The 72,089-nt window shown below is 43.0% G+C and overlaps 1 long non-coding RNA gene across 1 annotated transcript; it reads left to right on the top strand.

Moving 5' to 3' along the window:
• Positions 1–19,635: 19,635 nt before the first annotated feature.
• On the top strand, positions 19,636–69,152 carry LOC132248743 (uncharacterized). The gene is made up of 5 exons (XR_009460095.1): positions 19,636–19,772; positions 33,510–33,646; positions 52,659–52,760; positions 54,143–54,178; positions 66,865–69,152. It is a non-coding gene; the product is annotated as an uncharacterized LOC132248743 (long non-coding RNA).
• Positions 69,153–72,089: the final 2,937 nt, after the last annotated feature.

The raw sequence follows: 72,089 nt of genomic DNA, 5'->3' as shown, positions 1-72,089 counted from the left end.
ATGAGACTGTGAGAACACTGGTAGTGATTTCCCTTCTGTGAATTTATTTTTGGACACCTTGATCTCTGTCATGTATAAACAAATATGCCTGCCAAGTGATACTGATGCCAAAGGCAGGAAGCACCTATCTTTTCAGTGTAGATATATGGAACTAGAGTGATGCCCATGGAAGATTTCAAAGCATTTCTTTCTTTGAGATGGGAGATTTTAGTGTATCCATAACAGGTACATGGAACATCACCATCATGTCACCAGTTATACAAGGCATGCTTAATGAACAATGGATCAACTGACTAAAACAATAGACTCCTGGTTCTTTCAGACAGTGCTGCAGTTTGCTGGAAATTTTCTTTGAGGACAACCTATAGGCCACAAACAGCAACAACGCAGGTAAAACAAAGTGACCCTACTTCTTACTAAAATACGTCTTGGTCCCCCATGCTGTGCTTTCCCTGCTGTTACTGAGGTTTGTGGGAAATATTCTTCTACCATGGTCTGTCCTTTGCAAGGTTCAGACAATACAAAGAAAGGGGAAACCTACAAATCCCAGCAGAAGAATTCCTACCACAGAGGTTTCTGTCAAGTCTAGAGCCAGTGATGTTGACTTCAACACCTTCCTTCCCTTGCTTCTCATTTGAGGATAAATTGGGGTTTGCGCAGACCATGTTGCAGGGCAAGAATGGATTAAGTGTTTGAGCTTCTTTACAACTATCTGCAGCTCAATTAGGGATATTTCCCTTAAAGAATTGTAGTTCTGAAGCTGCTTTAAACTGCCTCGGGACTGGACAGGAGGAATAGGGAGCCTTATCCATTCCCTCTCTTCCTTCCCTGCACAAGGGAAACTGCACACAGCAAAGAACCTTCCCCATTCACACGTATGCCCCCATAGAAATTTAACCAAAAAGATCTAATACATCTCTTTCCATAGGGGCATTTTACTTTATCTTTGTAAATTCAAACTTCAGATGTGTTAAAATCCAAGGTGATCTGAGAACCAGATCAATAGTCACCTAGTTTGGTTTACATTCCAAAATAGCTTAATAAAAATCAAATTTGTGTCTTCTTGATTTTAAATAGACATTCTATACCTCCCCAGGGATGGGGAGAAAACTCTTCCTGTTGTTCTAGGAAAGTACAGAATTCATTGGAGTTGGGGGGAGGGGGGCACTGCATTCTTCTTGCATCATCCTGTAATGCGGTGTTTATAGCAACACGATTCTGAGCAAAATGAATAAAAGATAATTCAGTGCATATGTCACTTCTGTGTATGGAAAAGGCTTGATTTGATATTTATTTGAAGAAGGCTCCTGGTGATTGTCTATTGTCATCGCATTAGATGAGAGGAGAGAGAACGAGTGACTCTTTGAATGTGACTGCAGTGACAAGGAGAGCCTGCAGTCATGTCTTGTTAATTTACCATGGAGAAGAATGTCACATTTACATTTCAAATTATCCCACTGCACCGCTCACAACTTGCTAGGATTATCTTGAGTTTTAAGCCATCAAGATGCAGGTTTCTTTGTTGATACAGACTGCGCTAATCCTTCCTTTCTCCCCACCTCTCTAAAGAAAGGAAATGAGCCCACTCTTGAAAATCTAACATTAAAGGGAGTTGTCAGTGTTGCTCAGTAATTACAAGGTAATTCTCCAAAAAAAAAGGGGAGACATGACAATTTGATTCTTTCTCTTCCCATCTTCCCCCCGCTCCCTCCCCAATCACACACACACACACTTCCTTGCAGGCAAGCATCAGGAGTAAATTTTCAGAGGGATGTGCAGGGATTTAGCTGTGTGCATCCTATTACTGTTGTTAATTAGAACACATTAGTACAGCCAGCTGAAAGTGTGCACCCTTCAATGTTTATCCATACTCTGGGCTCGTTTTGGATTTCACACTAGTTTAACACTGATGTAATATCAGTGATGTCACTGGAATTATCCCTAACTGACACTGGGAGCAAGTGAGATGAGAACTACACCACTTCTCCTAGCTCTGCCATTTCTACAGGTGCTGCTTATTCTTCTCTACTAACTGTATTTTTAAAGGACTTTTATTTCTCCATACATTCACCAATTCCCTGCAGAATTGTCATGTCCTGATGACCTTTATTATTCGGAGGCACTGCCAAGACACTTAGACCTAACTTCAAAATTTTCCTAAAATAGAAGGGAAACATCCCAACATGGACTGAATAAAAATGTTTTCACTACTAATTAATTCAGTGAAATACAGAAATTGTTATTTTTTTAAATTTTGTATTCAAATAATCATTTTCAATGAATAATTTTTAAGCCTTTCTGAACAAGTTGGTCTTTAAGGTACCACCCAGCTCTGCCTTCTGCCTTAAAAATATCAGGAAGGAAAAATAAATGCCATATAAAACAAAACACTTTTTTTTGCTGGCCCTGGTGAGCATACTGCAAAAAGCACACAAATAATATAGATGTTGTTGAGAAGTCAGAAGGTAGGGTAGATATACATCACATTTAGTTAGGCTATAAAGGTGCATATAGAGAGCATAAGCTTTCATGAAACCAAGTTCACGTCATCCAATGTAGTGAAAGGACATACAGAAAGCATAAGAAGGAGAGAGAAATTAGAACAGAATAGAAAATCAAATACAAAACACAACTGAAGGGGGAGAGAGACCAGATCTATACATAGCACAATAAGAAAGATAGCTCCTGGACTCCATTTGAGGGCTACAGCTCAATCTGAACCTATATATAAGCTGTTTCCACCTCTGTACCCATTGCGAGATTGCCAAAAAGCAGCAACCTTTACACTACAACCTCAGTCTTCGGGAACAGAAAGTAATGCTCAGCCTTAAAAACAACACAGACATTATAATACAATAGAGGAAGATGCCACTATTCGCCATGGGCAAAACAAAGTATATACAGGAAGCCAAGAGACAACTCTCCAAAACAAAGTTTTACCGACTGCTGACAAAATCCCATGACACAATACCAGAAGGAGCTAAATAAACTCTTAAAGAAGCTACCCCTGGAAACACAGGAGAAGATTACAGCTTCTGCCTTGTGGGAACCTAGGCCAGGCAACTTTTACTTATTACCCAAGATCCACAAACCTGGCAACCCAGGATGTCCCATTGTCTCTGGCATTGGGTGTGTTGACTCTATCCTATTTCCATATGCCCCTGGAGTTGCCAGCTTAAAGAAACTGGGATCCATTGACAAACTTCCAGAAAATGCCATATTTACTACCATGAAGTCATGATTCTGTACATCAAAATCCCTCCTTAGGACGGATTACAAACCACCTGGTGTGGTGTACTCTGTCTAGTCTTTTGGCATATATAAATCACATTCGCATAGATGAGGATTTCTTCGTCTCGTTCTTTTCAGTGGTGACCCTGAGCCTCACCTGCCATGTCTTGTTGTTAAAGGATTCTTCCGGGAGAATGTAACTTAAACACCACAGGCAATGAAGTACTGATCTATTCTATTGAGGGTTTTGAACTTTCTCATAAAACAACTTTTTTTTTTTCTAGACCAGAAAAATGGAAACTCACAGACTGCTCTTTATGTTAAGGTTCTTTTATTAGGTATCTATCTAATTTTTATACATTGTATCTTAGGTTTCCATGCCTCCTGAGCTGGAAGAAATGACAGAAGCCTGATCCTGAAACTGCTGATTAACTCTTTCCCTAGTGGAGGTAAGTTTCACTTCCCTTTTACGCTTTAAAACATCAAAGCATAAACTCAAGCAGTATAAGCATAGACAAGATTCAGTCTTTTGGGCTTGAGATTTTGCCTGCTTTCCAATTTTTTAAAAAGAACCCCAAGAGTTGCACAAAACAGGGTGCATTCCCCTTTAAATCCTTTAAACGGTGCTGGGCTTGTTGTACGTTTATGTTTCTTCTTTACAATAGGGCTGCAGTCTGACCCATCCTTGTAACCAAAGTATTTAAGAAAAAAAATTTACTTGGAACTATTGGGCTCTGCCATCTCTTCTCAGCTGATCCCCAATGTCACACCAACTCCAGGATCTCATTCCTGGCAATGCTTCTTTATTCTTTTCCTCCCAGCTTGTCGCAATCTCCAATCGTTTCTAGCGAGCTGATCCCTGACTCCTCTTCACCCCCACTCTTCCAATTGGCTCCCTCCTCATTTTTGCACACCACACCTCTGTCCTTGTCATCCGGGTCTCTCCTCTCCTCACTGCCTCTCCGGGGACACACTAGCTGCATCCAGCAGCTACTCCAAAAGTACAGCTCCTTTTTTTTCTCCCTTTGTTCTTGTCAGTGTTTGGTTCGTGCCGGCACTGGCTGTCTATCTTCATGACACCTGGGTGCATCTACATGTGCTATTAATTCGAAGTAGGCTTACCACACAGTAAAAATACTGCACAGAAAAGCTACTGGGGGAGCATATCTACACGTGCTCCCTCTTGGGAGCAGCCCAGAGAGAACTGTTCCCACCCTACTCTGCTCCCCTGCAGTAGTCAGTGAGAGGTCCAGGCTTGACCTGGGTGCTAGCCCAGGGGCTGGCAGGGGGCACAGAGCCAGGAGACCGCTGTCTCCTGGCCCTGTGCTCATCAGGAGGGGTCCTAGTGTGCACAGGGTGGGAGAGCTGCTGCTGTAGAGCTCCCCCACCTTGTGAACACAGGGACAAGCCCTGTGACCAGCAGGGCTTCTCTACACAGCCAAGGGATGAATGCAACCTGTTATGTTTTGGGGCAGGTCCCAGCCAGCCATGGGCTGGGTGGGGAACTCTCCTGATACTGAGAGTTCCTGGCTCTGGCCCTGGCCTTGGCTCCTGGTGCAGAGATTGCTCCCTGCACCCAGGAGTTGCCTGCTGCTGGAGCAGAGGGACATTGTCCCTGACTAGGCTGTGAGCTCAGAGCCCATCCTGGCAGCTGGCAGCTCCCAGGGGCAGGGGGTAATCTCCCAGCCCCCACTCTAATCACAGAGCCTGGGGCAGGTGTTCCCTGTTGCCAGAGCAAAAGGACGTTGTCCAGGCCCAGGCTCCACGCTCAGAGCCTGCCCTGGCAGCAGGTACCTCCCAGGGGAAGGAGATTGTTCCCCTGCCCCCTGCTGCCTGGTCTGACCAGGAGCAAATTTTCTCCTTGTCAGCCATCTACACATGGACTACTGTGCAGTCTATACAGCACTGTGCACATGGACTACTGTGCAGCCAATACAGCTACCTGTATTTGGAAATTAACCCTACATTTGGCTAATTAACTGTGCAGTAAGCATCAGCATGTGTAGATGGTAATGCCTTACCATGCAGTCAATTAGTCAACTGTGCAGTAAAACATCTCATATAGACACACCCCCAGACAAGAAAGCTACTTCTGTTTCCATTAAGCTCTCCCACTTTGTCCTTACACGCAACTATTTCAGGTTTGGGGACTCCCTAAACCTCCAAGCTAATGGCACTGTCATTGTAGTAATTGGGCAATTATAGGGTTAAAGTGTTAGTCTGAATTATTATGGGATGGATTTTGGGAACTAGAACTCCACCCTCTGTTGTTCCAGAGTTACTTTCTTTTTCCCAGTTAGTTGTTTGCTCCTGAATAAAACAGCCTGAGGTTTTGGGCCTTGAGAAAAGTCAGTCTCAGTATTCTTTGTTAAGTAAGGAACTTAACAGCTATGGTCATACAATATGACACCCCCCATATGCCAACATATTTTTGACAGACCTTGAAGTTTTTTTTCCTCTGCAGCTGCCTTCTCATTACCCTGGTATTGATAACATCTTCATAATATGGACACATGGGAAGGAATCTCAAGAGAAACAACTTCTACCACTCTGTCAAAATAACTCTGGAATAATCCATGCAGCAGATTAATTTCCTAGATATTACAGTAAAGGGTTGCAGTGGCCACATCACCACCACATTGTATCAGAAACCTAGTGATCTCCACAGCTTCCTTTATGCAACTAGCTTTCATCCTAAGAATACTACTAGATCCACTGTCTGTAGCCAAGCTCTATGTTACATCTCTATCTGCTCTGATCCCCCTGACTGGGATGAACACCTTAAGGATCTAGAACAGCAATTCTTACAATTACACTACAATCCCAAAACTGTAGCCACTCAAATCAACAGAGCCAGACTGAGACCCCACTCCAACCTGCTACAATACCAGCCTTGGGACAAGGACAACACATTTGGTCATCACCTACAACTGTAGACCTGAAACCCACGTTAGCAAAATGCTTAGCATAAGCAAAGTCATTTTGTGCCTTGACATAACTATGCTACTGGCTAAACACAAAGGCCAGTTGGTCACAGTGAATGACCTTTTTTTTTTTTCTTTTTTTTTTAAATAAACCTTGTTAGCAAAAAGTTAAAAGAGGATGTGCTTTAGCAGTCCCAGATGGCAGGATACAGATGGCAGTCTGGCAGAAAGATGACCTTTGTGAAAGATGATTGGTGGATATTAATGACATAACTGTATGTAGGACATAACAAAAGGGAACTGTAAACAAAGTATATAAAAACCATGGAGAAAAAAATTTAAAGTGGGGAAGAGCAACACAGGAAAACAATAACTACCAAACCCCCAGCGTGGTGACGGATGCCTGGCCAGCTGAACTCACTGTATCCATGGGAAGACTTGCATAAGAATATCTATATTGACTCTTAGGGCTTGCTTAGAAATTAAGTGTTGCATTTAAAGCCTTGCTTAAACATTGTTATTACGTATGCGTTCAGTAAATTAGGATGTGAGACCAGAACAGTCTCGTTGTTTATTTCATTTCCATTTACTGCACTACTAAATTCAGTACAACACAACCCCCAGTTTGAACATCTAAGATACATCATTAATGACCTCCAAGTCCTCCTGGAAAAGGATGACTGTCTCAAGGCAGCTTTTGGGGACAAATCTGTCCTGGCTTACAGACAGTCTCCTGTCATGGGGTACCCCAACATTTTTTAAATTACCCCACTCTAAGGGCAGTCTGCCCCACTTTCTCCTGCCACACCTTAATAGATATATATATTGCAGGAGACTGGACTGATCTTACTATAATGTCCACCCAACTTGTGGCTGTAGCCTTATGGGCCAATCACATGGCTCCATAACTGCTCTGCACCATATCCCATGCTTCGCAGATGGCAACCTTATCAATGTTCTGAAATCCTTATTCCTGAAACAGCCCCTAACTGGGCCTTCCAACCCCTTGGCCTCTCTCAGCCCTACTTTGGGCCTTCAGACACCTCAGTCTCTTGCTCAGCCCCCACTTAAATTACCAGACCTATTGGTCTCTGCTCTGGCCCCTCTTCAGGGCCTCAGACCCCTTGGTCTTTTACAACCACTTCCTGGGCTACCAGGCTCCTGGGTCTCTCTCTTGGCTCTTCTGTGGGCTGCCAGCCCCCTCTGGTCCCTTATCTTAGACCCATCTTTTTCTCCACTTTTCTGAACAATTCCAAGACCTCACACCCCTTCTTGCTGGGCCTCATTATTCACCTCAGGCCCCTCCTGCTGGGCCTCACTAGTCAACCCCTTGGACCTGTCTAGTCTTGCACTCCATTCCTGGTCCCTCGCTGGACCCCTCTGGTCCCATTATACTCACTGGGCCTCACTATGTGACTCAGGCCCCTCTTGCTGGGCCTCTAGACCCACATGCTCCTAGTCTTCCCTCGCCCCTCACTGGTCCTCTGAACCCTTCCACTCCCACAATGCTCCATGGGCCTCACTATAATCCACAGGCCCCTCACTGGGTCTCTGGACCCACATGTTCCCAATCTTCCTAGAAAGTGCTTTTCTGTCAGGGTGTGCACCCCTAGTGTTCCCCCTCCTTGAGGTCACCCACAAGGCAGTGGGAGCAGAGGCTTTCTGGCACCCCATCTTCACCTTTCCCTGGAAATGCCACACATGGTCCACTCATAGAGGCTACCCTGTCACAGGTAGCCCTACCACACCAACCAATCCCAGTAGGGAGCAGTTTTAGGCCTTACCCAGGACCCATCTTCAGGTTTACCTGATCCTGCTCATTCCTCTCTGGGCTCCCCCTAGGTGTCCTACCCCCTCCTGGGCTGCTAACCAATGGGCCTCCTGGCCCTGGCTCCATCTCAATTCTGAATCCTCCATCTCTGACTTGACCCCCATATCACTCTCAGACCCCTGTCCTTGATCCCTCCTCCTCAGACAGCCTGGCACTAGCCATCATCATCCTGGACTGCCCACCGCTTGACCCCTCCCTCTCGGCTGTGGCCCCCCCACAGGGACCTTTGTCCTCTCCTAGGCCCTGACCTTGCCTCCAGGCCAGTCAAGACTCCAAGCTCCTGGTTCTGGCAGTCTTTCACAATAGGTTATTTCCCCCTTCAGCCCTGCCTGGGCCCTGGCCCCACCGTGGACCAGTTGAGGTTCGCAGGGTCAGTCCTCAAGCAGCCAGCCCTCACCTCTCTGTGGGTCTGCTCTCTCAGGCCCCTCCATAGATCATTCCCTCTCTCTCTGGGCTCACACAGAGCTCCCAATAGATTTTTCTCACCAACACCCGCTTTCCTCCTCTGGGCTCATGCAAGCCCCTTAATAGGCTCCTGTGCTCTCCCAAGTTCACTAGGTTCATCCAGGCCCTTCCCTAGGTCTCTCACATATCTACCCCTTCTCTCAGGGCTCACCTAGCTCCTCAACAGGCCCACTAACTCTCACCCCTCTTCCAAGGCTTTCCTGGCATCTCACCAGGCCCCTCTGTACACAGCCCTTCTTTTCAGGGCCCAACGGACCTCTCATCAGGCCCAGGCACTCAGCCCTTTTCAGGGCTCTGGACCCCACACTGGGTCCCCAGGAACATTCTCCACTGCCTTAGTTCCTACCCAAACCCCCAGATGTCATTTCCCTTGCTGGCATTCAGAAGCTACAGTAAATAGATCCTATAGTAAAAGTTCAAGTGAAATGCTTTAGATCAGGAGGAGTGGAAGAGGGAACTTGCCAACACTGAAGTCAGATTCCTTGGGTTATTTATATATAAATCCATACATTAAAACATGGTACCCCACCTGCCTTCCTGCTGGATAATGTTCCTCTACTAGCTCCCAAGATACTACTGCCAGCCCTGTTCTCAGGCTCTGGGGTTATACCCAGCCCTCCTCCAATTAGGTGTCTCCCCATCAGTCAGGTGACTCCCTTGATCAGGCCTAGCCTCAGTTGCCAACCCCTGGGTCAGCTGACTCTAATTAGGCCTGACCCCACCTGCCTGTGATTCAGCAGACTGCCTGACTTCTTAAAATGGCAGGCACACCAAGGGTCCTGCCACACCCCCAAACCTCCAGTGATATATCTCAAACAGTACATGAATAAGCTCCTATCTTTACCAAGGTGCCAGGCCTTGCAATGGACCCAAATGCCTGCTGTGTCCACACATCAATACAGATCACATCAACACTGGACCTACTAACAAGGAGTACAGCATCCAGGCAACACTACCTTCGTATAAGGCCTACCTGCTTACAATGTCCCTCTGCTGTCTACATCAGATATACAGGGCTATCTCCACATGTAACAATAAATAAACATCAATCTGACATTAGCTGCAGAAAGATGCAAAAGCCTGTGGCAGAACACTTTAACATCCCTGGACACTCCATCGCTGACCTCAGAATTGTTGTTCTTAAAGACAAAAAAATAATTAAAAACCAGTTAGAATGCGATACTACAGAACAAAAAGTCATCCACAGATTGGACTATGTTAAATATGCTTTAAACAGACACTATGGCTTCTTATTACCTGGATTAGTTTTTGTGACCTGCCTTGTTCCTGTGGGTTTACAGCTTGTATGCACTTCTCTAACACTGTTCCCCCCCACATCTCTTTCTACCCTCTCTTCTCTTTTGTATTCTAATTTCTCTCTCCTTCTTATACTCTGATTTCTACACATCCTTTCATTGCATCTGGTGAAGTGAACTTGGGCTCACAAAAAATTGTAGTCTCTGTATATATTTAGTTGGTCTGTAAAGTTGCATATCTACCCTGCCTTCTGACCAACTTGCGACTAACGTGGCTAACTACCTCTCTGCTCATAGGTAAAATGTAAGTCAGATATGTAACATTTTTGAAGTTTTAATGTATGGATTTATATATAAATAACCCAAGGAATCTGACTTCAGTATTGACAAGTTCCCTCTTCAACTCCTCCTGATCTAATGCATTTCACTAGAACTTTTACTATAGGATTTATTTACTGGCTTATGAATACTGCCCCTGTTACACCCTACAGTAGATTTGCCTTTGACTTGAACAACAGATTCAGGCCAGCAGTGAATGCTTTTGAAAGTCCCACACATTAGGATCTCACTGATTAAAATATTTTATAACCAAAGGGAAGCTTGCATAGAGTCTGTGAGTGAAGGAATGGATGTTCTGAGGAAGCTCTGAACTCTAAACCAGGGGGACTAAGGGGATGCTTTCCCCATGTTCTCCATTAGTTTTACCTGCTGATCAAAATCTTTCACAAATATAAATTAAGCCTCACAGTACCCCTGGAAGTTAAAGATGTAGCAGTATACCCATGCTGCAGATGGATAAAATAATGTATGACATTGGGCACATCTATATTTGTGCTTTAATGCACAGTAGCCTATTCTACTGTTCATTAAAGTGTCATGTCAAAAACAGTGCTAATATGCTAATGCACAGTAGAAAAAGGCTACTGCACATTAAGCATCATTAAAATGGTGTGTGCTTTTGCTACTGTGCATTAGGGCAGCCTAATAAGCTTATATGTAATACTTCATATTAGAGGTACTAAATTTAATGTGCAGTAGCAAAACCACATTAATTCATGTGTAGATGCAGAAACCCAGGCACCTTAAGAGTATCAGAGTGAGTCTGTGACAGATGTGAAATAAAAATGCCTCAACTTTGACACCTGTCCTCTGCTTTATTATCTGGGTGTTGTTTAGAATGTTTAGGTGAAAAAAAACGGATGATTTTTTTTTATTGGAGGATATTTTTTTTAGTGAAAAATGAGACCCCTCAAAGATTAATCAGGGACCTAATGAGCTATTCATTGCATAGACACTTAACAAGAATGTGGTGGCTTCCCCAAACAGATTATAATCTAAAACAAGAGAGAAAAAGTATATATGACAAACAGATGGGTGGGGAGAATCAGCTAACAGTGAAACAGTTATGGTTCAGGTAATAAGCAGCCATCACAGCACAACAGCTGTTAGACCATCACAGTACTGCATTTTGATAATGTTAAAAACATAGCTAAGCAAGAAAGTTTAAGTTACACTAGCTCCTCGACTGTCCTAACCTTTGTCAAAAGCACCTCATTTAGATAGATAATAATAATACCTATATTTACAGTGATAGTTAACTAATTAATTAGTCAATCTCAAAATAACCCTCTAGCTGATACTTACAGAATCTTGAAAGGACTACAGGGGGTTATTTTTTACTGATGAAAACGATTTCTGCAATGTATTAGAAGCAGTGAAGCTTTCCTCTGATACTAAGGACAATCGTGCATGGTTTCTAGTTCCAAACTTTCTATAGCAAGCACATTTTAAAAAGTCTGTGTCATATAACAATGCAAGATAAAACTTGCTTTCCAACTGCATTCCCCAGTATCCCTCATCCATTAGACAAGAGCAGAAATGGATTACTTGTCTGTACACACAAGTGATAATCCAACCTTCAGATTCCCTGAGCTAAAAAAGCATTGAGATCACTTAATTATCTTCTGACTGGAGGGTATGCTGTAATCAGGATCAACAGTGCATATGTACTGGATAGCAAGAAGGGGTCAATTTGTGTTTTCTTTATTCATGGGAATATTCCTATTGACTAAAAATAGACTATTGGCATGAATAAGGAGGGCTGGGCCCAATAAAATATGACCAAGACACATGCCAATAAAAGACAGATGCATTCCAAGTATATTGCACACTATATTTCATCTACTTATGTATCTCACTGAGAACAGAGAAGACAAAATTGCCTGTTCAACATGGTCATATTTCATATGAAATGGAGATCCTAGATGATGGCAATGCCTTTTCAAATGCCTAGACACTAACCTGGTACTGAAGCAATTTTCTTGTATTCACAGATGTTAGCTCCCAAAATTCAGCTCTGCATCACAGGAAATGAGAGATGTCCTTTCCAGAATGCTTAATTGTTTCTGCAAGTATGTTCACCACATAGGAGAAATTCAGTTGGAAAGTACAGCTCCTGTTTTTCAGTTCCATTTGGCTGCTTATGAGATAAATAATCAGGATACATTTATAGCTTAAGGGACCGATTTGCCAGAGATAGAATACTTGATTGCATTATTCTAAAGAAATTATACATAGTATCTCAAAATAATTCCAGCTTGTTGCTCTCAACTCACTAATGCATAATGCGTCTTGCTACAGAAACAGCATTAGACAAGCCCCTATTTGACAGTCCATTTTTCATTGATTTTTTTTCATTTACTTTAAAGGAAGGGAAATTGCTGATTTCTTTTCCTTACTAAACATACCCATGATTTTGTTTTGTTAATACAACTTCTTTTCTTTGCAAATGAAATCCATTTAGACTTATTCAATCTTATTAAAGTTCAACAGATATGTAACTGTTTGTAAAAAATGTTATTTTCCTAGGTTATATGCTGCATAACATAGCATTCTCCAAGTTGTAGTAAAGAAAAATAAATTGTCAGTTTTGCCAGGGGAGGGAGTGGGGAGAGGGAAGAACAGGACAGGATTGGACAAGATGGAACAGGATGGGACTGTCAGGTTTCCTCCTGTCAATTTTTGACCCTGCATGATACCCATCACTGTAGTGGCTGAATGTTCCAAGTTTGTTATCTCATGCCACGTATGTGAAGTAAGAAAATATATCCATTTATAGAAACAGAGATACAGTCTCAGACAAATTTAAGTTACTTCAAAGGTCAGGAAGGAAGACTGTGGCAATCTTAAGTCCCATACAGTGCTTTAAAAGATCATCCGTCCACAACTTCATACCATGCCAAATTCATTCATATCAGTGTAAAATGGGTAAATCTAGAGTAACCAATTCCATTCAGTGAAGTTTCTCAGATCAACATTAGCACAAATAAAATCAGAATGATACTTATGAAACTAAGTTACCATAGAATAAGACACTAGGTTTTTGATGGGGACTGGCTGTTGTATAAAAATGTCTCATTGTTTTCTTGTTAAGATACTGTATTTTACAGAAGACTTGGATTGCACAGTAGTGGCAATTGATCATATTATCTAATGTTTGTACACATTGTGAGAAATTGTTGAACTAGAACTAGTTTGATATTGTAATTGGTTTTGCAAAGGAAAGCAAAAGCATATGGAATGGGTCAATGCAAATTAGTTACCATCATGATGATAAGCCCTATTCTCTCAAACACAATACATTCTATATGTAGTCTGTCTTTTTTTTTTTTTCCAGAACAGCACTAGGTATTACTTTTAAAAAATCTTCCCAAAGCAGTTTTTGGCAAAGACTGAAAAATTAAAATAGCAGAAATCTGATCTGAAACTTCATAGCTAATAAGCACAGTCAGTTCCCATAGGAAGCAGTTAATTTTCATAACCCTACACAGCTCATTTCGGATGATTTCATAGATTTCATAGACATTAGGGCTGGAAGGGACCTTGGAAGATCATCGAGTCCAGCCCCCCGCCCAAAGGGCAGGAAGTCAGCTGGGGTCATTGGATTCCAGCAAGATAAGCATCCAGTTTCATCTTGAAGGTGTTCAATGAAGGCGCTTGAACGACCTCCGGTGATAGTTCAGTACTGACTTATTACATGCATCTAAATGGTATTTTATTGCCTTAATGTCTTTAAGGCATTTGAACTCCTTTGAACCCTTAAACTTTAACCTCTGAGGGGAAAAAATTAATCAACTTGCTATTGATATGCCCCTTAGCTACTAAGGGCTTTACCCTGTAGCGTTCAGAGAAATCTCCCTGACTTCAGTAGGAGGGGTTTCAGTACGTGCCAGGTGGCATTCAGCAACTTATGGCAGTGGTTTTCAACCTTTTTCAAGGAGTGTACCCCTTCTGGCTAGATATGGAGTGGGGGGGAAGTGGTGGTGGTGGCTGGACGTGGAGCAGGGCAAGCTTGCACGTGGCAGCACAGCGCAGTGGGTGGCAGCGGCGGTCGCACAGCCAATCATGTGGAGTCACATGAGGCTCTGCAGGCTGCTGATGAGCCTTGCACTTGCCCAATCACGTGCCACCTGTCAGCAGCCAGCAGAGCCTCATGTATGACACACGGTGGCAGCTGCACGGGGTGGTGGATGACGGCAGGGGCTGCGACATGCGAGCTCCCCCACCCCACTCCACCCCCGCAGACCTCCGGCAGGCTGGGCAGCACCTGTGTGGCCCACAGAGGGGAGCTGTTGCTCTTGAACCCCTGGCCCTGCTCCTGGGAGGCCGTGGTGTGAGATGGTGGGTGGTGGCGCTTCATCCCTGCCTGCCCATGCATACCCCCTAGCACCTTTCCAAGTACCCCCGAGGGTACACATACAACCCTTGCCTTATGGAATCAGGCCCTTGTTCACTTGAACAAAATAGGTTTTCTTAGATTATCTCAAGTTACAGAAGCACTGCTGGCACCTGCCTACATAACAAGTTTAGAAAAGAAACACCTTTGGCTTCAACAGAACGTATCACTGAAAATGTGTATGAGTGTGTATGTGTGTGCGCGTGTATTTACAGGGGACACGGAAGTCGGAGAATCGCATTTTCAGTGATATATTCTGTTGAATATATCTCATTGTTACTAATCCTCATTCATCTCCATTGGTATAAACAACTCAGATATGCTGAGATCACTGGCTGCCATAAATGAAGTAAGTATGGTATTGGTTACATGTGATTACAGCATATTTCATGACATGGTGGCCGCATCTACATGAGATGTTGACACACTGCACACTAGTGCATTGTTACTACACACTAGTGTCTCATGGCAGATAGCATGATACAGTGCTACTGATCAGTAGTAACAAGCATGAATGACTCATGCCTCCTGAGGCTGGGGGGGCATGGCGGCCACCTGCAGGTGGCAGTGGCAGTGGCAGTGGTGGTGGCATGTCAGCACTGAGAGGGGACCACCTGCAGGCAGCCGTGGTGGTGTTGGCGGGGGGGGCGGCAGGGTGAGCAGCAGGCAGTGCATGGGGACTGCCCACAGCTGCCGTCCGTGCTGTCAGTGGCAGTGAGCAGCAAGCAGTGAGCGGGGACCACCCACAGCCACCGGCAGCCATGTCGGCAGTGAGGAGGGGCAGCAACCACCCGCAGAATCTGGCGGCAACTTCAACGGTGGCCATCTCAGGGGGGGCACATGCCCCTCTATGCCCCACTATCCGTTGCCTATTGTGTAGCAAAACTCCCAGTTTTTCTTCTTTTTCTTTTAAAATGCATTCCCTCCCCTTCCCCAACCATTTCTGATGTTTTCTTTCCTTCTCTATTACCTATAGATAATGATAAGTGAGCTAAGACATAAGATAAGCTTCAGCATTTTATTTTGATAGCAAGTTGTATTTGTTTTGTTTTTTCTCCTTTTTTATGTTGTATAATTATTATGTTTATATTGATTTTTACTGTTCTATATTACTGTTTTACTGGTATTATATGATTTAGGCCTACATGTGTAAGTTAGCATAAGTCATGTCAAGTTTCCATTTTGTTTGTCAAGTCTCATCCTGTCCCCAGGCCCGGTTGTGTAACTCATGACTCACACCTACCCTTTCTATGTAACTTGGTTCCTGAATGAATGGGGATGAATGAGGGTGCTTGAGAGACAATGGCAGTAGGTCTAAAATTAGCTCCCTCTGAATGACCGAACCATCAACACCAATACCTGGACCAACGACCCAGCCCTTGGAACCACCCTCAGCATTCAAGAAACAAAAGATGAGGCAACCCACCATTGTGCCAAGGCTGCACATGCTCAATAAGAACACCTGGAGCCCTCTGGGACAGGACTGACATTGCCTGGACAGGCCCTCCCATAGGAGATCAGAGGTAGTCTGCCCCATAAAAAGGGGTAGTGAAGATTGACTCTTTGGGATGCCCTCTCCATCTGGACCAGCACCATGCCACACCACCTATCCACCCAGAGGCCCTGCCGGTGACCCCCCTCTGGACAACACCTACTGGACAAGGACCCCTTTCCAGCCTGGATAGGTAGCTATCACCCCCTACCCCCTCTTCAACCAAGGACTTGGACTCTGCTTCTCTTCCCCACCTGGACTCCAACCCTTCCAGTGAGTCTCTTTCTCCTGCTGCCATTGTGTGTGTGTGTGTGTGTGTGTGTGTGTGAACCAATAACTTCATGGGGCTGTGTAGTGTGTTGTCTGTTTAATAAACCTGTTATTTTGAAACCCCGAGTTGGGTTTTTGTCTGTTTCCTGACTCCTTCTTACCACCACTTATCTGCCTCCCCCCCTCAACCCCCCACCCCCAGTCTCTAAGCTGTCAGCCTGTTTCCAGCCCCAAGCTCCCAAGCTTCTGCTTCTCTCTCTCTTTGCTGTCTCCTCCTTGCCACCAATTATCTGCCCCCACCCCACCAATATCTCAGCTGTCTGCCTCAGTTTCCAGCCCCAATCTACCTTAAGTAACCCTAAGCCTCAGTTCCTTAGCCAGCTTCTCTCTAGTGCACTGGTTCTAACCTCAGTTCTGACAACTTTCACTCCCTACACTTTAACTCTCTCTCTCTCACCTTAACCTTCCCTCAGGTATCCCAGGTACCCCAAGCACACACATACATACCATGCCATCCAAGTTAGGAACTTACCTATGTGTAGGTGGGTTGTATGTGTGTGACCTGGTGAGTGTATGTGTGTGTATATATATGATATGATATATATATATATATATATATATATATACACACACACACACACATGTCATTGTGTGTATGATATATGAATTAGTGATCTGTGTATGTGTACTGAGTGTGCAGGTATGGACAATTGATTTTTGTCTAACTTTTGGGGTGTATAGTGTATATGCTTGAATTGGTGATAGGTATGCATGTGCCTAGGCTAGTTTGGATTTGTATGTGCCTGAGTTGGTAGTGTGGGGGGGAGGGTATGCATCCAATTGATGTGTGTGTTTGTATATGTGCAATTGTGTCACAACTTCCTGTTAAAATATTGAGATCCTGAGAGTCAGCCTGCCCCCACAGGGCAACAGTTGTAACAAGCTACTGCACAGTCAGCATCATGAAAAAGCTATCTGGCAATGCTACTGTGCAGTAACTCCACTTACTATGCAGTCATTTTGTACTTGTTTATACAAGTACTAAATGACTGAGCAGTCAGCAACTCATGTAGACTCAGCAGGTGGGTAGAAATGACTGGATACATCTACACAAGACTCTTTACTGCACATTAAACTAATCAAATGTGTAGTAAAGTGCCACTATCTACACGTGCACGGGGTTTATTACACAGTAAGTTAAGCTAATGCACAGTTTGCTAGTACCAAAAAATACAGGTACTAGATTAACTGCACATTAGCTACTCTGCAGTAGCACATGTGTAGACACTGACTGGGAGCAATTTGCCTAGGCAGCAGAGAAGGCCACAGGGGCAGGGGTAGGGAGGGCTGTCCACAGTTCTGGTGCAGAGCTGAGGATCGCAGGCCAGCTTGGAGATGCTGCCTTGGAGCAAAGTTTTCTTTTGGCTTTGCTTGCTGAGGGGATGAGGGAGCTCTCTGTCCCTGGTCCTGGTGTTACGTATCTCCTAGCTCCCCTCAAGAGCCAGGAGCTGAGCAGCACTGGGAAGGAGGAGCTTTCTGTCCCCCACAGCACCAGACCAGGGACAGATGGCTTCCCCATCCCCTCATCTCTGCCACTGCCCACACGGTGCATACCCCAGTTGTCTCCTGCTCCCCACCCATGCCTGGGGAGAGCCGGGACCTGAGCAGTGCTGTGAGATAAGCAGTGCCAGGACCAGGGGGTGACATAGGGAGGGTAAGCATCTCCAGGAGTTGAGGGAGACATGGGGAAGCTGAGTAATGTCAGGACCAGGGGGAGCTGCAGGGGGTTGTAAGAAGCACTGGGACTGCACAGAAACATGAGGGAGTAAGCAGAGCCAGGACTGGGGGAGATGCAGGGAAGCTGAGCAGTGCTGGGACTGGGGGGAGATGTAGTGAGGTAAGCAATGCATAGTTTCATAGTTTCATAGTTGTAGGATCAGAAGGGACCTAAGTAGATCATCAAGTCCGACCCCCTGCCCTGGGCAGAGTGAATACTGGGCTCATATGACCCCAGCTAGGTAATTATCAAGCCTCCTCTTAAAGACCCCCAAGGTAGGAGCCAGCACCACTTCCCTTGGAAGTTGGTTCCAGATCCTAGCCATCCTGACTGTGAAGTAATGCCTTTTAATGCCCAGCCTGAACCTACTCTCAAACAACCTATGGTTATTATTCCTTGTTACTCCGGGAGGTGCTCGGGGGAACAGGGTTTCTCCCATTCCCCACTGGTTCCCCCTGGTGAGTTTATAGATGGCCACCAGGTCTCCTCTCAGCCTTCTCTTGTGAAGGTTGAACAGGTTCAGGTCCCATAGCCTCTCCTCATAGGGTCTTCCCTGCTGTCCCCATAACATGCGAGTGGCCCTCCTGGGACCAAGGGAACCAGAGGGAGATGGGGGGGGGGGGGGAGTAGCACCAGGACCATGGGGAGATGTTGTGGGGACAGAGAGTTCCCCTATCCCAGCAGTGCTCACCTCCCAGATCCTGAGGAAAGCCAGGAGCTGAGCAGCACTGGGACTAGGGACAGAGACCTCCCCTGTCCCCTCATCAAGCAAAGTGACAGGAGAGCTCAGGGTACTACTGCCACTTAGCCATGAGGCATCGCCCCAAGCCAGCATTGCCAAACTAGGCTGTGACCATGAGCTCCACATGGTTGGGAGCTCCCCCCCACCCCACTCCCTGAAGCCCAGGCCTGACCCAGGTGCCCCCTGCCAGCTTGGAGCTGGCACCAGAGGAGCCTGGAGCTCCCCCTGGCTGCTTCAGGGGGTCAGAGCAGGACAGGGGAGAAGAAGCAGCCCTGAGCTCAATTGCTCTTGTTGGGAGCAAATTTGCTTCTAATGCAAGCACATGTGTAGATGCATTCCCAGGTGCAGTTTACTGAACCTTATTTTAAAGTGCAGTAACCTTAAGGCACATTAATTGCACATGTATTCCTGCCCACTGAGTTCCATCTTCTTTAGGGCTTCAATTATTGCTAATGCCAGTGGAATTGCTCTAGTGGTAGTGCTATATTAGGAAAATCCACCAAATAATTAATATAAACTAGGTTAGAAAGAGTGTTTGTAAAGTGAGATGAAAGAGATGGGAGCAACTGCTGGGTAAGGGCTGGGACACATTTGTACTTTAGCTGAACTCCTGGGCTAGGGACACAAATGACACAAACTGGTATAAGTGTTTAAAAAAATGGTTCGAATGTGTAACACAACAGGAATTCAGTGCATATAAACCACTTTCAAAATGGTTTAAACTATTTTAAAATAAACCTGTATAGGTATTGTAGCAGGACACTAAGGTGCCTGCTACTGAGAGCGTGCGGAAGACTCCTCAGGTGCTGGTTCCCAAGGCAACGGGAGCCAGCAAATGACCCACACCTGCCAGCAGTCAGCTGGCTATAAGAGGCATGACTTGGCTTGTATGAGAAGGAGGGGAGTTGAGACTAGAGGTAGTTGCTGATGGGTATTTAAGATAGTAGGAGTTCCCTACCAACAGGGAAGGATGAGGAAACTCCTGGTCAGAAGAGAGAGAACCTGAATGCCAGCGCAGCATTGGTCACTGTGGTAGGAGAGAAAACCCGGTAGGCCTGAGCCTAGTTATAGCTGGAGGCTTATGTTTGTGTTGTAGCCCAGGGACTTGTGTTTATGTTGTTGTTTGTGTTTGCAGTTTGTTTAACACTGGTGGTTTGGGTGAGGCTATAAGGGGATGGAGGAGGCCTCATAGGGGACTCACAATAGAGTGAGGACCCCAGCCCCAGTGAGGGCACGGAGTTTGGGGGTATAGACCCCAGCTCCACAGAACAGCCCGGTGAGAAGGGGGGCAGCCTCGCAGAGAGGGAAGAGCCCCCGGTGAGAAGGGGGGCATATAGAGAAGACCCGCAAGGCCTGGACACGCCGGACACCCGGTGCAGGAGAACTGTGGCCAAGTGGAGGAGAGGTAGCCTCCCTACAAAGGAACATATCATCAAAGTCGTGGCGGGCGAGAATAAGAGGGTGCAAATCTGAAGCTTGGCACAGTAGAGGAGGCGGCAAGGGCTAGCCCGGCGACCCTGCCGTCCCTTCTGCTACAAGTATATTATCAGACTTGCCTGAATTAGATTACATTGGTTTATTGAACTTGGGTCCCCTCCAGATTCAAGTTAATTCACAGTCCCGCAGCATCCCAGGATGCTTTACACCTCCCCTGCACCTCTCCTGTTGCAGGGTAGGCAGGCTAGTCTTTGGCCCCAGCTGTCTGCTCCAGCCAAGTAGTGGGGCAAGCTCTAGTGCCCCCCAGCTTCTGGACTGGCAACTGCAGGCATGTGACTGTATTTCTGAAATCAAAAGTGAATGTCTGTTCATTTGCCTATTGAGACAATCTGCACAGCTTAGACTAACCTGCAAAGACTGAATTGATTCAGCCTGGAGCTTTTTAACTGTCTTTACTTAGTCCTTAAAATAGATTGATTATGGACATTGGTGACACATAGGGAGTGCACGAGGGTGCATGTGCACCCCCTGAGATTGGCGGCGCGTCCCCTGTGATTGGCCGCTGCTGGCAGCGCCTGCGGGTGGTTGCTGCTCACCACCTCCCCCTTGCCATTGACACCACCAGAGGCATCTGTGGGCAGTCACCAATTGCCGACTGCTGAGGCATGCAGTCACTGATTGCTGCTGACAATGCTGGCAGTGTCTGCGGGTGGTAAGTGACCAGCAGTCAGCGCTCACCACCTCCTCCCACCCCCATCACTGTGGCTGCCTGCAGGCAGTCACCGTGGTCCCACAGCCTCTGGGGGCATATGCCATTCATGATTACAGAGGTTTGTTGTTGCTTTTGCCATCTTTTTCACATGAGAAGCAAAAATTTAGGCACGTAGAATAATAGAAAAATGAAGTGGAAGGGACCTTAAGAGGTCATCTAATCCAGCTACTTTCTCAAGATTATCCAAACCAGATGTGGCTAACCTACAGCACATGTGTCACAAGTGGCAGAGGGAGCCTCTACATGCGGCCTGCAGCAGACTGGGGAGGGGACAAGCAACACAGTGGTAGATAGGGCAGAAAGCAGAACAGAAAATCAGGCAGGGACCACAGGCAACGGAGCAACAGATAGGACAAGGGACAGAAAGCAGAGCAGCTGATTGGGCAGGACAGAGGGATGGAAGTAGCACTTAGGTAGGATGTCGAGTTAATTTGTAGTATGCCTGTCAAAAAGATTAGCCCCCACTAGTCTAAACTATTCTAAACCAATGTTTGTGAAGAAAATAAATGAGGAAGAACATCCTGAATTTCTTCATCATTTATTGCGCTCCTATGGAGAAAGCAGCCCACTTCAAAATTCTCAGGGTCAGGCCCTCATTGTCATGACTCCCATGCAGCTAAACAAATTTACACAAATTAAGTATCTGCCTCTTCATCTCATGCAATTTTGCCTGCTCCAAAAATTAATATGGTCCCATTTTTCAATTCTAGCTGGAAATCAATTCCATACAATCTATACATGCAAGTTATTTAATTGAATATTTAATTATGTTAGTTTTATGATGAAATGTTTTGCTAGCAAGACTATTTCTTTATCAGCCTTATAGATTGAGTTCATTACTGGCCACCTGTATGAGAGTTTCAAACTCCCTGGGCTAAATATGTAACTGGTGAAAAACCCAAATAGTTCTGTTGCTCTGAAAGTGGGGCCTGCCATGACTGCTTTCAGCTGCAAACTGCAGCTGAATAGTGGGGGCAATGCATGGTTAAACAGTCTGCAATAATCTAGTACTAGTGTTACTCAGATTCTTTTAATAACCTTGTCAACTTGGACAAGCCAGTTTGCCCTGCAGCAAGATTGCTTTCCCAGCATCCTTGCTCTCCCTGTTGTTCCCGCTGGGCTCAGGAGACGAAGAAACAAAGTTACTTAAACTTTTTAATCTCACTGAAACCAAGTGGGAATGTTTGTTTTCTTAGTTTCTCACTTGCTTCAGCATTGTCCTCTGTTGGGATTAAACATGCACAGACACACGCACACAAACGTGTGTGTGTGTGTGTGTGTGTGTGTGTGTGTGTGTGTGTGTGTGTGTGAGAAGCAGCCACCGTTCCAAAGCTGACAACAGGTACAGATTTATTTTTCCTCTTGAGATTTTCAACTGTTCCTATTAGGTACTATATAAATAGAAGTAAGGAACCTTCATAGTTGCCTGAATGAAGAACAATTGGCAATCTCCTCTCATTTTTTGTTCGAATTTTCTTTTTAATTGATTAATATCTAGGGCACAATTTAACATTTGCCACTTTTCCATTAGTAATATACAAAAAAACAATGAGCACTCAACTGATGCAAAAATGATGTTTTTCTCAAGGTCTTAAATTCAGTATAGGCTAGTAGGATGATCTATTCTACAAGGACCCATCTTAATACAAGATCTAAGGGCACTTCTATCTTCTGAATCAGCCAGACTTTTCTGCATGAATATATTTAAGGCATCTCAGTAATTTGATGTTTGGATTTCAGATAAGTGTAATGAAGTAATCATGTGTCATAAATACTAAATGCACAGAAATACTGAAGGGTTCTAATTATGCAGTATAATGGGATCTGGCTGCTTTGAGAAAGACCTATGTTCTACTCTTTTTTTTTCTCCAAGTCATTAGGTAGAATGGTGTGCAGGAGAAGCAGACCTTTTTTTGTTCTTGAAGGAACAACTGCCTTAGTCATGTTTATGATATAGTTATAACTTAGTTATATTTGCCATCCATCTAACAGCATAATATCAGAACTCATAGGCAACAAAGGTGGTCTCCAGATGGTGCAGAGTACAGAATATTCAAAGAAGGAAGTGGAGAATTCCTAAAGAGATTTGGATTGGGAGATATGTTGCAAACTTTAACAAGAAAAAAATGCATTGATAACTAACTGCAATTCACATACCTCATGGTTTGTAATACTCAGTGGAGCTACTTGCTTTTTTCAAATTATGGCTAAGATGGAATCATTCAGTTGAGATGCTCCTATTGCCTTTTGCTGCATTGAAATCAGACTACCTTTCTGTGTATAATTCTTTTGGGAAAACCTATGAATCTTATACTTACAGAATTAGCTTAAATTCAGTTTAGCTTTTAGAAACCAACTCCACTACAGGAGTAATTATTGACCTACACTTGTCAAGCCTACTGTGGGCTACTGATTTGAGTGAACAGATCCTTTTTTTCAGAAAGAGAAACCATTCATCTTTTAGGAATTGTCAGGTTAGTTCTTTCAGATGATTAATAATCCAGTGGTTATCTTGAGCACTTTGACACATCTGCAGTAGCATAGGTTTAGCAAATATTTCCTCTCTATTTCCCTTCTTTAAACAAGACAGACAGGGAAAGAGTTGTGGAAAGCTAACACACTGGGATAATTAATTACAGTGTGGTCACAAGCCTCCACTGGGAGAAGAAGAGAAAAGGGAAGAGATTAAAAAAAATTCTTCATTTCTGTAACATCTTCAACCTGTTCTGCAGGATGAGAGACATACTGCAACAGCAAATATTGCAAAAATAGAGGCTAGGTATAGATGTAACACTTATTGCACAACAAATACACAAAAAGCAGTCTATAGCCGTAACCAAACAGACATTAATGGTTCATAGAGCACTTTAAAAATGGCAGAACCTGCTCTAAATTAACCCTCAATGGATATGGTATCAAACTAAAGTGTTTTAGAGCAAAGCATTTTTTTTTAATGTCTCTAACACCTCCCATCATGAGTCAAGGTAGGGCACATTCCATCAGCATCCCAGGTGGCTTTGTGCAGGGCAGCACTCTAGCCTCAGGAAGAACTTGTCTGCTGTTGCCAGGCTAGCCCCAACTCCTGGGCTGTCACCTGAGTCAGTGACAGCCTCTGATCCCAGGTCTGTTTCCTCCCTCCAGCCAGCTATGAGCCACAGACTGGCTGGAGGTGGGAGAAGGGTGGAAAGGGGTCTGTTCCAGGCCAGTCCCCAAGAGGCATAGGAGCACTCAGCAGCCCATCAGCCCGCTGGGCCAGGCTGTCGCTGGGACAGCATCTGGCACCAGAGCCTGCCAGCCTCAACTCATCCACCTGCCAGTCCTGGGACCTGGGGGACAGCTCTTCAGCTCCCCATGGCCCCCTCCTGGCCTGGGTCCCACTGCAGGGGAAGGGTGCAGCCTTGGTGGACATAGGCTGCCCCCAGGCTTGGGGCACTTGCATGACAAGAGCCCCAGGCATGGACAAGAGCCATGGGTGCAGGGCCCTCAAAGGGTCAGACATGGCCCCGGGGGATGAAGGGCTGGGGTCCCATGTGGGAAAGCCAGAAGCCCATGGCTCACACTACGACAATGCCTCCAAGCCCACAGCCTCTTCCCCCCAGCCCAGCAGCTGACTAGTGCCCCACAGGACTCTGAGACAAACAGGTGGTCCAGGATCACACATCTATCCAGATCCTACACAGATAAGTCCCTCTTCTTCACTCCTGACCCTTGAAAGTAGGGTGCCAGGTCAAATGCCCTGCTCCAACGTTTTGTGTTTGTTAAGGTCAGTCCCTGTGGTATTTCACCTGACCCCCTCCCCTTCCCCTGGTCTCCATCCTAACTGCCCTTTCCAGGTTCTTTTGCCCCTTTCTCAAACCACTCCCCCACACCTACTTCAAAGGTTTGCTGGTTTGTGTTAACTGGGAAAAGGGACCAAGTTCTGCCACAGATAATGTTCAACAAGTTTTCTTTATTAAACACATGAAAAGTTTGGCAGATACAACACTTTAATAAACCAAGGCATGCCTCTTCTTCATGCCACATTCCCTTGTACCCCAGTGTTTACCCCTTGGGAGAAGTTTGGTGGGGGAAGAGGGGAAGGGCAGCAGTGCCCAGCCAGCCTGTATTGTGCATAGCATTGCCTGGGATGCAGGACCAGAGGAGCCCTGGGCAGGAGACCCATGGCCTAGTGCCAGGGCAAAAGGAATCAAAGCCTTCCAGCCCTATATATCAAGGGAGGGCTGCGAGTCCATGTGGGTGAGGAGATAGTTGTCCAGGGCTTTGCGGATCTGGATAGCCTGCTGCTGTGTGGGGCCAGGGCCCCCAACATCGGCAGGGGACTTTCCCTTTCCCCCATCCATGTGCCATGTTTGCTAGTGCCGCCAGATACAGTCTGCAAGCTGTGCCTCCTTGGCCCAGGCTTCATGGAAGACCTCCCCCTGATCTCATAGATGTTATGGAGGATGCATGCTGCCATGTCATGTTCTCCTCATCCACCTAAATGCACATGCTGAGAGCCCACCAGCACACCTTGAGGCAGCTGAAGGTGCACTCCACTGTCATGTGGCACCAGCTCAGGCAGTAGTTGAAGTGTTCCTTCTGGCAACCTAACTGGCCTCCATAGGGCTTTGTCAGCCAGGGCAGGAGGGGTAGGCCAAGTCCCTGACAAGGAGGTGGACAAGTGACAAAAATGTCACCAAGGATGAAATCAGGTACCCCGGTAGCATAGTGCCCACTCTCCATCAGCCTTGGGAGAGTGGAGTTGCAGAAGATGGGTGCTGCCTGCCCAGCTGGTGAAGATGCCGGTGAAGTGGCCCCAGTGGTTAACAGTGCCCCACAAAATGATAGGGAAGTTGCCCTCGCAGTTGATGAATGCCTGGGCAGCCTGAGTCAGGTAGAGGATCTAGATGTGGGTGCCATTGGGGAAGCCCATGTAACAGAAGCCAGCAACCACCTCCTTCAGGTTGATGAGGTGGATGAAGTGGTTGGCCAGGATGTCCTGGATGACCAGGCACACCTCCTGGGCAGCCTCTCCAGCTATGGTCTTACCCATGCTGAACTGGTTGGTGACATAGCAGTAACTGCTCAGGGTGGCCAGCTTCAAGACGGAGATGGCCACCCACTTCTATGGAGTGAGGGGTGGCCACATGCTGATGTCCTGATGTGCAATGTGATGTGCAATGTGGAGCCTCCCCCTGCCTCTCCCCCCTTCCCCCCCCCCCCCCGCAGTGGCAATGTCAGTGAAGGTGGCCCAGAGCATGCAAAAGGTCTGGAGAGACTGTTTATCACCCCAGGTTCCCAGGATGTCCTGCTCCCACCAGTCAGTGCTGGTGGTATGGGCCCAGATCTGGCACTTGATTGTCTAGAATTGGTGCCAAACCACTCCACTGTCAATGGCATCCCAAATGGTCTCATTCTCATAAGCCATGTGAAAGTCAGTGGCCAAGTCCAAGTTAGTGGTGGGTGTGGGGTGCAGAAGGTGGGCAAGCGTGGTATGGCTGACTGCTGGTTCATGGGCATGAAGGCACATGATATGATGTGCCACAGCTACATCAAGTCCAGATGGGTACATGTGATGTGATGTCCTACAGCTTCCAGCAAGAGTCAAGCAGGACTAACAGCATGACCCACTCCAGCTCCTGGGTCTCCCTGTTTGGTGCAGGCAGTGGGATGCCATGACAGGGTGCAGGCAGATGGGCACATGGAAGCCTGTGCAAATTGCAAATTGCCCTTCAAGCCCAGGGCTGGGTGCAGGGTATGCGGGCCAGGCCCCGATCCCGCCCTCGTCGCCATGTGCGGCGGTGATTCCAATCCTATTCTGGCCGCCATGGGCGAGCCGGGGGCGAACCAGGGTCGTACCGGACCCGTCTTCGTTGCACACGGGCTGTGGCCAGCAGCCCGGGCACACGGGGCTGGAGAGAACCGCTGGGCGGTTTAGCGCACACGAGTTAGAATTAGTTACGGAGGCATAATGGTTGATTGAAAAGATTGTTTACTTACACCCAAAGATGGTATTGGTGTAGGCTGGACAGGTTTCTAGGCACAGCTCCCGCTTGGATCCTCACTAAAGGAACACGACAAATCGATTGCTCCCACGGAGTTTGCTAGGCTCCGTGGGTCCAGTTCGGTTGGGTTCGAAAAGTTTCCCCGGAGTTACTTAGGCTCCGTGGGTCCGAAGTTACAGGAAAGGGATACTTCTAGGATTGCGCTCGGCAACGGGGAGAGGCGAGAAGCGAAGGCTCCGTAGGCTCAGCTCTATTGCCTGCTTAGGGGAGGCGCGTCGGGTCCGCAGCGCTTGGAGATCTTCACATAGAATCTCTCTCATCCTCCCTCCTCCAACTTGGGCGGAAACTGCTAGCCATACAAAAGGCTTGGGTAAGCCAATCGCTAGCCGCCACGTGTGCCTACATTAGGAATGGGCCAATAATGTGGCGCAAATCCTAATACAAATGGCGGGAACTCCTTTGCAGCGTGTATCACTATGATGCAAAAGAAATGCACCCTGCAAAGAAGCTGTAATTTGGCGGGAAATCCCCCGTTGCACCAGAGTTCTCTCTTGCAGCAGAGAACTCTACCGTGCAAAGAAAGCGACAAATTGGCGGGAAATAATTTAGCGGTGCCAAAGCACACACACAAACAAAAAATCACAACTTCAGGTTGTGACACAGGGGAGGATCAATGATGACATGGCAGGGTGTTGGGGGCATGGTGGCCCATGCCCAGCAGCCAGCAAGGGTTGTCTCACCCATTTGATTCCACTTGGGAGTCTTCAGCAGCTCAGGCAGCTCCTGGGGTATGCTGGGAGACATGTAAGAGCACCTCCTACTGCCTCAGGCAGTGCAAAGGGGCTCCAAGCTCCCCCACTGAATGGCAAACATCTTTTCAGTCCAAAGACACTCAAAGTGCTTTAGTTAGCAATAGATAAAGTGTTTATACCACAGGCTTTTTGAACATCTGTACTTAGCCAGGGAGATTTAAAACTTGGCAGGTAATTGGTTCTTGCTGTGTTCCATACTACCTTTATAAAAGAAACAGGGGGCTATTTTCAGTCCTGTCATGATACTATATTAAAGTTTGGTCAAACGAACTTCGATGCAAAGAAGAAAACAACTAATGAACTGAATGTTAACACAATTTGGAGCACACTTTTGAGCATGGTATCCCAAAGGAGGGAGGGGAAGTTTAGCAAGAGACCAGCTTAGCTAAAGTGTAAACTCTTCAGTGACCCAAAAGAAGTTTCTCAAAAAAGGGAAACTTGGATGTTTCTCCTTGTAAGTGTATGTACTTGAAAGATTATGTACTAGTCTGTTGGTATGAAAGGTAAAACCAGGAAGGTCAAGGTACAAATTATGATATTGCTAGCAAGAGACAAAAAAGGCTACAAGAAAAGCATTCTATTGGTATGTTATAAGGAAGAAGAGGAGGAGGAAGAGGAAGGAAAGGGTACATCCCTTATTGCCTGGGGAAAGAAATCTAAAAATGAATGATGTGGACAAGGCTTAAGTGTTTAATACTTTTTTTTTTTTTTTTACTTCAGTCTTCACAAAAAGATCAAATAGCAAATGGCAGTTATAAATAGCAGAAAAGATATTTTTAAGCTGGTAGCTGAGTATTTTTAAGTCAACAGTATTGAATAAAAATCATCACCAGGCACATCTACATGAGATATTTGCTGCAGAGTTGCATAATTAACTCCACAGTAAAGTCTCAGCATCTACATGTGCATCCCTATTAGGCTGCAGTAAACTAATAAATGCTACCATAGGTTAGTACTTGTAAACACAAGTACTATCCTGCAGCAGCATGATTTAGTGAACTGCAGCACACATGTAGATGCTGATGGAGCTGGCTGAGGCATGAGGGTGCTTCAGTGCAGGGGTTCCCTGCTGGCTAACCCTGCACTAGAGCACCCCTGTGTTCCAGCCAATCCCTCTGAAGCATGTTAAGCTGAGTCAAGGCAGGCTTGGGCTGACAGACTGACTCCCAGGGTCCCCTGCCAGCCAGGGCTGCTCCAACCTGGTTCAACATGCTGCAGTCCCAGGCACACGTGTAAACACTGCACTCAGGAGCAATAAACTCCAGCACAAACTGTGCCGGAGTTTATTCAATTACATTAATACCATGTGTATACATCCTAAGGAATCAGCTGAAGTAATTGTGGAGCCAGCGGGAGAATTCATAGGGGTTAAGTAAGATCCCAAATGACTGGAAGAAGGGAAATATAGTGCCCATCTTTAAAATAGGGAAGAAGAAGGGCCTAGGGAATTACAGACCAGTCAATTTAACCTTGATACTGAGAACAATAGTGGAGCACATTATCAAGGAATATATTTGTAAGCTCTTTGCAGATAACAAAGTGGTAACAAACACCCAATATGGATTTGTCAAGGGAAAGCCATGCTTAATCAACCTGATTTCTCTCTATGACAAAGTGACATGCTTTATGGATGGAGGAAGAATAATGGATGTGAAGAGCTGGAGGAAGAATTTATTTTGACTTTAACAAGAATTTCAACACTATGTACCATGGTATTAGTATAGATGAACTATGCAAACTAAGGAAATACGGGCTAGAGAAACTACTGAATGGTGGGTGCATAACTGGTTGGATCACTGTATTCAAAGAATATTCATCAGTGGCTCAATCACACACAGGAAGGAGGTATCAAGAGTTCTCCAGGTTTTGTCACAGATCTGGTACTGCTGTAAACATTTTCATTTGTGACTTGGAGGATGGAATTAAATGCACTTTTAGAATGTTTTTAGGTAATACCAAGTTGGGTGAAGTAGAGGACACTGGAGGATACCATTAGGATTCAAAATGACCTTATAACTTAGATAAATGGACTGAAATAAACTGGATGAATTAAATAAGAACAAGAACAAAACACTGCACAGAAGAAGGTGGATAAACTGGAAAAATTTCAAAGCAGAGTGACAAAAATTATTAGAGTTTGAGAAGCTATGGCCTACAAGGAAAGGTTGCAAAAAATGAAATTATTTAATATGAAGAGAAAACTGAGGAGGGGTGATTGTTTTCAATGTTAAAAGGGTTATTGTTAAGAGAATGGTTATCAATTGTTTTCTGTGCCCACAGGAGGTGGTACAACAAATAACAGTCTTAAATTGTAACAAGGATATTAGGAAAAACTGTCTAACTATAAGGGTCATTGAGCATTGGAACAGGTCACCTAGAGAAATTGTGGGATCTCCATCAATGGAAGCTGTTATGTGCAAGTTAGACTTGGTTGGGGTAGTTTAGACAGCAATGATCCTATCATGAGCTGGTGGTTAGAATAGATAACCCCTGAGCTCTATTCCAGCCCTATTCTTCTATGATTCTGTGATCCAGACAGACATGCCATGAAGTACCTACAAGAGAAGGGTGAGAATTAGGACATCTGGATTACAGTCTAGGCTGTGCTACTAACTCACAAGGTGTGCAAATCACTTAACCTATTGTTCAATTTTTCCCATTTGCAAAATGTGTATAACACTTTCCTGCTTCACTTGCATGCTCTGAGACTTTATAAGTGGTTATTTTGAAAATGCTGTGAGTGAAAAGCTCTCTAAAAGTTTGCTTTTGGAAAATAGAAAGTGCTTTTCCAATTGAAGCTAATGGAAGCTTGGCCATCTACTTCAAGAGAGAGACAGACGTAAGCCATGTAGGAATTACTCAGTGGTTCTCTTAATTTGTCTATTTATTTTGCTGATATGCAGATTTAAAAAAATGCTTCAAGCTTTTAACATCTAAATAAGAGTGGGCCCTTTCAGAACAACTATGATATACATAAAAATAGTTAATATGTTGTTATTCTTTTTGATTAGCCAATCAATTCAAATCTAGGAAAAAGGTACATTTGTACTAAATATATCCAGACAGATTCTGTTCTGTGACCTACGCCTGCAAATACCTTTAGAAATTGCCTGTCACAGAGAAACCCCATGCTTATTTATGTGTGCTGGATTAGGGTCCTGCAATGTTGTCTCTGTTTCTCAGATTTAGGGTTCATGTCAAAGGTGGAAAGTAATAATAAGAGGAAAAGGGGATGGCACAATTACACTATGTTAAATCAATCTTCCACTGGTAAAAGGTCTGACCCTACACAAAGGAGGATATCTTAGAAATGCCTTGCAGCATCTCTAAACGTTTTCATGGCTAGCTTGGACCCAAGAATCAGGGAGATACAGGTAGGTGCCAATAGTATGGGAGCTCTTCCTGCAAACAGTACGTCACAATAAAAAAAAAAACATTTAGCAATCTTACTGGCTGTACTGCATTAATTAACAGTCCAAAAAGACTTTAAGATTCTTGAATGGAAGGCACTGAATAATTGCAAAATATTATTATAGGCAAAAGACATTTTTCTTTCTCAATACTCTCCCGTGATTAAGTGCTAGCAGAATACAAAGAATCTCTTTCCAATGCTTGACAGGAGTCTCCTTGCTGTGAATAAGGTTGTATTCACCTGTGACTGCTGCTCATTAATGACTCAAGTAATCTTATTTTGTGTAGGAACAAAGATTCCAAGATTTCAGTATGGGCTTAAATACTGCCTTAGGATGCTCTGACTTCCAATTGTATTGACACAGTGATTGATGAAGTTCCTGCCAGTAGATTAGAGCATTGTCATGCATAATGATAGAGTTTGGGCTCTATCTCAGGACCAGGCAAGTAATGTTCTACATTAGTATTATACTGTAGCACTTCCATTATGATGAGTATTAGGGCAGAAGGTACATTTAGGTATCCAAGAGCTCAGTATCCAGCATTCATCATCTATAATTACCCCAGTTTTTTTGCTAGCACAGCAGCCAAATGCAATATACAATCATGCATTTCTGCATATACCCAGTGAGGGGGAAAAAGTTTGTAAAATAGACTCAGTAATAACAACAACATCATGTTTAAATTATAGTGATATGAATTACTTTGTAATACTTTAGAACCCTATAACCCACCAGGAACTAAAAGCTCTATTATAGTTAATGATGTGGTATTATTACAGGAATAAATGAATAGATGTATGAATCACAAAAACAGGGTGCAATCTTAATAATTTTTCTAATCTAAACTGAGACATTTCCTCTGTACAGAACATCTGTATAAATGAAATACAAAGTGCTAGTATAGGTATTAAATTATAGTGTTTAAGGACAAATCTGAACACCTACCAGCTATTGAACAGAAGGGTAAATAGATAGAATCCTCCCCAGGTGCTGTCTCGGACACCTACCATTCTTTGAGAAGTGGCCAAAAAATGTATTAATGATGTTTCATTGTCATTATTTTTACACTTATCAATGCAATATATAATCACTTACATCCCTCTTTGTTCATTGAGTCTTTTATAGGGCAGGATATACATCTAAAAATAAATACATAAATAAGTAAATTAAATTGGGTGGATAATAATTGTTGAAATCCCTGTCCCCCAATGTCTTTCACCCCAAAGCGATCAGTAGGTAAAGTTTAGTGGTTGAACCAGTAGTGCACCCATTATATGACCAAAGAAAATGTTCAATTTTGCTTTTCCTGTTAGAGCTATGCTCTTCAACACAGGGATGCTTATCCCTCTGTTCTCATAGGAGTATCCACTAAAGTATGATTCATCCCAGATTGGTTGTACCTACACTAGAAAATGAAAAACACTTGACATATAAGTTAACCACTCTTCATCAAACACATCCTCTGCTGTGGTTAAACACCCTTTAGTTGCTAGTAAGATGGGGCCAAACTGTATTCAGTAACTGACACAGAAGAAAATTATCAGTCCTGCTAAGAGAGAGGATGTGAAGAAGCTATTTGATTTATTCTAATTTCTTAGGTATACTATAACATCGAGCTGAAGAAATATGGAATTGTTTTATTATTCTGTTCTGTTTTCTTTTCTTCACTTCAATTTAGTGTCTAGTGAGGAGCTAGGTGTTTAACAACACCAAGAACTTCTCTTATGTTACCCTTCCATTGTATCCCAAGCCTACTATTTTCTACAGCAAGAACACACATCAGTCTCTGGTTGCATACACATGTGCAAATGATATGGGACGATTCTCCCAAGTTTGTTTTCCTGGTAGTAGAACTTGCTTGGAGTTTCCTAAACAGACATTTGAATGCTGAGCCCTTGAAGAGCAAAGAGCTTGCAGTGTTTACACTATGCAACCAGTGAGCTCTTGATCAAATATCTCAGCATGCTCTGCAGGCTCCCCCAGTCTGCCCAGAGACAGATTGCAGCAGTGCACAGGGCAGTCCTGATTGTCTGATCCAGACTGCTCTGGGTCATCCTGTGTCTCTTAGCAGCATAATGTGAGATTGTGAAGGGAGTGTATTCTGTTCCCTGCTCAGCTAGACACAAGAGTCCAGCAATTAACACACTGTCTCCCGGGGGTTGGGGGAGGGCACAAAACAGCTTGGGATGCTTAAAGACTGTGCTATGGTTTCTCTTAGAAGAGAATATGTACATATGTTCACTCTCACAGGAGAAACTACTGTGAGAGATTTAATCTTCGTTGTTACCAAGTCATTTTTCTCTGGACACGGTCATTTTTGCTCTGAAATAAAAACCCTAAACATCTGTCCACTTGTGGTTTCTTTTAGGAGATGAGCAACTTAACGCTCCCAGGAAAAACTGAAGGTTTCTACATGGCCTCTATCATCCAGTCTCTCCAGTGCCCATCTGCTGAGGCTGCCAAAAAGAGCATCAATTAGTACCAGCTGGATTGGCAACTTTTGAGGTGAGGACTCTTGCCTAGAACTTCTGATTTCATACTAAATATTACCAAAAACAAAAGTGCATACAATAACTGCAACCATCTTTTATGATCCATTGGCTCCAATCTGAATCCAGCATAATAAGCAACCACATGCTTCTGGCCTGTTTTTTGTGAAGTTATCTACATGAAGCAACAAATTGCCTGAATTTACATCTGCTGGAGATGTTAGTTCTGTCCTCTGGGTCTAGAAAAAATGGTATTGACAAAATGGAGTCAATACAAACAAGAGCAACAAAATCGTAGTCTGGAAGAATTACAGTCTAAAACATAGGAGAGAGAGTGACTGAGGAAACAAAATTAATACATGCCATAAAAAGGAACTCAGTGTGGTGGAGGAGGGGTGGAATATGACCAGCAGCTATAAATATTTCCAAGGAGATAACACTTAATCCTCTTCCTTCATTTATATTATCACAAGATGGCCAGATAAGGAGTACTGGCCGAAAACTAAGACAGAGAAAGTCATAAAATAACAACAATAAATAAATAGGAATAGGCAGTCTTTATGGGTTTTCAAACCTTTCCAGGATATCTTGTGTTCACACAGCTCACAAAAGTTTTGTGAACCCCTCCCCTTTTCTCTTGTGTAAACCTGTGCCTTTGAAAAATCTAGTTTAAGAATTATTTCTCTAACTAATGGGTAGCCTGTGGTTTATGCTTAGGACAGAACAGCAATAACCCCTCAAAGCTAAGTTGACACGTTTGCCCTATAACTGGAAAATTCTACAATGTTCTTCTGTCTCTCCTATGTGAGAGATCACCCCTAGCTCACAGCTATTTTTTAGTAGGAACACTGCTCTACTGGAGTGGGATTATTAATACTCCTGGAACAGTAATACTTCCTTGTATTTTGCAAACCATCAATGATCAGTGGAACCCTTGATGATTGTTATGCTGACCCCATCTCCTTTCTCCCCCCATATTTCTCAGTCAGCTCAAATACACACTAACTCTATGAAAGATTAAGATACAAACAAATTGACTTACAGTGGGTGCTTCTACACATGCAATTAGTGTGCTTGAATAAACTTTGGCACAGTTCATGCCAGAGTCAACTGCTCTCCACTGCAGCATCTTCATGTGTACCCGGGACTGCAGCAATTGGAACTGGGGTGGAGCAGCCCCAGGCTGCCAGGGGGCAAGGGGCTCAGCCCCAGGCTCTGGATGGCAGTGGCAGGCAGCCAGAAAGAGGGGCTGGCTGGGGCATAAAAATGATTAAGTATGGGGCTGGGCAGCAGGCAGCCTCCACACTGTAGCATCCTCATGCCCCAGCCAACCCCAGTCACCATCTACACAAGCATTTCAGTGGAGTTAATTACTCTGCTGTAAGATAGTAGTGTTCCCAACAGTACTATCTTATAGCAGAGTTAATTAATCTACTGTGCTGAAATAGAGGTGCTCATATAGACAGTGATACTTTACTGAGGAGCTAATTAGCACCGCAGTAAAGCACACACGTAGATGCACCTAGTTTCAGCTACACGTTGTTTATTATGGAAATTAGACTGGAGTTCTGCAATCTTTCTTTCAAATCTCCTTACAATGATCTAGTGCCAACTTTGTATTCATTACTCTGGACCAGTTTCAAAGCTTTCTTCCAAACTGACTATAAGCAAATAGATCTGTATTATGACATTTAGCTTTACAGCAGTACTTTTATGGCCATTAAATAAGTGAGTAAGGACAGAGCTATCTCTTTACTGAAGTCAGTAGAAAGACTCCCACTGACTTCAATGGGACTAAAATCAGTAACTAGCCTTGCCACACAGTCCAAGGGCATTTACCTGCAGTCCTGTCAGGATCTAACACTAATCTCATAAAACAAAAAGGTTGAGGGGACAGAGATTTGGCTGCTTTGTAGATAAAGGAGATGGGTATGTGAGACAGACATTACAGCTTTTAATATTTAGTAGAATCGATTTGATTTCAAGAAAATAAACCTTTCAATTAGATTACTGATTTAAAGAGAATCTATAAACCTCTTCTTTACATTTGGTGTGGTGCTTTGTGCCCAGTGTAAGTTATTTCAGAGAACTAATGGCTTCAGGTATTTTCAGATGTTCCTATCCCTGCACAGTAAAATGGGAATTAAGTTCTATTTTGACGTATTGTATTCTAAATAGGTAAAGGATATATTGTTTATTCATTTCTTTGCCTGTCTGCTATGACTTACTTTCTGTGAATAATTGTCTTCTATCTACTAGAAACCTCTTCATAAATTGAAATATTCTAAATAGTATAGACTTGTAGATCCTATAGACTCGTTTGATTTGAACCAGCAGCCTCTGAAACTTATTACCAACTTCTTGAGCCACCCAGCAATTCTGTCATGTGGTACAATGAGAGGAGCTTGAAAAAGAGGATTGAGTCAAATGAGGGACTTCTGCTTAAAGAAGAGAAGCTAGGACCTGGAAATAGGGGACTGGCTGCTTATACACAAACAAGAAAGCTTCAGTATATATTATAAAGCTCTTTTTCTTACAGCTCTGGTTGTTTGAGGTATTAGTTAGTGCTGATACATGAAAAGTCTCATTCTTATGGTCATTTTTTATCATCTAAGCCATAATTTATGCCAGATCAGGATTCACATCCCGGAATTAGGCATTTAAAATATTTCTTTAAAAACGGAGTATAGATCAGATTTTTTTTCTTCTAAAACACAACTGTTTGTAATGTGTCCCCACAACTATCCAATATCCCAGTGGCTGGAGCATTCATCAAGGATGTAGAAGAACTTGGTTCTAGGCCCTCTTCAACCTGAGAAGGTTCCTCTCCAACAAAAGTGTACTATCTACCATGCTACAGCTCTGGGTGTAGGGTGCGTAATGCCTCATGTGTTCCACTGCACAGAAAAGAATGCAAGATGCATTGGGACAAAGAGAGAACACCAATGTTCAGCCCTGTGATTAGGGCAATACCCTGAAAAGGTGGGAACTTGCATTCTAGTCCCTGTTTCTAGGACTGTTTGTGCATTTTATCCATTGGCTCTTTAAAGTAAAATTCACAAGTTTTTCTTTGATCAGGGACTAGAACCCACCTCTTCTTCCCAGATGACTATCATAATCACTCAGTAAAAGTAATCAGAACTCTTGGGGAGGTGATATCTTTTATTAGCCCAACTAGATAGTTGCAAAAAAAAGTCTTTATTTGCAAGCTTTTGGACACACATGCCCTTCCTCAGGCATAGGAGAGTGCAAAGATTGTAAAATTTCTCCCAGGTGGAAATGAAAATTCATATTTCACAGGAGAGCTAAAAGATGGTATAAGATCTCTTGGCTGGAAAAGTTCATTTTACACAAAATAGGCTCGGATAAAGGTTGGAGCAATCTATTTACTTCAGAGCTGTTGGATGGCAAGTAGGACATTGAATTATGCTTCTTTCTTGTTATGATGTTTCATATTTCACAGGAGGATGGTGATGAAAGGCTCTCCTAGGAAAGGAATTTCTCTTGTGTTGAGACTGCTCTCTGACTATGCAAATTTGGTTTGAAACAAAAGGCTGGAGCAAGGGTGTCAGCTTTCAGGATGTTGAATTTTGCTTCCTTCTTGTAAAATGATGAAGTTTTCATTTCAAGATGAAATTAAATGAAAACTTCATCATTTTACAAGACGGAAGCAAAATTCAAATGCAGGTGTTAAATTTAAGCAGGACTCATTAAAGCACATTAACGCACATGTAGACATGTTAAAGGGCATTAATGCTGTATGTGTGGATTGACTTGGGATGAACTTTAGTCCTAAATCAGTCCACACACACACACACACACACACACACACACACACACACACACACACACGTTAACGAGCTTTAATGCCCACACGTGTAGACACCTGCCTAAACCCACTTAATGCGCATTAAGTTAATGGACGTTAAATCTAGGTGTGCTTAAATACACATGTAGACACACCCTTCAAAGCCTAACTTGAATACGCTGACCTTCAGAGATAGTTAGCTATGTTAGTCTGAAGATAGCCAGAAAGTAAGGCAGAGTGGCATCTTAGAGACTAACTGTTTCAAAGAGGCACAGCTTTCATAAGCAACAGCCTCTTTTGTTAGATGCTTGGAATAGATTGGCAGAGAGGAAAAATATAAAGGGCGAAACATACAAGGGAAGGAGAGGCTGCTATTATTGTATTGTATTAACCTTGTTCTCAGCAGGGACTGTGTATTCTGATCCCATTATCTGAACTGTTTATTCTGGTGTCCCTGTGGTGCTTACTGCCCTGTTTATCTTAAAAAGTAATCAAAGAGATTGATTAGATCAATTAACAGCATCCCCTCATCTTGTACCTTTTCATTCTATGAAAAAAAATTCTTACTGACAGTCCATTCCTAGCATCTGATGAAGTGGGCTGCTGGTTATTAAAGTTTGTGCCTCTCTGAACAAGTTAGTCTCTAAGGGAGTTTTTACATGTACTCCAGAGATGGGAGGAAGGGACACTATAATTAAAGTTGCTCTGAGAACCACTCTAATTAAAGTGCTGCGGTTTCTCATGTATCATCATCCCCATGCTTCAAAATGGTTTTAACTAAAGCTCATCAAATAAACTTTAGTTAAAGTGACCCCACTGCCATTTTGAAGTGCATGGATGCTGATACATGAGATGTGGAGGCTGGCCAGAGTGTGCTAATTAACATGCTCCAGCAGACTTGATTAATTGAGTGTGCTCCAACACACTGTAATTACAGCAGAGTAGCATCCCAGCATATCTACAGGTATGCTAAGGTGCCACCCTGCACTGACCTTCAATACGACCTTTAAGACCTGGACATCAAAGGCCCAAACTGACTTCTGAAAGTGATATTTAGGTTTTTCCTTAATCCTTTTTTTTTTTTAACAAGTTTACTACAGAAGCAAAAGCTCTTCCAATACAGAAGATTCAATAAGGCTCAAAATTTTGAAATGCAATTTTATAATAAAAAGACATCTCACCAATATGCAAAGAATCCAAACTATCTATATAAGCTGCCTTGACCCCACTGCATGCATCTCATAATGTATGCTAATTGCTATTGTTACTCAATAAATGTTCAGTTTAAAATAACAACATAATTGCACATATCTGAGAACTGAAAGAAAAATCCCTATATGCATGCAGTGAGCTTGTGGTGCAGTACTTTCTGTACTAAGCTGGCTTTCATTCAAATTACCTATTAAGTTTTTTAGTAGTAGATCCAGCTTCATAATTACTTTTGAATGTTAGAATATCTAAATTGTCCCAGTTTCTAGGATGTAAACTTTTTCTTCGTAATAAAGAGAGAAGCAAATAGTACAGAGAGCAATGAATAAACTATTAATGAAGAAATAGAGGTTGAAGTTGAGTTTAATTTTTTTTCCACATGTATGTCCACAGAATTTTGTTGCTTTCTATTACATGCTTTCTCTGTACTATGGTAAATGAGAATGCTTACAGATTGTATTACTTTTAAATTAAGCCTTTTTAAAAAGTGTCTTACATCCCCACCACATACACAATAATAGTAACATCTTGACTAGTAAACAAGCTGAGGAAGGAAAGGCAGATGGTAAAAAATAGTGATATCATTTTAAAATATTTTTAAGTAATGTTTCCCAGTTACAAGCTTCTGTCTATATTGTACACAGCTAACATCAAACTCATTGATGTTGTTAGAAAGCATGCAAAATAATAGGTATCAATCATAGAATTGATTTATTAGATAACAAATGTATCAAAGATATTGTTATATAATAATAACTCACCTTTTATATGGAACTTTAAACCTGAAGGATCACAGAGTTCTGTATGAACCTGACATACAGGATGGTAAGGTGGCATATGAAGAGTTTATTGGTATTTGTCTGAGTAGCAATTAAACCTTTGCTCAGCATCACCCCAACATATATTCTGCAGATGTCCATGAATGTAACAGAGTTTTTTAGGAATGCTTCAGAAATGCTTAAATAATTACACTGGCATCCTTTTCCCCTCCATTAGTAAAGTTAATTTCCTTACTTTGACTGTACAGGGCTCAGTGGGAACCATAATAGCCCTTTAAAAATGCCATAAAATAGCTTTTCTAGTGTCAACACATTGCCTCTTATTTTAGAGTCTCTCAGGGGCAAGTACTGGAGAAGCTGGGGCTCTCTTCTTTCAAAAGAGAAAATTATTTCATTTTTGCAGTTCTGTGACACAATCAGCCCACCACTTAGTCCACAACTGAATCTTGACCACCTGGGGTAATGTTAAAGGTAAATCCCTTTGTAGGAGTAGGAGACAGAAAATTTAGTAACAGGTGACTTTCAAAAAAAATGGTAGGTGTTTGGACCTGCTCGGGGGATCAGAATAGTTGATTCATTAACTGGACACAAAAGTGTATTCAAGATACACCATCATCAGCAATTCCTCGCAGTTTAAGATGATTGTCTTCCATGATCTGGAAGACTGAATAAGCCTGACAAGGCCAATCTGGGATCAACAGGTTCTATTGAAACTCAGGCATGTTTCCGTGCAGGGTGGGTGGCTTCAGAGTGTTGATTTAGTCCATGACATGCTGTTTCTGACACTCCTGCTTTTCTAGCTTCCGTTGTTGTTGTTGTAAGGTTTCAGTGTACTGAGATCCTTGCACCAAATTCTTCCTCCATTTGGGGCGGTCCTGAGCAACAATCTCCCATGAGCTGATGTTAATGTTAATTTTTTTCAAGTTAGCCTTGAGGACATTCTTGAAGTGCTTTCTTTGCCCTCCTCTTGAACATATGCCTTCACTGAGCTGGGAGAATAAGACTTGTTTCAGAAGTCTGGAAATGGACATCTGGATGATTTGGCCAGCCCAGCAAAGTTCATGGCCCATATCATCACCTCAATGCTCGTGGTGTTTGCCTACAAGAGGGTGCTTACATTGCTGCATCTGCCTTCCCATTGGATTTGGAGGATCTTCTACAGGAAGCACTGCTTGGTACATCTCCAGTGACTTGAGGTGTCTCCTCTACATTTTTCACATCTCAGCTGCATACAAAAAGGTAGGGATCATGACTGCTTGATAAACCATGAGCTTGGTTTTGAATCTGATGTCACAATATTTGAACACCCATTTCCTCAGGCATAGGGAGGCTGCACTTGCACATTTGAGGTGATACTGGATTTCTTCATCAATGTCAGTATTCTGTGACAGCTGGCTTCTGATATACAGGAAATACTCAGTGTTCTCCAGTGTTCTCTGTGGAGATGAATTATCAAAGGTGGGAACTGCTCATTAAGAGCTTGTTGATGGAGAACCTACATCTTCTAAATGTTAAGCGTCAGTCCCATTTTCTTGTATGTCTCTGTAAAGCCGTTGATAATTGCCTGAAGATCTGCTTCCAAGAGAGCACACACTACAGCACCATCAACGTACTGCAGTGAAATGAGATCAAAGTTGTCTTAATTTTGGCTCAAAATCAGCTGAGATTAAATAGTTTACCATTCATTCAGTAGTTTAGCTCCAGTGCAACTGGAAGCTTGCTGGTGATCAGATCATCATCGTAAGGAATATCGTGAAGAGTGTTGGAGCAATCACATAGCCTTGCATAACTCCAGTCTTAACCTCAAAGGGATCTGTGATAGATCCATTACTAAGAACCACCACTGACATACTATCATGCAAGCAGACAAAGAATGATGATGAATTTCAGGGGGCATCCATATCTCAAGAGGATCTTCCATAGTGCTTCTCAGCTGGCAGTCAAAGAAGGCCACATGAAGAACGTTTATATTGTTCCAGTATTTTTCCTGCAGCTGGAGAGCAGTGAAGATTATGTAAATTGTGTCTTTTGATGCCCTAACCCCACACTAAGATTCTGGGAGGAGCTGTTCAGCAAGTTGAAGGAGATGGCTCAGGAGGGTTCTTGCAATGATCTTTCTTGTGGTGGATGTCAAGGCAATCCCTCTGTAATTTCCACAGTCAGACCTGCCTCCCTTCTTGAACACTCATGATCATGGCATCCCTAAGGTCACCTAGGATTTCCTCATCATTCCAAATCTTTTAGATGAGGGCATGGAGCTGTGATGTGAGCTCCACTCCCCCCCCGTTTGAAAATTTGCCAGGAATTCCATCAGTTCCAGATGCCTTGTCATTTTTCATTTGCTTGATGGCTTTCCTTACTTCATCAAGGATTGGAGGAATTCCATTATTGTCTCTGACTGGATGTTGTACAATGAAGTTGAGAGCACTCTCATCAACAGCAATTGAGAAGGTCTTCAAAATGCTCCTTCCAGTGGGCACTGATGATTCCCCTTTCCTTAATCAGGTCTCCTCCATCCTTAGTTCTCAATGGGGGTTGGTCCCTGAGCGCTTAGACCCTAGATGCTTTGGCAGCACTGAAGAAACCATGTATATTGTGGATGTTAGTTACATGCTGCATCTCTTTGTTCTTGTCTTTCCACCATCTGTTCTTCATAATGCAGGTTCTCTTTTGGACCTCTGTCTTGGCTTGTTGATGATTCAGTTTCTTTTGCTTAGAGTTGGTGTTGTTCTTCCAAGTATAAAAGGTGTTGCACTTGCTGTCAATCAACTCTTGGATCTCCCGGTTTCTCATCAAAACAGTCTTGGTGTTTCATGGTAGAGAAGTGTCTCTTCACAGGCACTGATGACAGTGGACTTGAAGGCACCCCAAGTCCTACTGGCATTCTCCCATTGTTGTTGATTGGAATTCACTAGTTTTTCACTGAGGCATTGGTAAAAGAGGTCTCGTTTGATTGGGTCCTCGAGTCCTTCAATACTGACCTTCCATGATCTTGCTTCTACTACAGACATCATTTGGGAACCAGTTTGAGTGACGTAACTGAGTGGATGAGTCAGTGACAGATCCAACAATTGTCAGCTGCTAGCATAGCTTGATTATTGCTGACATCATTGTGACCCTGGGCATGAATGATGACATAGTCAATCAAATGCCAATGCTTAGGTCACAGGTGTTGCCAGGATGTCTTGTTCCTGTTTTTCTACTGGAACAGGGTGTTGGCAATGATGAGTCTTATGTTCTGTGCATTTGGTCAAGAGGAGGATGCCACTGGTGTTAATGTCTCCCACTCTTTCCTTGCCAGTGGTTTTGTTGTAGGGATTTGAGTCCCTTTCAACTATGGCATTGAAATTACCAAGCAGAATAAGCCCCTCTCCCTCAGAAATGTCAGAGAGGATTTGGTCAGGGTTGGCATAGAATTCCTCCTTGGTTTCATCAGCGGCATCAAGAGTCAGGACATACACGCTGATAACAGTGGCTTATTGGCTCCCTGCCAATTTGAGATGGAGAGTCATGAATTGCTCATTAATTCTGATAGGGAACTCAAATTGGTTTATGAGTTCATTCTTAATGGCAAAGCCAACTCTGTGATATCGATGTTCTCCTTCCTGTTTATCCCTCTAGGAAAGGGTATAACCTGTGAAGAAATCGCCCTCTCTCTGCCCATCACTTAGGTCATTCCAAGTAGACCCCTCTCTCTCTCTTGCTTTCTTGGTTCAGGCTGGTCAACCACGTGACCTGGCCAGATAAATTCCTGAGGGGAGGAGGAAATGCTCTCTTCCTGGCTGTGGGCATTTCTTAAAGCAACAAATGGTGTGCCTCCAGGCTGCTGCCTGGAAGATTTTCTGTAAGTAAATTGGAAATTAGCCAGGAGTTAGGATTTATGTCTAGACCAGATGCATTCTAAAAGGATTATTACGTCCAAGACTATAAGATTCTGATCTCTTATGTTTGCTGAAAGTGTATTCTGACTTCCTTGTTCTACCCCCTACCCTAATCAATAAAGGTATTGGGTTACAGCATGCCTTGCTGTGGTACTGTGGAAGGGGGAGAGACAGGCCTTTTTGCTCCCAGGGTGCCCAGGGGAGCTTGTCTATATTCCCTCAGTTCTACCTGAGGCTATCTGGGGATGCTTCGGGCTGAAAGAAGCACCCAAAAATATTACTATGGGCAAAGCACCCCCAAGGTTCACAAGGCCTATGTACTGCACAGAGCCCTACCATAAACCAGTGCCCAGGTGGTGACAGCATTACCCTGGGCTTGAGGGTTTTCTCTAGGAAGCAGGACAGCCAGCTGTAGGGTTCCTGAGGGAGACTCGCAAAGTGTGGTTTTGGGCCTGGCACAGTGAGGCGGGTGGCTCTGTGTAGTAGCACATAGCCACCTCCTTTTTCTTTGAGCTGCCCATCTCCCACTTGCCAGGTCTCGCTCAGTGCAGTGATGTCCATGTTATGTTGCCTGAGTTCTCAAGCCACAATTGCAGTGTGGCACTCTAAGCATTCACTATTAGGAGTGTCCATGAGGACCATGATTTTCCAGGTCTCAAAGTTCAAGATACATAGAACTAAATTAAAGAAGACTTCATTTTACCTACCCACCTTTGAAGTGAATGTAGCAACTGTTTAACAGTGCACAGTGGTTTAGGGCAGGAAGTCAAAAAGAAATGTATACCCAACTGAATCCAGGAAAAGAAGTTTAGGCCCTGATTCAGCAAAGCACTTAATCACAGACTTAATTTGAAGCACAGGCTAAATCTTACTGACTTTAAATAAAACTAAGCTCACATATGTCTGCTTTGCTAAATTGAGGATTTAGTTTGGTGGAAAATAACTTGCCAAGTTAGATTTGTCCAAGCTTTAAGGTTAATATCCCCAACATCCTCTTACAAAAATGTCATAAGATCTTTCACTGCCATTAGCAGTCAGGGGTTCATTCTTACATTTTGCTCAGAACTAGAGCACAGTACTTTCAGCAATACTAAGCCCCTGCTGCTATGCTCAGTGCTTAAATTCTCAAAGAGTACCAGCAACAGATTCAACTATACCACTCCTGCAGCAATTATAGTGTTTCACGGGGGTCTCTGTTCCAATTACTGGTCCAGCCCAAACCTGCTTCAGGTCAGCAACATCTAACACCTTTAGAAGTGTCTGAACACAGGTGATATGTTTAACAATCTATCGGTGCTATTTTGGGCATGACGGTAATGGCTAGATAGTATATGGGTCTCATGGTTTCCCTTCATTTTGTTGACAACAACATACTTTTCAAGCAGTGTATTTCTGTGGTAGTTGATTACAACACTTGTGAGGTGGTAAATAAAGGTAATCAGACTTCAGGCTTTTCCTTTGTAATACCACCCAAGGCATGCAATAACCATTCAGAAATGGGCTGCCTGCCGAGCATTATTGCTTAATTAAGTATTGTTTGAGTGTTAAATATTAAACAGCTTGTAATATTTAAAAGTTTTATCAATGTTTTAATACCCACCCTGGGTAAAAGCACAGGAAGGTAGTCATATGCCAGAGCACAGGACAATGCTTAACCAACCATGATCCACAAAGTGGCATGGTGGGCTGGAATTTCCCAAGTGGGAGACTTTGTAGAAGGGGAGCCTTCTTGAAAGGTTGATATCTGGAAGTTATCTGATTTCAAAACTCTACAAACATATATCAAGTGTTTTGAGTTAATGAAGGAAAACAGCTTTTAAATCGCTAATCCAAAGGCCAGTGAAACAATTGAAAACCTATACATTTCATGATCAGTATTTAAAGCCTGCTTCCATAGGCATATTTACACATAGTTTCCTATTGAAAGCTCCCAGTTGTGGCATTCTGTAGCTGTAAGCTGTATTTATGTGCGGTTCTGCTAATCCCTGGTCCCAGTGCTGCCTGAAGTCTGTAGAAACACTTTGTCTCTGTAGACAAGTCCTTGTAAATCTCTCCTTGTCGAAGGATTTAGTTCACTGATTGTCAGCCATGAGATACTTCATAAAACAACTCACAGAGGAATATAGCCTTCTGCTTCTACCTTTTACTGGCTAGGTTGTTACACTAGATAACCTTTTAATGACTGTATTCCATTTTAACTTGACTCCAGAGAGAGAGAATAAAAAGAAAGGAAAGCTTCTTCCTTAATGCTATGCATTTTTCATATTGCATGTAGTGCAGCAAATTAGTTGAGATTGATCAGGGTTACTTTTATACCCTGAAATGCCAGGGTCCTATATAATGAAACCAGGCACTCCCAGAAGGTTTTAGGGCACCTGGGGATAATCAGGTACATATATCCAGTAGATAGTGCCCTTCCTTCCTCAAAATAGCATTGACTTAACCCAAGCATGCCCATCCTTTAAAAGGTATGTGCCCCAAGAAATTTAACTCCCTGCGCCAAGCCAGTAATTTTGCAGTTTCCTAAGTAGCAACTGGAGTCCAGATCTGGGAAGATTAATATCTGGTGAAACTGAGCTTCACTTTTGTCACTTGGATATAGATTCTGTCACTGGTACCAGCAAATAAAGTCCGGCATTTCTTATTACTGTTCTGAGGCAAAATCCCAGCTATACATATCATTCTCCCCAGTCCCAAACTTCTGTAGGAATTTGAAATGCAGATCTGGACCCTTCTCCAAGAAATTAAAACACAGGACCCAGTAATTTTAGTCTTGACATGATTATTTCAAAGCTGCTGTGATCACGATGGATATTTATAGAACATATACTCTAATTAAAGTTATAAACTCTCTTGGATTAGGTGAGCAGAGCAATTGGATGATGATCATTCTCCTAACAGAGCCAAATGATTCATATTGGCTAATATGGATTAATTTATATGTAAATTATTCTGCTTAACTGCAACTTCTACTTGACAAACTGCCTGCTTTCAAGCTAGCAACCTACTTTTTTGTGAATATAAGGATTTTGTATAAGATTTTGCTGCTGCTTCCTGAAGAACATGACACACAAGTCCAAAAGGTGCACATTTAGAACAGAAGAACTGCCATTTTGTGGGTCAAATCATATGTCTATCTTCCCTAGTATCCTGTGTTACAGTGGCCATATCTACACGAGACGTTTACTGCAGAGCTGATTAATTGGCTTTGCAGTAAAACATCAGCGTCTATACATACGATGCTATTAGGCCAGAGTAAACTAATTTACTCCACAAGGATAGTACTTGTTTATACACAACTGTGTATATCTGCAATGCATATGTAAATGTTGATGGGGCTGGCTGGGGCACAAGGTTCTGAAGGCTGTGTGCCACCTAGCCCTGCACTGAAGCACCCTCATGTTCCAGCCAGCCCCTTCACAGCACATTGAGCCAAGTTGGAGCAGGCCCAGGCTGACCCCTCAGGTCTCCTAACAGCCGGGGCTGCTCCAACCCAGCTCAACATGCTGCAGTCCTGGGCATACTTGTAAACACTGAACTCAGGAGCAATAAACCCCAGTGCAATATGCACCATAATTTATTGCTTTGCATTAATTGCATATGTAGACACACCAACAGTGGCAGAAAGTGGATGCTGAAAGAGAGAGTGAACTGGGTATGACCAGGGTTCTTAGCATTTCCTAAAACATCTGAGATTCAGTTATCGCATAGGCTAAATGCAAGGTTTATATTACTGCATATTTGATTAATATTTTTATTTAAAGACAGGAATTTAATCAACAAAGCAAATGCCTTCTTTGGTTTCTTGTGAACCAAGTGTTGTTTGGTCACCATGGCTATTTTTTATCTATAATAAGAACATACAAATTGTCATTGGGTTATATCATAGGTCCATCTTGCCCAGTATCCCATGTCATGCAGTGGAAGAGAGTGGATGCTGAAAGTGAGAGCGAATTGGGTATGGCAAGGGTTTTTCTCTACTGTTCCTCTCAACTGCAGTCTTTCATATTTAAGGCCTAGGAAGTTCTAATTCTGAGGCTGTATCCCTAGCTCCCATGCTCAATAGCTACTAATTCCCCTTTCCTCCAAGAATTGATCCATTCCTTTTCTGAATCTGGCAAAACTATCAACTTCCACAACCTCTGGTGGCAATGAGTTCCACACTGTAATTACACACTGTGTGAGAGAGAAATTCCTTTTGTTCATTTTAAACATACGATTTACTAGTTGAACTTACTACCTGGTTTCATTTTGTGACCTCTAGTTCTTGTATTATGAGATAAAGCAAATAGTAAATCTCTATTTACTTTGTCTTTGCCATTTACTATTTTGTAAACCTTTATCATGTCCCCCCTTAAGTGTCAATTTTTCTGAACTGAATAGGCCTAGCCTCTTTAGTCTCTTTTCATACGGAAGCCCCCCATACCACTAATCATTCTTGTTGCTCTTCCCTGTACCTTCTCTAGTTCTTGTAGTTCTTTTTGTAATTTGCTCCATATACCCAGTCATCTACATCACGCCAAGTTGGAGGGGGGGGGGGGAGTTTGGACCCTGATTGGACACCAAAGCTATATGAAAAGGAGTGTTCTCCCCACACCTTTTAAACTCACTATGAATATTAATAAAGATTTTATTGAAAATGACACTGAGAACACTTCTACTGCAACATATTCTCATGAATATTTTTACATACGCTAGCATACTGAATGCTGATATGTGTGAAAATGCTTTAAAAACTTGATTACCTAAGTAGTCACTGAGAGGTGCAGAAAGGGGTCATGAATATCATCCATCAACAAAATGGCTTTTGTTCAGAAAAACAGTCATAGTTAGGGACCTAGTGAAATCGAGGAGGCAGGCAGCTGATTTCACCAATCTAAGGGCTGGCCACCATTCTCACGGGCTGTAACAGGCTGGCCTTTTAGGGCCGGGTCCCAGTGCCAGCTATCTGCCTGTTCAGGGCTAAACCTCTGCCTCACTCTCCTGACACACCTTGATGAAAAATAATATGATTGCTGTTTCTAAGGCAGGAGGCTGCCCATTGCTCACCTCCTGATGCCACAGGCCTTAGTGCATGCTCCAACCTCCCTTTACACATGTCCCGTGCCTTGTAGATATTTCTACGCCTAGCATCTGGCCTCCCTCCTGGTGCACACAGCAGGTCTTCCATCCTTTATCAAGTATTCTGTATTCTCCCATCCAGTAATTCTATTCACAATCCACTAATTCTGCCCCTCCCTAGGGCCACTCATCTTTGTCATCCCCCAACTGGGCCACTTACATTCCGGCCACCTCACTGAGCCACTTCTACACACTCAACCCCTTACTGGGCCTTCTGCCCCATCACTAGGGTTAAACTCAGCCCCACTCTGGGCCACTTCACTCACTCAACACCTCTGGGTTGCTTGGGATCTTGCATGCTGTGGTGCTCAAGTGGCTTGTGCCATGCCTGGCCCCTAATACTGGGGTCTCTCTCCCTGTAGGCTCAGGTGGCTGACACCATGCCTGGCCCCACTACACTGGGCTCAGGCGTCTCCTTCTGGGCATGCCTGGCCCAGGTCTCTTATTGGTAACCCACCCACAGGCAGCGGCTAGAGTTTTCAGGTGCCTCTCCTCGCCTTTCACTGGGGAGGTAACTAGCCTGGCATTTCCTGGGGACTCCCACACCACAAGGAGTCCCACCAGGCTACCCTTCCCCATCAGGATGAAGTTTCAGGTCATGGCCAGGACCTAGGAGCCTCCAAACCATCTCTATAGCTCCTACCCTTACCCACAAGGTGTTCCAGGAGCAACTCAGCCTGATGTTGCCTCCTTGTCTGCTCAGCTCAGGCTGCTGCTTCTCTCTCTGAGGACCCAGGTTAAAATGGAGGCTGCTCTGCCTCCTCAGCCAATCCCTGGGTCCTCCTTAATGAGGCTAGCACACTGACCTGCTGGCTGCTTCACTGACAACTTGAAACCTTAAAGTGGCAGGTACTGTAGGTGCCCTGCCACATGGGTTTAATGTGGTGGGATCCTTCCATGCATCTGATTGACCAACCCTCACTACTGATTGGCTGAGAGCTGTCCATCATATAGCCTTGCCCCTCACTGCTAATTGGCCAAGAGACCTGTCTGTCATGCAGCCCCACCCTTACCCCTGAGTGGCAGAAAGGGGTGGGGCCATGCAATGGGAAGCCCTCTCAGCCAATCAGCAGTGAGGAGAAGGGGGGCAGCCACCATCTTGGCTGCTCCCCTTCACGCCAGAGGCTCCCATTCCCACTCCAGCAGGCTGCAAAGCTGTAAGGACCGCTGGCTCCCATTGGGAGCCAGCATTTTATTTTTAGTAAGTTTATTATTATTATTTCATGGTTTTCACAGACGTTTCCCAATTTTGTGGTTTCCATGAAATCCACAAAATTTCAGATTGAGTTGGTCCCTAGTCATAGTTACTTGTGTCATCTGTTCACTCCGTTTTTAGCTCTTAGGAGAAATAAGACCTCTGTTCTGCCACTGTTTTAAGAGAAAACAAGTAACAGTATGCCATGTGCCTAGAGTGTTTTCCACAACAAGTACTAAGTTTATAAAGGAAAACCTTTCTTCATTTATATACTTAGTAACTGGTAAAGTACAAAAGATTTGCCAACTGCGATAAATTGTGATGCTATGCCTAAGTCCAGTATCCTTCTAATTCCACTGTTGTTAGTTCTGCCTTTATCCCAATCTGTTCATGATAGTGAAATAATGTTGTTATTTAAAATTGAATAATGCAATATCCACTTTCACTGGACTATTTTCAATATTTATTTGTGGAACTAGGACAAAATCATTGTTCATGACTCCCATTTGCAATGCTTCCCCAGAGGAATCCCCAGTTGCTACAAGGATCACATAGATATCAGCTGGCATGAATAAAACATCCAAGACACTGAATGATAGTGTAACTGTGCTACATTACTTATGAACTGTTGTCCACCTGTGGACCTCAACATGTTTTTGTTGCCTCCCAGTGATTCCCCCCCAGCTACTGAAGAATTGAAGCTTTTATTTAAAACAATACTAAGTTCCCAGTCATTTTGGATATAGAAGAATTGAGAGCCAGGCATAAACAAAGAAATGTTTTGGCAGTTTCTTTCTGTATTTCTTACAGACAGCTGTTCAATCCCAATAGCTTATGCTAGGCACATTGTTCTTGCAGGCCACTCTTCTGTAACGAGAATGATGAATTTGTTTTTAAGGGCTTCAACTGTGTCTCAGGATGAATACATTCAAGCTAGGTATAGACATTCAGAAAGCCTGAGGCAGTTATGCAGTTTTCACTAAGTGGCACAGTTTAGACTGGTAGTGAACAGAACACACATCTGCCTTTGTGGGGGCCTGCCATTTTTGAACCAGTCTGTGTGCACCAAACTTCAGTTCTGTTATGGGTATAGACCAGTTTCCAATAATTTATACCAGTAAAAGTATAATGTCTGTATTTGGCCTCAATGGGTGCCTGTAGACATGCAGGGACACTGCTCCAACACACTGTAATTACAGCACATCAAAACAGACTTGATTAATTGAGCCTGCTGGAGCGTGCTAATTAGCATGTTCCAGGATCCTCCTCACCTCATGTATTCAGCATCTCTGCGCTTCAAAATGGCAATGGGGGCACTAACTAAAGCTTGTCAAACAAGCCTTAGTTAAAGCCCCTCCACTGCCATTTTGTAGTGTGGGACACTGAATACTTGAGATGCTGCAGGGGCTTTAATTAGAGCAGCTCTTGGAGCCGCTCTAATTCAAGTGCCCCCCCTAAACCTCCGGGGCATGTGTAAAGATACGCATGTCTGGCTCTGCCATCCCCACTTCCTGGGTAACTCAATCTCTGTGTACCTCAGTTGCACGCTTATAAAAGGAGGATAATAATATAACTTTTCACACAACCTTTGTCAGGTCTATGTACACTGTATGATCTTTGGAGTAGGAATTGTTTTTTACTAGATATATGTACAGTGACTAGCACAATAGGCCTCAATGTTGGTGGCATCCCCAGGAGCATAGCATGTTGAGCCAGGTCAGAGCAGCCCCGGCTGCCATGTTCCTCCTCCCATATTTTTCTTGTGGTTGCTTCCCAGTTTGTTTTTCCTGTTCAGTTTGCACATGTCTATAAAGTAGGCAGTAGAATTCTACTTGAAACAAGTTATTGAAATTTACTTTTATTGTAATCTAGTAAATGATTAGTTAGCTTTTAGCTGTTTTAAATTAATAAATGCGTGTCATTTTTGAGGTATGCTTAACATGCTTCCTGTGCTTTATTATTGTATTGTCCATATTAGACATACTGCTAAATGAATGAATAATTTAAGACAGGGGTATCAAACTCAGTTGAGTTCCTGACCTCATCCAGACTGTGTGGCTTCTCACAGCTCAGACAACCTACCTCTGGATGTGTCCCTCAGAGCTTCTCATTGTGGCTGCCAGAGTTACTGTATTGGTGCAGCTAACAGCAAAGGAGTTAATGCTTCTCAACCCCTGCTACCAACTGTAACTGATTTTAGTTGCCAGCAGTGACCAAAAATATTAAATTTTGTAACAGTATTTACCCACTAGATACTGACCAGGCTGACACTGGCTCCAGCATCCAGAAGGTGGCTTAGAATACTGGCTTAGAACCACTGCCTATAAGTTCATCATGGGGGCACAGAAAGGAATCGGTGAGTTTTTATTCACCAAGGCGCCCCCGGGGGTTACAAGAAATAATGGCCACAAGCTAGCAGAGAGCAGATTTAGATTGGACATTAGGAAGAACTTCTTCACAGTTCGAGTGGCCAAGGTCTGGAATGGGCTCCCAAGGGAGGTGGTGCTCTCCCCCACCCTGGGGGTCTTAAAGAGGAGGTTAGATAAGCATCTAGCTGGGGTCATCTAGACCCAGCACTCTTTCCTGCCTATGCAGGGGGTCGGACTCGATGATCTATTGAGGTCCCTTCCGACCCTAACATCTATGAATCTATGAATAGGATCTAGACTATAGGGCTCCTCATGAGCCAGATCCAGATATGGTGGCACAGAAGGCCTGAAGCAAGGCACACATACTGTTAATATGTGGTGTTAATACTGACCCATGTCCCTACCCAGATTTCAGTGAGCCCCACCCCTGCTCACCCCACCTCCAACTTGCTGTCCCCTCAACAATAGGGCCCATGGAGCCCTATTGTTTTGTGGACAAAACAATAGGGCTCCATGGGCCATATGTTTGACACCTAAGCTCTACAAGCTACAGTAAAACCGGTAATATTAATAAGCTTCTAACACCTGCTTTCTTTAATTTACCTAATCCTATTGAATTATGACTGGCGAAGCAGCATGGTTAACTGTTCCTTCTTTTGCTTTTAGAGCCAATTTCTCAGAGTCCTCATTTGAAACCCCTACAGGACTGATCATTATGTGTAATCACAAGCTATCAGCAAACTGCAGAGAGTCTTGCTACTATCCAAGGTATGCACAACTGGTCAATCATTCTATGTACAACATCACAGCAATGCTACACTGTAATTGCTGGATTATTTACCAGTCTGAATTTCTGGAAAACTAGAGGAAAAATGCAAGACATTTCCTTGGATACCGAAGTGTGGGATTAGTTCAGGGGTGCCCCACAGGCCCAGATCAGGGCTGGGTCATGCTCCCTTGCCCTGCATGGCCAGACTGGGCCTGAGCCATGTCCCCTTTACCCCATGCAGCTGGATCAGGACTGGGCTGCTTCCCTCCCTCCACCCTCCACACAGTCAGATCAGGCCCACTGGCTGGGTGTAGCCCACAGAGGCACCAGGCACCACCCCTCCAGTCCACGGGCAAAAAGACTAAGCACCACTGGATTCGTTTATTGAACCTGGCAATTCTTCTTTCTGCGCATGAGGCTGAATTGCTCAAGTTGGTCTAGGGAAAGAATTTTCCCAAAAGATAAATTGATGAGGACCTTGACTGGGGACCTGTTCCTCTGCAACAGTGGGGACAAAAAATCCACTCTGTTCAGATGAACTTTAAGATCAAGTTCCTGTGCATAAAAGGGTCAGGCACTGGGAAATCTGGATTAATTTCAACTCTGTGATTGCAGCACAGGTACTGGATGCAGGCTATAATCTAAGTAACAGAGATAACAATAGCAATGAAGACAAAGGAGCATAGATTTCACAGCACAGACCGTGGATAGTCAAGTTGCTAACAATTCACTGTGGTTTGCACCAATGCAACCAGAGCAATCTAGATTAAAACCAACATGGTCACACCTATCCATGCCACAACCACCACCCACTTTATTGCAATGTACACGTACCCTTAGTTCCTTCAAAATCCACAGGTTTAATTACCTTTACTTATTTTCCTTATTGCAGGGTTTTTGTTTGCTTTTTCTGGGTCTTGTTTAGGGTTTTGTATTTATTTATCTGTTTGTTTGTATTGCAAGAATGCTGTAGAAACATGTTCGATAATGTCGTCTTTTCTTAGGTAAGGCTTTGGACTTTTCCAATCCTGTATTATAGGCTCTTCTACTCTTCTCTTAAAAGAAAAGCATAAGACAGGTTTACTGACAAGTAAACGTTCACTTGTTCAGTACAGGTGTTGGTTTCAGTCAAACTGGCAGATGTGTCATGCCAAATTATACCACTCTTGGGCATTGATAAAATTCCAAAAAATGTCCCATTGTGAATTCAATTAGTTGCCTAGGTATCTCTGTGGATTAATTACTAAAATGTCTTCTGCAGAATCAGGCACAGATCCAGTCTCTGACTAGAGTAGCCAAAAATTCATTCTCACCAAATAGTTTAACATCTTAAGAGCAGTACATTTTTTGGCCTCACAAAAGCACTTATTGCATGTTGCAGGTGGCCCAGCTACTTCCTGAAATCTAGCGGGGCAAGGTAAGGAAGTAATCCCTCTTAAGTATTTCTGGCCTTTCTCCCTCTTTAAGAAACCACATAAATTCATAATTGTGAAATTAAATTTGTAAGGCCCAACTTTGAAAACCTTCAGGGATTAGTCTCAATGAAGTCAAGAGGGTCACTTAATATTATGTGCAAGACTAGATCCCTTGTAGGCATCTGTCTACACTGGCTTTTATAAAATTTCAGTCTATGCAGAAATAAACACATCTTGAATTAAGCTTGCCTATTCAGTTTTGGCATATATGGGACAAATTACAGTCCCTTATTTCCCCACCCTCACCTCCTTATTTCTGGTTTTAGGGCCATGAAATATAGCTGTTGAATAACCTTTCTGTAATACAGTTAATATTACACTTCCTTGACATTAAATTCAGTGTTCCCAACTCCTTACCATTCCCACACATTCCCCTTTCTCTCTCTCACACACACACACACACACACACACACAATCTCTCTCTTATTTTTATCCTTCAGCTTTTGAAATACACACTATTACATGGATAGTATCATGGGATTTACTCTTTGCAGTTCATCCCTAAGGACTGTGGAGATTAAATTCTCAGTTTTATAGCTACCATAGGTCTGGTGGGCCTTTCACATATTTTGGTTTTTCTTTTTTTTATTTCTCCCCCCTCTCAGTCATTTAAGGTGACTGTACCATTTTTCCTTTTTTGGATTATCATAATTCTGACTGGGAAACCAAACTGCAATAAACTTCAAAAGATCTTACCTTAATAAATGAGAAACAGTGCACAAATTATGTGAACTACATGGAGCAGATATAGATATATATCTACTATATGAGACCACTGACACTGCTGTAAACTACCTGCTAAAAGCAATGCAATTAAAGGAGGCACAAGCAAAAGAAGTTCTCCTGTATTTTGAGTCTGACTCAACTGGCTTATAGCTAGAATGACTGGTACAAAAATAATAATGCTATAATTTTGTTATACAGTATTTCAGGGGGTGGGGAATGGTGTCAATATGGATAAGACCAAGAGGCCTGTACTTACAAAGTGCTTATTAATTTTGCATACCTGTTATTAAGTACCCAACTTTGGATACCAAAAAGGCTCAGTGTTCAGAGTGCTAAACATCAGTCATCTAAAAGCTGGGCCTCTCTAGGGTAGATCTAACAGGGCATGTAAAAGTGGAGCCAGCAAACTGACTAGTAACTTTGGAAAATTTCAAGCAACATTTTCAAAAGGAACCACTAATTGAGAGGCTCCCATTTAGGGCTCCCCGCCTTGAGTCTTCATTTTAGTTGCACTTATCTTCTACAGTTCACTTTGTTTTCAGTGGAAACTATGTGTTCAGCACTTCTGGAAATCACATCTAAGGGAGTTCTATCAACACAAAGGGTCGTCATTCCAGAAGGAATGTAACAAGTCATTAGTTTTTCACATTCCCTAGAAGTCACCACCAGGACTCAGATAGACAATACAAAATTTAACCTAAAATAAAACATTTTAAGTGGACAGACATAAAATTTATTTCTTTCAAGGCTATCTAAGCTGTTGTTAACAAATACACCTATTGGTTTCATTTTCAGAACTGCAGAAATAGTAGTATTTCATTTACTTTGAAAAGGAAAATAATAAAGTAAAAGAAGAAATAATATGAATAAACCATTTTTTTACTAAGAAAGGAAATGTGATTAGAAACAAATAGTTCAGCATCAGGGTGATTTTGTGTGCCAGGACATTTCTAATCATCTCAGCACCATAAATCTATCAATTAACATACTATGTGAAGAGTCCTAATGAAGAAGGCAGGCACTAAAAAAGGCATGCACACTTGATCAGTGGAGCATAGCAAGATATGGTACCCCAGGCTTGTATTCTACAGGATGGATCATCCAAAAACACTGGCATGAGTGGTGGGGTGAGGTGCACGTTCCAAAATGAGAGAAAAGAGAAATTGTAGCAATATATATGTCCTACAAGCATGCCTGATACCCATTTTAAATAGAAGATGGTTTTCAAACAAAGTAGGTACTGGTGGAAATTACCATCTGGAATGAAATGTTCCTAGAAATGTTAGTGACAACTGAGGCCACATATTGTTAAAAAAGTGAAAGAAAGGACATTGGATATACCTGAATCTTACCTGTCGTCACACACCTGTTGGATTTATAGTGATGCAACTGCACTGACTTCGCTGGAGTTGGTATGGGAGAGTCAAATCAAAACCCTAATACAAAGATATGTAAACAAACCATAAAGCAGTGGAAGAACGCATAGAATCAGATGATAAAAAAGCAAGTGAAAGGGCACCTATACAGTGAAAAGAAAAGAAGAGAGTATGAAATGAAGGGAGAAAGATGTTTGTGGGCATAGGGATCCATAGTAGCCATGATTTGCTTTTCAAGCAAGGATCTCTGAATACAAATGAGAGGGGTTAATGAGGAGAGCAGTGGAGTTTTGGAGTAGGAGGTAGTAGTTGACAAATAGCACAAAGGCAAGAGAGTGCTCTGAAGCTGGTTGGTAGCTTCAGTGCTCCCCAACCAACAGCATTAAAAACATATGAGTCAGGACTCAAGAAGCATCAGATTGACTTTAAAAGAACAAGTGTTCTATTAGTAAAGTTGGAGTCCTTTTTTATTTGTTTTGGAGCACTAAAGTTTCTGTTTTCATACTTTTCTCTGAAACTAAGAGGGCTAGCAATTTACTGATTTGTAGTAGTTTTGCTATTATTAGTAGTATTGTTAATAATAATGATGATGATGGCTGGGAGTTTCATTTATTCACGAATCTCAGAGCTATGCTGTAAAAACTGTGAGGCTTGTGACAGTTGCTTGACTACCTCTCTGACTCTACTACTAGAAATCAGCCACTGTATTCCAAAAACAGGCCCAAAGCACAGTACTTGCTATTAAGGGGCGGGGAGTACTGCAAGACACTAGAGTTCCTTCTAGGCAGCACACAGTGGCATTTTACAGATACTATTAGAAAGTTAGCAGCATCTGCATTGGACTTAGAACTCAGTTCTACACAATACTAAGCACCTGCCATCTAAGTCAGTGGGGATGGGTGGCACTTAATACCATGAGTAGCTGCTCATCCCCCTGTAGCAGTGGTTCTCAACCTGTGGGTCACAACCCAAAAGTGGGTTGCAAGAATATGGATCACAAACTAACTTTAGAAATGGATTCTCCTTTAAAAAAGAAAAACATGGAAAACCGTGGCTTTTCCCTTGAAGACTAACAGAGTTCCAGCCTGTGAGGGGTGCTTCATGCCCCACACACCCCTCTCCTGCCCCACACACTCACCCTATGCCCCACAGATGGGGAGCTAAGGCCTGGGGGCAGCAGATCAGGAGTGAAGGGCATTGGATTGGAACTGGCCATTGATGTTTATAAATGTCCTGATACAAAAAAAGGTTGAGAACCACTGCTCTAGAGGACTGAACGCACCATATAGAGGAGCATAGCAGGGAGATTTAACTCAACAGAATAACCAAGATTAAATTAAAATGAAAATACATGATACTGGTTTAAATATAGAATGGGAGGGGGTTGTACTCTTTACTAGATGTATCAGCATTCAATAAAAAGTTCAAAGTTGTCATAGTACAAATTTCCTGTACCTGTGATAGTGTAACAACTTCACATTAAAATGATTTTTGTTGACTATTTCTAGCTCCATACTAAAAGTGTGCAGCTTAATGAATACTGGAAGTCAAGATAGAGATTGTTTATTTTGGTGTGCTGTCACTTTTCTACTGTTTTAGTGTTGACCCCAGGCCTTGCAAAATCTTAGATGTCTGTTCACCCCTGATATGTGTCTTGAGCTACCATTAGCCTCAGTGAGATTTTACATATGCATATGGAAGAGGTAAGATGTGATTCATTTTAAGACTCTTGCACTCCCAGGGAATACTATGAAATATATTATGAACCTTGGATGTCACAAGCTATGCAATTTTGACAAATAAAGCATAGCAACAATGTGACATGAACTTTATGAAGCCACAGATAACATCCATCTTTTGACTTCATGTAAACTGACAGGAAAATAAAATGGCCTTTATCTGCCCACAGAGAATAATTAAAAGCCTAAAAGAGATTTTAAAAAGCAGGGGGAAGGGGGGAAAGGGGGACAGGATTAGCTAGCACTGTCTCTTTAAGATCATGCAAATACAAAGCACGTCATTAGGGGAAAGGTATGAAATGCCATGCCTCATGTTCGCAGAAATGGTCTACCTGCTAGTAGAGAAAAAAATTGATCTCTAAGGGTATGTACATACATTCAAGAATCTTAGGGGTAAGTTAGGTCACATTTGAAATGGTCACCCAATCTAACTTAGTTCACCTACATGTGGACCTTACACTTAGATCCCTATTTAGGTTGATCTAAGTGCAAACTGTACAGAAGTTCCAGGAAGATTAGATCGATCAAAAAATGGCTGACCCAATCTAATGTAACCATGTCTCAGAGGTGCACTAAGGTAGATCGGGTACAGGTAGACTGATCTAACTGAACTTCTGTGCACATTCACAGTGCAGCCCCAAGGCTGGGAAAGCTCAGCCACTAGCCCTAAGGCCGCATTTTTCCTATCCCCCACCCACAAAGAACTGGGCTATTTTTAGCACCCACCCCCTCCCCAGTTCTCCCTCTACCCCCAGATGGACAACCTGCCCCCTCTCCCCACCACCAACCATGGATTTGTGGACTAGCCAGCCCCACCCAAGCCCTCCACCCACCGCAAACCTGCAAGCTGCTCCTAGTGCCAGGAGCCAATTGAAGTTAAGTCAGGGTGGGGGAGGTGAGGGCAGGATCAGCGGGGTGGGTTTGCCAGGGGGGAGTTGTTCCTCTGGGGGTGGGAGAGGTTGGGATGCTAAAATAGCCTCTGGTTCTCAGCCCCCCCCCCCCAATCCCACCAAACCCCCAACTCCCTGTGGATACCAGTAAAACCAGCCTTAGAAGTGGTTTGCAGGATTGTGAGCAGCTCAGCAGCATTAGGGAAGGGAAGGAGAGATCAGGCAGGGGGGACTTGGTGGAATCAAAGAACCTCTCATGATTTCACCAACCCCCTTAGACCCTGCTAACCCTCCCCCTCCCCCCCATTTCCTCAAGCCCTGACACAGACAGCACTGGCCCCCCCATCCCCCAAATCCTCCCAAACTACACCAATGTCCTGTGGATATTGCTATTTCCCTGACCCTCCCAGCCCCCCCAACCCCACCAGCCTGCCAATCCTCCAAACTCCCCACTAGCCTCCATCCTGCCCACCTCTCCCTCTATGCCAACTTATCTCAGATCAGGGGCCATTTTTAACTCAGTCTAACCCTCTGAACTGCAAGCTATAATGTCTGTACTAAGCCCAAGAGTTTATAGAACAGCTCAGCTCTGAAGTAAGAATGAAAGTGAACTCTGCCATGTGGGAAATCAAGCTCAACCAACCTAACTGCTGTTATCTGGAAACAAATAGGTTGAAAAGCCATTAGGCTTCTCTTTCCCAAATTGCTCGGACTATTCACTATTGTACTGAGTACTTGAGAAGCTTGAGAAGCTCTCAAGACTGCTACATTAGAAAGGTTATTATCCAGATAATCATAGTGTATATGATGAACATGAGCCTAGCCTTTTAGAACAAGTCTGCTGTAGGAAGTCTGTTTTTTACCATCCAGGATAGATTACCCAAGCTGTCATTGATCTGGCCAGAACTGCATAGTTTCTGAATCAGCATGTACTTTGAAGGTCTAACTGGTCTTTTTCTTTCCTTTCCCCTCTTCCCCCTGTAGTGATGGACCTAATTCAGACTCAGTTGCATGAAAGCAAATCAGAAGCAGCTTCCATGCATGCAACATCAGCTTCACACCTGCTGTATTTCAATATACAAGTATTAAAATCTCCCCTTCAAAGGTGCTTAGAGAAACAATCAGCCATAAAACCAAGGACAAAAAACAAATAGGCTGGCAATGCATATGGGCTCTTTACCTTTCTTTATTGACCAAATCTCACTCTGAAAATCAAGCCTGGAACATTAGCTCAGTACTGGCTCAGGGAAGAATGGGGTAAAGATAGGCCATTTCCTTTAGATCCTTGAAGTTGGTCTACCCAAACACTGATGAGGTCTGACACCACTTAGTGTGCTATTTGCAATTAACTATGTAACATTTGTAAAGCTTTTGAAGATGTAAAATTATATCTAATTACTATAATTATTATTATGAAGATCTATCAAGATACTCAGAAGATCTAGGTTCAAATATACTCTCTGCCTTATTTGGGGCATCAATTTGAGTCCAGATCTCCTATCTCCCAAGTGAGTGACTTAAACACCTGCATGTATGGTGTTCTGGAGACAGGTGCACTCAGTCCCTTCTGTTACACTAAAATACTTGAGATGAAGATTAAGAGAGTCAGCCTGACATTATAGACTGTGGTTAGGAAAGTTCCCTGGGAAATGGGACACATGGTTCCAGGTTCTCCTGTAGTGAAAGGGTATACAAAGTACCTCCACAGAAGGGAGTGAGAATATGCCTTATCAACCCACCCTAGAGTAGCCTAGTGACAAGAGAAGACTCTTGGGAAGTGGAAATTGTGGGTTTGAATCCCCTTGGACAAAGGACAGAATTGAATCCAGGGCTTCCATGTCATGAGTGAATGGTCCAACCACTTAAGTGTCATATAGGAGGAGCTGCCCCTTCCATCAATGATTCTAGCTCCCCCCATCAAAAAAAACCAACCTTTTTTCAACTAAGCTAACTGGCAAAGTTGACCCAAAATTTACACAAAGATTTGGGAAATTGCATGGTCTGGGTGAACATGAAAAAAATCACCTACCTCTACTTCACAAGGCTGTATCCATTTAATAAACAAGTAGTTTGCTTATGCAGAGCAAGAAATCTCCTAGGAACTGACATTGCGCTTTTAAGCACTGTATAAAAATTTGCTTTATCTGCTTAATAATGTATCTAGATTTAACCTCTCCTTTGCAACAAACAAAATTAAACAGAGCAAATCTGCCTTGGGATATGAGCCTATTATTAATAGGGATCTGCTTAGTGTATGCTAAAACAGTATTGTGTTCCCTGACACGCTCAGTTCTATTTGCATTATGAAAAGCTAGAGCATTAACTTGGCAATAAAATGCATGGCCTCCTGAAATGAATGTAGTGGATGAATGAATCCTGCTGGTTCCAAGCACAGGCCCAGTATGTTGCTTTGCATGCTCTGGTTTTCCATGAGAGTGAGTAATAGAAACAGTCCCATGTTCAGTAGCTTGTTTTGCATATGACTTACACACAGTAATAATCCAATAGCAAATTTATCTTAAAAACAAAAAACAAACAAAATGAAGATAAGGTTCTACTCAAGCAGCAAGCTACTGTGTTATCTTTGCATTGCTCCACTTCTCTTAAGGTAGCATAAAAGGTGCTATCTGTAAAATACCTTCTCTGGTTTGTTATAAAAAATGACACCTCTCAGCTGACCTCTTTAAATCTGATTGTCTATGCTTCGCAAGCTATGCTTTCAATCTAAAGAACATTTTAAAATATTTCAACAGCTCTGTTCCAAGCTGTGATTATCCAGGAAACTCAAAATGAAGCACATTTACTGTCTAATGTTTGCTGCCTCTCATCTTTTCAAATTCACTACTTCACTGCCTGTTAGGTTCTTATGTTTCAACATGTGCCCTTGAGAGCCTATGAATGAATCAAACACATTAACTCAGCAGGGTATATTGATGTGCAGCTACTGAAAGGGTATTAATGGTCCTGTATGTACATCTCCACACAAAGTAGGAGCTGACCTAAACAGCTCACTTGAAATCTCCACGTATCATGATAAGTGGATACTGAATATAAGACAAAGCGGCTCATATATGTCTCTGTCTCAGCAGTATTAGCTCAAACATATTTTTAAAAGCCCTCAGTTCTGGCTTTGTGAGAATCAAGAATCAACCAAATTTAAACATGGTTTTAGTGCCATGTCATCAGCTTACACTCACCAGTCAGAAGCAAACTTCTCTTGTGCTCTCTGCCCTCCTCCCCTTCCATATGCACTTCCACAAAGTGACAGACCTCTACCTGTTTTATATTGTTTGCTCTTCTTCTGATCTCTAAGCTACATACAGCCTTAACAAAACTGCTCTTGGCTAGCACCTAGAAAGAGAACCTTCCCAGTCAATGGCTTAGCCATTGTACCCATAGCGCCTCAGAAATTGTTCATCCAGATAAACCTTATCTCACCACTATTTCATTTCCTGCTTGAGCTTCCTAACAGCCCTGTTTAAATCAAATCCATGGAGCCAGACAGAACAATGTGAAGCAGCTAAACAGAATCATATTTATATGTTAATAAAAACATTCTCCCTCCCCTTACCCCCACTATCCAGAAATGGATTTTTCTCTTGTAAAGAACAGCTATATTACCCAAATCAATGGTGTTTTTGGTCACAGTTGTGATAAAGTTTGCAACTGTATTGCTATGTTACTATAATACCTGATATGATTTAAGCCCAAAAGCATCCCAGCTGGCCCTTTGCTATTTCCAATTCCAGCGCTTGCAGTGAGCAGCCAGTTCTTACCATGTGTATGGGGGAGCCAAGCACAGTGCAAAGCGGAAAAGTAGCTTTCTTCTAGGCTCCATCCATCCCTACCTATCAAGACAACTGCCCAGCAGCACCTCTGACTTCATGAGCATCAACCCTTCCAGCAGCATTTTCAAAGCTCTCTGACAGTTTCCAAGCTTTCACAAAACACAACATCAGAACTGCATACCCCATGAAACTTAGTACCTGCATGCCCATATTCTGTGCATACCCAACATACCCCACCTCCCTCTGATGAACATGGATTTCATTTCAGGTGTCTAGAGCATAAACATTTCTTATCCTCCCCCCCCCCCCATCAAGGGAAATAAATAACTTTTAAGCTCTAGTTTTTGAAAGTGTGTTTCATAGTTTCATAGTTGGTAGGGTCGAAAGGGACCTGAGCAGATCATCAAGTCCGACCCCCTGCCATGAGCAGGAAAGATAGCCGGGGTCAAATGACCCCGGCTAGGTGATTATCAAGCCTCCTTTTGAAGACCCCCAGGGTAGGAGTGAACACCACTTCCCTTGGAAGCTGGTTCCAGATCCTAGCTGTCCTGACTGTGAAGTAGTGCTTCCTGATATCTAGCCTGAGTCTATTCTCAGTCAACTTATGGCCGTTGTTCCTTGTTACCCCCGGTAGTGCTCGGGGGAACAGGGACTCTTCCATTGCCTGCTGGTCTCCCACTGACCCCAAATATTAGGAGTGAACATAGTGAGATAATGATTTGGACTATGGTTGAGACTCCCTGCATGTCTACATGTGCACTTTAATGCAAACTAGCCTATTTTAATGTTCATTAAAGCATCACAAAAAAAAAACCACAAGCTTTCACTAATGAGCATTAAAATAGTCTAATGCACCTTTTCTAGTACCTCACAATGAAGGTACTAAATTTAATGCACACTAGCAAAAGTACATTAATGAACGTGTAGGTGTACTCCCTGGTACTCTACAAATCTACATGTTAATATATTCCAAAAGTATCCAGTGGCCAATTTCCACATAGCACATTTTCTAAGTGCCTATATATTTGGTAGAAGTCTCTTACATCTGCTATATAATTTGGGAAATAAACCATCTCTGAATACTAAAATTCTAAGTTTCTATTCAATTAAGAGTAATAAATGAGACTACAAATATTTTCTTCTTTTTTGCCAGGTCCCAGTAATAAATTCAAATTTCATATGCTTTTCCCATGTAAAATGACACTTGCAATGGGTTGTCAGTGGGTAATGAACATAATGCATTCATATCTGTACCATGTAACGTAAAGAATAAGTCTAAAGATGCTTGTAAATGCTTCCATACCTTACCCAGTCAATAGATGAGAAAACAATCATACACACTTAAGTGTGTTACACATGCAGTTAAGGACTGGATTTTTTATAAGTCAGGCAAAATTAAAGGAGCTGTGTTTAGATATTCATAGGTCATCTAGAAATTTCTAGGAAAAATTCAGATTGGAGTTGGATAAAGGAAGTAGTAATCTGATCTGGATCCAAATCATATATCTTGACTTCAAAAAAGCCTTTGACCTGGTTTCCCATAATCACCTCTTAGAGAAACTGGCCAATTGTCGCCTTGGGTCCTCCATGATCCACTGGCTGGAAAACTGGCTCCGGGGTCGGACCCAGAGGGTAGTAATTGATGGAAGTCACTCATCGTGGTGTCCTGTGACCAGTGGGGTCCCCCAAGGCTCTGTCCTTGGACCCATACTGTTCAACATCTTCATTAATGATGTGGACACTGGAGTCAAAAGCGGACTGACCAAGTTCGCCGATGACACCAAACTTTGGGGAAAAGCATCCACACCAGAAGACAGGCAGGTGATCCAGGCTGACCTGGACAGGCTCAGCAAGTGGGCGGACGAGAATCTGATGGTGTTCAACGCCGATAAATGCAAGGTTCTCCACCTTGGGAAGAAAAACCCGCAGCATGCTTATAGGCTCGGCAGTGCTATGTTGGCTAACACTATGCAAGAAAGAGACTTGGGGGTCATCATTGACCACAAGATGAACATGACCCTGCAATGCGATGCTGCGGCTAGTAAAGTGACCAAAACACTGGCTTGCATCCATAGATGCTTCTCAAGCAAATCCCGGGACGTCATTCTCCCCTTGTACTCGGTCTTAGTGAGGCCGCAGCTGGAGTACTGCATCCAGTTTTGGGTTCCACAATTCAAAAAGGATGTGGAGAAGCTTGAGAGAGTCCAGAGAAGAGCCACGTGCATGATCAGAGGTCAGGGAAGCAGAACCTACGATGACAGGCTGAGAGCCCTGGGGCTCTTTAGCCTGGAAAAGCGCAGGCTCAGGGGTGATCTGATGGCCACCTATAAGTTTATCAGGGATGACCACCAGTATCTGGGGGAACGTTTGTTCACCAGAGCGCTCCAAGGGATGACGACTAGGTCGAATGGTCATAAACTACTACAAGACCATTTCAGGCTGGACATAAGGAAGAATTTCTTTACTGTCCGAGCCCCCAAGGTCTGGAACAGCCTGCCACCGGAGGTGGTTCAAGCGCCTTCATTGAACACCTTCAAGAGCAAACTGGATGCTCATCTTGCTCGGATCCTATGAACCCAGCTGACTTCCTGCCCTTTGGGCAGGGGGCTGGACTCAATGATCTTCCGAGGTCTCTTCCAGCCCTAATGTCTATGAAATCTATGAAATCTATGAAATCAAATCCATCATAATCCTGGTTGGGGTTCAACCATTCTCATGAAAGAAGGTAGAGAAAGGGGGAGAGAGAGAAAGAGAGAAAAGAAACTTCTGGTCTAAATTATAAATTGTGTAAAAACACAATTTTACCTGTTTCCATTTCCAATCATGATGTTATACAGCAGCTCACTGTATTAATTAGACCAGCACAATTGTAGGTATGAAATGAGAAATTCTGAAGGTCATTGAACATGGTTATTTAGGCACTTGGTTGCTATAACATTTGAACACTGAGAGAAATATGTGTTCAGTGGCCATCATTATATAGAGACTTCTTTTATGCTCTCACGCTGAAGCACACTGGACTCTAATATACTATAAGGGTGCATCTACATGTTGCCCTAGCAGTGAGCTATGTCACCATATGGCGTGCTATGGCAATGTAGTGATTACACAGGTCTGCAGTTGAGCACTAGCTACATCTGGTGTAGTGTGCCGCTATCCTGATGTAGCGGTAAAATCTAACCATGCACTGTGTGCATGGTGCAGTAACTGCCCATACTTCATCATGCTTTAGTACTTCCTTTTGTGCTATAGCAATGTCATAGCTATGTGCAGACACGCTCTAAAACATGTAAGAGCAGCAGCTGGCCTGGAAGCTGCTTGGAAGGGGTTTCCATCGTCATTATTGGCCTGTCTTTTATGTAGTCCAGCAGAACTTTGCATTTATTTATTTGTATATAAATAATATGTGTATACATAAACATATAAATGTATATACATTTATATATATAATTTCTTTCAACAAATTTGAGGGAAATATATTAAGTAAAAATATAAATAAGGCTGTGCAATTTAGTTGAGCCATTCAACTGTGACTGATCCTGAAGTTCCTCTGCAGATTAAATTCTTACTGAAATCAATAGAGCCCTCCACATATATGTGTCAGCCAGTTTCTGTGTGGCCTTGCCACAAGGTTGAAGATAGTGACAGACTTGGCCTCACCCCTTCGGTGTGTGGTATAACACACAAGACCCGCACACTATCATCAGAGGTATAACAGTCGGTGGCGCACCCTGAGCAGCGGTGGTGCCTGGGGCAGCAGCAGGGCAGCCAGTCAGCATCTGCTGCACCCTGTCCCCCCTCCACCAAAGAGGGTATGCAGCGCTATTAACCCAGTCACCCCCTCTTAATTATACTACCTACCAATGACCATCAAATTGTGTAGTGGAACCACGTTAGTTCTACTACAGGGGGAACTTGTGAGCTGAAGATTTGCTCCATGTTTCCCAGCTTTTCATTCTGAAAATGGGAGAGCATGGACTAGAGGAAGGAGGTGTTAGAAATGTAGGAGGGGAACAAACTACCTGCAGCCCCATGACTTATTCTAATACCATCTATCATGGAGTATATGTGCTAAGTTTTTCTCTTTTTTTTTCTTTTTTGCTATTCAGCAGAACCACTGACAGACATCAGCACCGGAGAAAGAGAGAGAATAAAGGGGATAAAAGAGGGAATGTCTTACATAAAAATTCTCTTTTATGTCGATGATGTTTTACAGTATATTTCAAACACTTCAAGATCAATTCCAGAACTAGACAGAACAATAAAGGAATATGGCTCAATTCTTGGCTATAAGATAAATGACGTGAAAACAGAAGATACAATGCTAAGCAGCAGAAAACAGACAATACTGGTATTATGGATATATTTGAAGAGAATCAAAGGGGACTGAGATATATAGGAAGTATGAACAAAGCTAACTTTCCACTATTCCTATAAAAAATTAAGAAATGATTCCAAGGAATAAAAGATTTACATAGATGGGATGGCCTGCCCTTATTTTTAATAGACATAATAGAAATAATCCAAGAGAAAGTTCTCTGAGGAATATTAGATTTTCTCCAGTGTGTTTCTCTATCCCAAAGAAAAAGACAGAGTTACTTGATAGTTACATTTTGATATTCATATGGATCATGGAAGACAGTGCAGGCTAAATGTCTTGTAGTTATGCATCCCAGTAAAAAGTTATGTTTGATACAATCAAAGAAGATGAGATAAAATGGTTATATATATCGAAAGATGTCACACATTTAATAAGACTGAAAGAAGTATCATCTATTTACCAGCCAATGAGAAAAAATCATAGGAAATAATCCAGAGATTTCCAGTGTGTAGAAAATGAGAAACAGCTAATGTTTTTAACCATTATTTTTAACATTCCTAATTTCACCAAAGACGTAAGGGGGAAATAGATGAAATAGATTGAAATGTATATTCAATTCTGTCACCTTTACACGGAGACTGAGCCAAGATTTACTGAGGTGAATAGGAAGACTGGTGTTGATTTTAAATGGACTTTTGGATCAGGCCTATTGAGTACCTGACTCCCTTAGTAGATGTATTGTATCAGATTTAGACTCAGGTCCTTTTACACCAGTCAAAAGTCTTATTTTAGAAAGAAATTACTTTGCCAGGATGGTATGAGGAGGATTTACTGTAAATGAGAATCTGGTGCACTGAAACCAGTAGCACCACTCATGGCAGAAAGTGTTATTTATCATGACCAAGGGTGACAGAATCTCTCACAAATCTGGAAGAGAAATTTGTGAGTAAAACAAGAATTTTGCATCTTTTTGAAGTAAAGTGAGTAGGCTTGATTCTCCCATGTTTACATCTATGTAAATTAGGAGTAACTCCTTGAAAATCAATGTACTTCCACTGAAGCAAAATCAGGACCAGGCCACTTCTGTACAAAATCACAAGAACTAGAGGCAGTTTAGACCAGATTTATCCCCAGTAGAAAGCTATGTAAGGAAATTACAAGATAATCAGACTTCAAGTTTTTAAAAAAATACATTTTTTACACTTTCTCAAGAGAACTGCAGGACAGTATTGATACCATGAAGCTGGAATGAAGAAAAGAAACAAACCAACAAACCTCTCTAGAGTACTGGAAGAATACAGTGCTTAACACTGATCAGTGCTATTTTCCCCTTGTGAAACAAATACCATTTGAAAATAATGACAAGATATTATCTTATATCAGTCTTACGGAAGAAATTAGACACACAATTCACAGCAAAATACTGGCAGGAATATGATAGTATGAGAAGACAATTTTATAACTGTGAGTCTTGATGCATGCAGGAGAACATAAACAGCACAGGTAAGCGGGCACCATATGCCCACTACTTTTCTCTAGTTAAGCAGAACTTTGGTTCTATATCAATGAGTACAGCTGAGGATGGTAAGGTGGCAATATATTGATGACCCATGCTAATAACATATGATGTGCCTCTCATCACCCCTGAAGAAGCAGCACAGAAAATAAGGCTTTCCTTTCTTTCCACATGTTGCCTCTAAGATAGTGTTCTTGCCACCTTTTAGTCATGGTTGGAAATAAAGGAGCAACCTTGATCTATGATTTCAAAAACCAAGTACCAATTATAGAACTGCAGTTAACAAGAACAAAAGAATTTTAAATAATTAAAGAAAAGAAAAAGAATAGCTTCCTTCTCTTATTATATTAACAAGTGAACTATTGGAAGAAACAATGGATGAAGCCAGTTTACTGATTAAAAAATAACCTCAACTACATTTTTGTGCAGGGAAAATAATAAATAATAACAATTAACAATTGTTAACTACTTTTCCAAGAGCAGACTTGCTTGTTATAACTCATATAGAAAAAAATTTTACAGTATGCCCTTATATTCTGACACTCACTTTTTTTTGCTATTTATACAAGTCAAAAGCATTTGCGATCAATAATTCTATTTCTCTTCAATAAAATGGTAAATAAAATGGAAAATGTTTTATATATGTGATTTGTTAAAATAATACTCAAAAAAATCAAAGCTTAAAGATGTGTTTTCATGCAACATATGGGTAATTAATATGGAAAGATTCTTTACAATGTACAAGGTAATGATGTTTTAATATTATTATGGCAAAATTGGTGTCTCTACATGAAATATTTTAGGAAAAATATTATCAGTTACAACAGGTTATGTGTGGACAGAAAAAGATATGTATCTGGAAAGCTGGGAGTAAAAGGCAAAGCAGAGATGAAATGTTGTAAGGGAAAATCTTTTGTTTACTAAGAAATTCAAATCCCTTCTTCATAGTTTTCTGAGTTACCAACCTAAGGGTGTGGACACATATAGCAATTGATTCATCCAAAATGTCACTGACTGGGGTGACAGTTCATAATTTTCATGGGTCAGGGTGTGAAAACATGTAACAACAGAACCATTCTCAAAAGTCCCTGATTGGGAGCCAGTTCACACTTGTTGTGGATCAGAGGTGTCTACACATAATGTTCCCTTGCATTCCTAGTAGAACAGATACCTTTTAGGTTTTGAAGCACTGTGGGTCCAACACCAGGAGGTGGGGGTGAACACCCAGTCCAGCAGGCTTTTCAGGGAGTGAGTGGATGGGAGAGGGGGAAGGCGTGCAATCAGGCCTTGAGGGGCTCAGGGGGTGGGTGATCTGTGGCTGGTATTCTTTTCACTTTTCTCCTTTCCCTTCTTTCATAGGACTATAAAAAGTAGGGTTGGACCTCACAGGCTCATCTAGTCCAGCCCCCTGCTCAAGGCAGAATTATCCCTGACTGAAAAATCCCAGACAAGCATCTGTCTAACCTGTTCATAAAACTTTCAAGGATGAAGATTCCATGATTTCCAATGATAGCCTTTTACAGTGCTTGACCACCCTGGTAGTCAGAATACTCCTCCTAATCTCTAATTTAAATTTTACCTGCTGCATCTTGAGGTCAGTGGTCCTAGGTCTGTCTCCCATGGCCATGGAGAAAAGCCCATCTCCATCCTTTCTGTAATTGCCCTTCAATTACTGTTCTCCAACCTGCCGTCAGTCTTCTCTTATCCAGACTGATTAATTTTAGTTCTTTCAGCCTTTCTTCATAAATCATTCCTCCCAGGCCCCTTATCATTTTTGTCACTCTTCTATGGACTCTTTCTAATCTGCCCACATCCTTTTTTAAGTACAGGGCCCAAAAGAGTACTGGATACAGTACTCTAGGTGAGGCCTCACCAGGACTAAACATAGTGGAAGAATAACTTTCCTTGATTTGCAAGTAATACTAGCAAATCAAGCATTCAACCCATGCTTTTGAATTTTTTTGCAACAAGAGCTCACCGTTGGCTCATATTCAGTATATGGTCTACTATAATCCCCAGGTCCTTCTCTGTAGTATTGCATCCTAGACCAGTAATTCCCCAGCCCATATTTGTGCATGCAATTGTTCTGTCCCAGTTGTCAGACTTTGCATTTTTCCTTGTTAAATCTCATCTGATTGATTGCAGACCATTTTTCCAGTCTATCCAGGTCATTCTTGATCCTAGCCCTACTCTCTTGAGTATTTGAAACTCCACCCAACTTTGTATCATCCACAAATTTGCTAAGCATACACTCAATCCTATCATCCAAATTATTAATTAAGGTATTAAACAATACCAGACCCAGAATAGACCCCTGAGAAACCTCACTTGATACCTACTCCCAAAAATAGACATTGAGGCACTGATGATTATCACTGAATACAATGATTCAACCAATTACATATACACCTTACAATATTTTCATCTAGTCTGTATTTCTTTAGCTTGGCAATGAGAACGTTGTAAAAGAGAGCATTAAAAGTCTTACTAAAGTCAAAGTATGCACTGCTCTTTTCCAATCCACACAGCTTATCACCTTATTATAGAAGGAAATCAGCTTGGTCAGACATGACTTGCTTTTGATGAATCCACACTGGCTGTTCCTGACCACTCTGGGTGATGACAGCAGTGACATTTTGTTATGCAATCATACAATTGGCCCCCTGAAAGTGCTCTACAGCCAAGCTCTGGCAGAAGTGCATGGCTGCAGAGCACTTTTAAAGTGCCTGATCACAGTACACATTAACCCTTATTACATAAGGGTTCACATGAAGGCACTTCAAAGCAGAGCACCTTCATTAACTTACATCAGTCCCTGCCTGGGAGCAGGGCTGGGCTGATGCAACCCAGCCCCACCCCCAGTTCTGTCTTCAGGATGGGATGGGGTGATGGGAGAGGAGGGAACTCAGTTGGGGGTTTGCCCAGACTTTGTTGGAAGTGGGGGAGCAGGTGAATTGGAGCCCCCAACCTTGGAGTGGCCTCAATCTGCCTAACCTCTTCCCCCTCCAGCAAAGGCTGGGTAAACCCTAGACTGAGCTCCCACTCCTCCCTTCTTTCCCTTCGCATCCTGAAGACAGCACCAGAGCTGGGAAAAGGAGGGGTGGGACTATGGGAGAGAGGCTGTAGATACACAAAATGAAACTCAATCCCACAAGCCCACAGACCTAACAGGCAACATCTTTTGAGTCAGGGGGATTGCTGTAACTCATGGTGCATCCTGTAAAGTGTCATGAGTTATATCAGGGAGCTGCACATCTGTCACCACCCCTTGTTCTCCTCTAGGTGGGGAACTGCAGCCTCGACAACCTTACGGTCCAATGGCTGGGGAACTGGCTCCATGTTCAGACCCAGAGAGTGATAGTCAATGGAACTGAGTCAACATGGTGCCTGGTGACCAGTGCCATTCCCTGGGTTCAGTATTTGGAGCAGTACTCTTTAATAGATTCATAACTTATCTGGATTTGGGTGTCAGAAGTGGACTGGCTAAGTTTACAGCT

The sequence above is a fragment of the Alligator mississippiensis genome, chromosome 2 (assembly GCF_030867095.1).
Source record: "Alligator mississippiensis isolate rAllMis1 chromosome 2, rAllMis1, whole genome shotgun sequence".
NCBI classification, from domain to species: Eukaryota; Metazoa; Chordata; order Crocodylia; family Alligatoridae; genus Alligator; species Alligator mississippiensis.
This window is presented reverse-complemented; position numbering and strand designations above follow the sequence as displayed.